The sequence below is a fragment of the Phaethon aethereus genome (assembly GCF_964289735.1).
Source record: "Phaethon aethereus genome assembly, chromosome: 2".
Classification (NCBI taxonomy): Eukaryota; Metazoa; Chordata; class Aves; order Phaethontiformes; family Phaethontidae; genus Phaethon; species Phaethon aethereus.
The window spans coordinates 11,986,564-12,058,652 of record NC_138582.1 but is presented as its reverse complement, the minus strand read 5'-3'; positions in this window follow the sequence as shown (position 1 = coordinate 12,058,652).

Below are 72,089 nucleotides of genomic sequence, written 5' to 3'. Positions count from 1 at the left end.
TGTTTAGAGTCAATGAATTGGCTCACTTTGTAAAAGTAAGGACAAGTAATAGGACAAACTGTACTGGATAGACAACAGCTGTACAATTTCTGCCTGCAATGGTGTCATACTTTATTGTGATAAGGTTAAATGAGACTCTACTCAGAACAAAATACAACAATTTCCATGTCTACCTCAGATCTGCCAAATAGCATTCTGCAAAAAGCTATAGTTTATAAAGCCTCTTCGCTAAATAACCTTTTTTTAAAAATTGCAAAATGCCTTTAGAGAATTATTGTAGGAGCCATGCCAATACTTGGTGAATTTAGTTCATTAGAATGAACTCAAGAATGTGTTGAAATGTTTTGTGTCTCTAACCATTCTCCAACGGCAGTCTCCAGTATATAACACGATGTAAGGCGTATTTAAGCAATTCTGTGGACTGAGGTGTTAGCAAACCTACACACTCACTAAATGAGGGGATAGAGGGGATGAGACATTGATCTGGAGCAACTTAAACTTCATGAAACAAATATACAGCCTGATTTTTGAAGTGTGCTACACAAATAAATCCCACAGAAAGACAGGATGGCCTGCACACACAGAGGGGATTTTTGACTGCTTATTGCAAAATGGATGCGCACAAGCCTCCTGTGATGGCAGGAGTGGGTTTTCACTCAACCAGTAGTTTTAATTTAGCAAGCCAGAGGTGCTGAGGTACTGTTAATGGAGGGCCAAACATTTTAGGATTTTGGAGGTAAGTTAGCGAAGGAATGATTGAATTAAAAGTGAGCCATTGAAGCGGAGATCCAGCTCTCTTTACATTAAACACCTGGGTGTTTATGTTAGAAGGCCCCTGTTATGTAAAAGGAGAAACAGATGCCTCCTGAGAGCAGTTCAGGTGGTCACTGCCTCTTTCTCATCCTTGGCTGTCCAGGAAGCATCTGAGTTGAGCGCTTTAATCTACGTAAACTGAATCTGGACCAGAGTTTGACTCTCCCTTTCTCGTGAGCCATTTGACACTGATAGAGGTGCAGGATTATAAGGAAGTTACTACTTACCCTTTTTTACATATGGTATAAATATAGTATATGGTATATATTGATAGACCCAAACACACTCTGTCATTTGCTGTTGCAGTTCTGGAAAAGGTGATGAAATGAAATGTCTCATCACATTACTTTTTTTTCTGAATTTTAGGCAGGTATAATACTTCGTTATAAAACATAGCTGATCCCAGTGACAATGCTATTCTAACATTTATCTTGCTAAGGAAATACATATTTACACTGAATCTTTAGATTGAGGAGCCCCTTTTATGGCCTACTTTGGGCCACGACACAGGTGCTGATAAAAGTAAATCTCCTTTTTACTGCTCTGGAGCTACAGACCTGAGTAATGAGAAGGGGATATAACCGCAGATGACAACTGTGTCTAACAGAGATATTGCTTACAATAGAATAGTTTATCTCTGTTGTGTTTCCTTTTATTTCCTATGCCCTTATCTTTCTACTCTATTCTCTTTCCATTTTACTTACAAGTGTGTTGGGACATTCAGATGACAGAAAATCACACCGTCTTGAAATGAAGGCATTTAAGTGATGACATCCATAGTGCCATGCTATGGCCATCTGGAAGTTAATGTGGTTAGTGTGAGTATCAAGGCTTTCAATATACTGTAGAGAGGTAGTCTCTACAGTACTGTAAAGAAGTAGTAGTACTATAGAGAAATTTCCAAGGGATAATTCACCCCACCTGCCTTAGGCATCTCTTCTGAGAGGTTTGACAAATCATGTCCCTAGAGAGGAGGCAACAAAAGAGACTGAGTTGCTTCCTCTTACTTTTTGAATGGAATCTGTCTTCCTATAACTGAGATAGAAAATTAAAAAAAAAAAAACAAGTTTTTAGAAGCAATGGAAGAAAGAAAAGATATGGCAGCAGTATAATTCTGCCTGAAGGTAAGATATATGCTGTAATGTGCACTGAATTTTTCACTGAATCAATTTGCATGAATATTGCACAGGGAAATGTGTATGTGCTATGTCTTTAAATGTAGATGCTTCCCAGAATGTTATTTGCATATTCACAAATTATGTATTCCTATTATACCATGTTCTGAAAAACAAAAATAAATATAGTTGCTACAATGGAGGAGGGTCTTTTTAATCTTTAATTAAAAATTAAATAGAAGTGTTCTTTGATGATGTCAATCTCTACTTCATTAAGGACCAGATCATACCCAGATCCAGTATCTATGGCAGACTGGGATTTACTGACTAATTAAATAAAAACAGTCAGTATTAATATATGAGAATAGTAGTCATGCAACTCTAATTAAAATTGTAACAAATTGGTTTTTACTCATATCATGAGTTCAACAGCAACCCAAATTGCACTTATTTTGAAAAAATATAATTTTAGTCTGCCATATTGAAAGAAGCCAAAAAATGGGCTCTTTTACACCCACATATGCACAAACACACTATGAAATCTGTTTTGACAGCTTCCTATAATATTTAACCAACGACAACAGGAGAGCTAAAGAATCAATAACTAAACCTTTGGTGCATGTTGCAATCACAAGCAATTATTTACATGTCATGTTGAGTCATTTGGATGGTGAAGTATTGTTCAGATCCATCATCTAAACAGGCAACGGTATATATGTGTTTTCAATTGGCTCCTTGGTCCCTTAGGGCATTGGTTGAATTATTCTGATGTGAATATTCATGAGGTTTGACAGTAGTGTTTACCACTTCATTATAGAAAAGATTTAAGAGCCGTGCTACAGTTCTTGGAAGGGAGTAGCCATGACATTTGGGAAACAAATAGCTAAGGCTACGCCACCTGCATAGCTCATATGTGGAGATGCTGCAGCTGCACCAAGTCGGCTCTGCGCATCTGTGCACAGTGGGCTGAGGGGATTTATATGGAAAAAAACAATGTTTTGTAGTGGTATCCAAAAGCCAGTGGTTGTGGCGAATCCCATAGACTACCAGGTCTGCCTGTTGGGCAGCCACCTATGGCAAGTCACATAATGCACGATTGCAAAGCTTACCAGTCTGTGCCTTGCGGTGCTGGGCTGATACAATGTGGGCCTCCGAGGTTTACTCTGCCTGCCTTAGCTGCTCAGTGCTATCAGCTCTCATTCAGCTGCACTTCTCACTTCTTGACACTTTTCAACATAAAGTACCTCAAACTGAGCAAATAAAAGCTGAGGTATGGAAAATCTCCAGGTATCTTTGAAATAGCTGGAGGTCTAGTTCTACTGATCATAAAATAGTCCAAGCAATTCTTGTCCCATTTATCTAACCCACAGCTACAGTCTCATTACTGAAAAAGTGCAGAGAACTTTGAGCTTGGAATTCAGCAAGTCGCACTAATATTATCTGTTCTCTTTTCCACAACTGCAGCAGTTATTTTACAGGCCTCCTATGATGCACAGAGACAGTAAGTTCCAAGAATGGAAGAACTAAGTGCTCAGCAGCTCTGCTGTGATTTGAACTGGATTAAAGGATGAACTCCTGAGCTGGTAAATATTTGCATTATTATATTGTGATTACATATCGTGGAAGTTGCACGAGAGTGCAATAGTGGTTTACAACTGTTACCAGTTTGATTTTGGCATTGGCCACATGTCCTGGTTTCAGCCAGGACAGAGTTAATTTTCTTCGTAGATCCTAGTGTGACGTTATGCTTTGGATTTGGGATTAGAAAATGTTGATAAGATGCTGATGTTTTGAGTTGTTGCTAAGTAGTCAAGGACAGTCCAGCTTCTCCCATCTAGAGCTCAGTCTGGCCACAGTTACAAGGGACAACAAAAAAAGTTTTTACAAATATATTAACAACAAAAAGAGAGGCAAGGAGAATCTCCGTCCCATACTGGATATGGCGGGGAACATTGTCTCCAAGGATGAGGACAAGGCTGAGGTACTTAATGCCGCCTTTGCCTCAGTCTTTAATAGCCAGTCCAGGTATCCGCAGGGTATTCAGCCCCCTGAGCTGGAAGATGGGGATGGAGAGCACAATGTACTCCTCATAATCCAGGAGGAAGCAGTCAAGGACATGTTAAATCACCTGGACATCCACAAGTCTATGAGGCCTGATGGGATCCACCCAAGAGTACTGAGAGAGCTGGCGGAGGAGCTTGCCAAGCCACTCTCCATCATTTATCAGCAGTGCTGGTTAACAGGGAAGGTCCCAGAAGACTGGAGGCTTGCCAATGTGACGCCCATCTACAAGAAAGGACGGAAGGAGGATCCTGGGAACTACAGGCCTGTCAGCCTGACCTCCGTACCGGGGAAGATTATGGAGCGGTTGGTCTTGAGAGTGCTCACGGGGCATTGTGCAGGACAACCAAGGCATCAGGCCCAGCCAGCATGGGTTCATGAAAGGCAGGTCCTGCTTGACCAGCCTAATCTCCTTCTATGACCAGGTGACCCACCTAGTGGATGAGAGAAAGGCTGTGGACGTTGTCTATCTGGACTTTAGTAAAGCCTTTGACAGCGTCTCCCACAGCATTCTCCTGGAGAAACTGGCGGCTCGTGGCTTAGACAGGTTTACTCTTCGCTGAGTAAAGAACTGGTTGGATGGCCAAGCCCAGAGAGTTGTGGTGAATGGCATTAAATTCGGCTGGCGGCCGGTCACAAGCGGTGTTCCCCAGGGCTCGGTTCTGGGGCCGGTCTTGTTCAATATCTTTATTGATGATCTAGATGAGGGGATCGAGTGCTCCCTCAGTAAGTTTGCAGATGACACCAAGTTGGGTGGGAGTGTTGATCTGCTGGAGGGTAGGAGGGCTCTGCAGAGGGATCTGGACAGGCTGGATCGATGGGCAGAGGCCAACTGTATGAGGTTTAATAAGGCCAAGTGCAGGGTCCTGCACTTTGGCCACAACAACCCCATGCAACGCTACAGGCTTGGGGAGGAGTGGCTGGAGAGCTGCCCGGCAGAAAAGGACCTGGGGGTGCTGGTTGACAACCGGCTGAACATGAGCCGGCAGTGTGCCCAGGTGGCCAAAAAGGCCGACAGCGTCCTGGCCTGTATCAGAAATAGTGTGGCCAGCAGGAGTAGGGAAGTGATTGTGCCCCTGTACTCGGCACTGGTGAAGCCCCACTTTGAACCCTGTGTTCAGTTTTTGGCCCCTCTCTACAAGAAGGATGCTGAGGTGCTGGAGCGTGTCCAGAGAAGGGCAACGAAGCTGGTGAGGGGTCTGGAGCACAAGTCTTATGAGGAGCAGCTGAGGGAACTGGGGTTGTTCAGTCTGGAGAAGAGGAGGCTGAGGGGAGACCTTATCGCTCTCTACAACTACCTGAAAGGGTGTTGTGGCGAGGTGGGTGTTGGTCTCTTCTCCCAAGTTACAAGTGATAGGACGAGAGGAAATGGCCTCAAGTTGCACCAGGGGACGTTTAGATTGGATATTAGGAAAAATTTCTTTACTGAGAGGGTGGGCAAGCATTGGAACAGGCTGCCCAGGGAGGTGATGGAGTCAGCATCTCTAGAAGTGTTCAAAAAACGTATGGATGTGGTGCTTCAAGACATGGTTTAGGGGACATGGTGGTGCTGGATTAATGGTTGGACTTGATGATCTTGAAGGTCCTTTCCAACTGTAGTGATTCTGTGATTCTGTGATTCTCATGCTGCCCTGCTAGCAAGAAGGCTGAGGGTGCACGGGAAGCTGGGAGGGGACCCAGCCAGGACAGCTGACCCAGGCTGGCCAAAGAGATATTCCCTACCGTATGATGTCATGCTCGGTATATAAATCTGGGGGAAGAAGAAGGAAGGGGTGGAGGCATGTTCAGAGTGATGGTGTTTGTCTTCCCAAGTAACCATTACGCGTGATGGAGCCCTGCTTCCCTGGAAATGGCCGAACACCTGCTTGCCCATGAGAAGTGGTGAACGAATTCCCTGTTTTGCTTTGCTTGTGTGCGCGGCTTTTGCTTTACCTGTTAAACTGTCTTTATCTAAAACCATGAATTTCCTCACTTCTACTCTTCTGATTCTCTCTCCTGTCCCACCGTGGGGGAGTGAGTGAGCAACTGCTTGGTGCTTGGTTGCTGGCTGGGGTTAAACCATGACACCACATTAAGAGATTCAAGAGCATCTTTGAAGTTTAAGAACTCACATCTCAAAAGGTGTTTTGGCTTTGCCAGTTTACTGACTGTCAATGGGACATAGACTGCTAATTCATGTAGCTACTTCCGAAAAACTGTGCCTGTATTAGCTCCTAAGTGGACAGAGGTATACAGTAGGAAAAAGTTGTATAGCACTGGTGATGGTGGGTGCCATATACACTGTACTGGTGTCGACAGATAAATACTTGAGCTGGCTTGAAAACCTGAGGTGTCTCGCACTATGTTTCCCAGACTTGATGATTTCAGTCTCATCAGCCATTTTGGAAAACGTTGGTTAGATGGACTTTTTCTGACTGTGGTACCAGTACCTTGGTAACACATGAGATTCTTCAAAACAGGAAGAAACATTACCCAAGGAGCTGACAACCCTGTTCAACGGATGCACAGGATCTGGAGGTGGGAGTTAGTATTGCTGCTACAGCTGCCTTCAGTAACACATAAACCAAGTCCTACCAGTGCAAACCCTTCCTAGCATTTCTCCCTTCCTTTTCTAAATGGGACCTTCTGAACACTTAAAAAAAAAGTGTGAAATACCAGCAAGTGGTTAGGCTTACAAAGGCAGATAAAGAGGTCTCTAAACAGCTTTGTGTTCCAAGGAGCAATGGCTTTTTCATGCTGGTTAAATCAGAAAAAGGACACCAAAAACCTCTCCTAACTGTCTATGATGCAGGATTCACTTGACTGCAAACTGGAAGGTCAGGAAACTCAAGGGAAGAGCCTGTGGAACCTCACCCATTGAAAGCCTATTAATCATACAAGAGATTATTCACTGTTATCAAATATAATTACAGGCATCAAACACCCTGGAGCTGAAAGACCATTTATTTAACATGCAGAATAAGCAGATGTAGCTGTGTGATGTGCTGCTTTGAAGCATTTTAACACAAGGCTTAAAGTGGCAAAATAAACCACATCATTGCTAGCGCAAACGATCACATGCATGGATTTTACGTGGCACAATATATTCAAGAAAAAAATTACCATCTTTTGTGTAATTTTAATGCATTTCAATGAGTATCTTATTTATCCATCCATCCATTTTATGCCTGCAACTTCAAGTCCAGGGACGGAAATATTCTGCAAGCCATTTTTAAGAATTCCTTGCATACTCAGTGCATGAATAATAGAAGTACCTGGACTGGGACTTGTGTTTCTTAATCTGGGAGTTAAGCTGCTGCTACAGCCCAACGCCTGGGCCCAAACACAGTGATCACTGGTTTTAACTGAAAGATTACTACTGACAGGTTTGATGCAGATCTCTTGTATTGGAAGAGTATCTCCATTGCCAGACTAAAACACCAATGCAGATGGAAAACACGTGGTTCACAGGGTGTGTCTATTTTTGTCAAATGTTTTATCTGACTGGTTCAATCTTAGGTCTTGGCATCCTCACCACCTACACAAAACATACACTAGTTCATTCTTGATCAAACTAACTTGTTCCCTCCAGAATCATTCTCTGGTGTGTAGTGAAAAATTCAATCCCAGCACTGCTCTTCAGAGGTGGGGAGGACAAGAGTCGGCAAGGTTTGGCCTCTTCCAACTTTCAAAGGCCTCCAACCGCCCCTTACAGGGGTTGGTATATAGGTATATAGGTATACCCACTTCTTGCCACATTTATGCCGCCTTTGGGGCCCATTCTTCCCTTGGTGATGTGTTCATGACTGAAGTGTGCTCACATCGTGCCCCTGGCCTCGGGGGCAGGCAGGGGAAGGACGGATGCAGATGAAAATACATGAGATCCCCTTGGCGAGGCATATGTTATCCAGGCCTCATTAAACTGCCAGGCCTTTTTCCTGTGTTTCCGTTCTTATTGTCGCCGGTCCCCGAGATATAGATACAGAGAAAGCTTCACAAGCAACACAGAAAGGCAGAAACATATGACAGCTTAATGGGTTTGAGAAAAAAAATCCAAACATGCCAGTGTTTATATTTGTAGAAGCAAGGCAGCATGTCTTTAAATGACATAATGGGCTTCATTTGTTAGGGCCTTTGATTAAAGGTCTCCCACGATTTATAAAACAAGAAAGGTCTCATAGGCCCCTAAAGAAAATAACAGTAGTAGTAGTAGTAGTAGCAGTAGTAGTAATAATAATGAGAATGATAATAACAATCTATTATTATTATTATTATTATTATTATTTGTTTATTTATTTATTTATACTCCTAAGAGCCCCAGACAAAGAGTAACAGCTATACAAGAAACAAGGACAAAATAAAACTACTTTAATAACAAAAGTCTGAGTCACAAATAGCTTAAAAATGAGGTAATTCACTACACTTCTGCCAGATGCCACCCTTATACACATATCTAAATACATATATTAAAAAAAAGTGAGAGTTCCTCCACTAGAGAGAGAGCGCAGAACAAGGGTTTTTTCTAAATATCAGGATAAGATATATGTCACAATTATCTTGTTTGCCTGAAATACATGTGCATTGTTACTATCATTTACTACTTCCAAAGCCAGAACTTCTAGATAAACTAAAGGGTACATGTGGGACATGCAGAATTATATGGTATCTAGCTATTAATTTCGTATGAATTTTATGAAGTGTTGCAGAAAACCATTATCAGTTCCTTTAGAAGTTTTTGGTATTAGCAATCATTAAAGCTAAAATAAAATCTGACCTTTTTTAGAAAAGACTTCATGCAACAGTATTAACATCACGCTTTTCATTCTGCTTATACAGTCAATTTTTCCCAACACCTCTTTGCAGCATCTGGCAGATGTCATTGTGCAGTATTTTTATTTCACTAGTTTTATTTTCTATTTCCTATGGGTTTTTAGGAACTTCAGCATGCAGGGATGATGCAATGACTATGACAGCTACACCAATATAGACAAGGAATTGTATAGGGAGTTGAAAGAGAAAGGGTATTTTTAGGGGATGTGAAAAGACTGAACACACTGCTAAGCATTCAGGCTAAATGCATTCCATAAATGTAGTAACTGAGCTACTAAAAGTTTGGCCTTCACCAACAGAGCTGATAGTAGCCCAAAGCAGGATGGATGAAATACCAAATAAATAAGGAAATTGGAGGTTTTTAGGTTGTGATATTCTCCGAGCATTTTAAAGCCAAGAAACTGATTAGGATATTCCATTTCCTCAGGACCTTAGGTCCTGAGTTAAAGGTTAGTAACTGTGTGTAAACTGAGAGATAGATATATCCTTCAAGGGGAATAAAAAATAAAAAGACAGGTCCTTTGCTGACAACAACAACAGCACTACTGACTGTAGCAGACTCAGTGTGACTTAGATGGGCTGAGGATTTTGCCCAAACTTAGGGTAACTTTTGAATTAAGAGATGTTAAGCCAACAATCCAAACGTCCAACAGAAAAAGCAAATGGAGAAGGAGAGGTGGTGTGAGAAATGGAGAAAGAAGTGAACATGAAGAAGTTCCTGCAGAAGACAAATGAGAGAAGAATACAGCAGCAGAAACAGGTAATTGGGTGAGGCAATTATTAGCAAATGGTTAGATAACAAGAAACAGGAACAGCCTTTGTAACCCCACCTGCTGCAACAGACTACATCCCTGGCCATGCCTTCCTTCATCCCCACTTTGAATCATTTTACATCCCAGATCAAGTCCCAAGACAAGATCATCTCAAATGCACACAGAGATACGTCAACACCAGGCAGAATTATTCAATACATAATGTGCTTCCTACACAAATTGGTGCAGTCACACTAATGCAGGAAACAACCTGGATGTGAGAGTCTAAAATGAATCTATTTTACTAAGTATTAAAGGTTGAAGAAGCCTAAAAGCAAGTAATGTGGGTGTGGGTGTTTGTCTAAAGGAACAGCTAGGAGGTGAACTGAGTACAATTAGAGGTGAAATCCTAACCTGTGATGTAGACAACATCAAGATCTCTGAAAGAGAAATTAGAACAGTGAAGGAATATCTGAGGTAAGCCAGAGCTGTAACAGAGTGGGAAAAATAGAAGGAACTGTTATAGGAAGTCGCTGTACAGAGGTTATAGCATGTGTAACAGGAGTCTGTGGGAGTTGATGTATTGCCACTTCACAGCTGCTGAGAAAGAGGAAATCTGGAGTCTAGCATCAGAAAAGATATTGAACTGAATCTCAACACCCACCACAGTTAAATGTTTGGAAGAGTGAGACCAAGAGCAGGGGCACATCCAGTATTAGCTATATTGGGTTGTACATAAAGAGCAGGGCTGTGGCTTCCAAGGCATCAACATTAAAAACAAAAATACAACACAACATAATTAAAAGCTCATGAGAGTTATCTCTTTTACATAATGTGTCTGTTTTCTGGTGAATTCTTTTAAGAGATTTGTTTCATTACCAGAAAAAAATAATTATTCAAGGAGAGAAAAAAAAAGTGTTCTCAATGAATTAGTCTGATTACTTTAAGCACATTTACAGTCTGGTTTTTTAGTGCATGCTTTCAAAAAATTGCATATTTGATGAAGGATTGTGCTCTGCTGTTGAGTGTGCATAGGACAGTCTCACAGAAAAAAATCTATAAGCAGTGTGTTTGTGCAAACATACCGGTTGTGTATGTATGCACATATTGCTCATTGTCAATTCATTAAAGTTGTTGGGTTACTCTGCGAATTACAGTCCCAGAAATCATCTTTTAGCTGCTGAGACTCAAAATAAAATGGTGGTTGTCACTGGAGACAAAGTGTTCAGAAGCATAAAAATTAAGTATGTCATATGTAAGAAATAAGGCAATACAATTTATTTGGGATGTGTATATAGAACGCAGTCCAGCTACGGGAAAAGTTGTGGAAACCTGTTATAAACTTCATTTAATTAGATTCTTTCTTTAAAGTGAGTTTTATTGGCACTGTTGGGTACTGAAACCATTCTATCAACGGGAGGAAGTATTTTTTCTGAAGTGTTGCCCGCTTTGTGCTCTCACCCAGACACAGAGCAGAGCCACCGGCTCTGCCGTGCCGCTCTGACTGGGAGCAGAGCTGTGTGCAGGCGCGGGGCTCCGGGCTCGTGGGCTCAGAGCACAGGTAAAAGCCTAGCTGTTCCACTTGGCATTCGCTCCTGACGATTCCTGGGAAATCTGCCAGGTTTATGCTTAGGTGTCACAGGGTTTTCCATAGAGACTGTGGGGAAAACAGTCCTCTGTGGGTGAAACAAAGGCAAACCCACGGGGGATCCTGAGAGGGAAAACTCAGAGACTTTGCATCCATCTTCCTTACAGCAGAGGTTGTTCAAGGCTCGTTCTGTACTGCAGTCAGAAAAACAATGAACTAATTATTTTAGCATGGTGATCTTCATTTTTTAAAAATAATCCTTTTAATTTTTATGAATGCCCACTTCCAATGAAAAGTTTGAAATAACATCTTTTTACTCTAGAGAATCCCTGGAAATTGTGCTGCGCTACTAGTGCTAGGAACATTTACCTGGGGAAGGCAGAGCCTGGGTTAGCTAAAGGCACGTGACGTGTAGTAACAGGAGCCGACGATGGTCTCTGCTTCCCAGAGCTAACAGATGTGCTGTGTGCCCCTACAAGCCTGCGTGATTCCCTTCCCATGGGAACAAAGTTTTGGAAGAGGCATGACAAGTTTGCAAATATCTGTGTCTCATCCCAACATGGAGGCTTGGAAAACACTTTTTCATCCAGGATCTGGAAAGTTTTCCCAGCTCCCGCTGTGTAGACGAAACCTCTCGCAGCTACTGGCTTGGGCATATAAGCACGGTGATGTTGCATGCATTCCCTAGGTGTATGTCTTCTTATCTACCCTACGCCTTCAAGGTGGTCATATGAAAAACTCTAGTGTAAATAATCTAGGCGCACACACACGTCCATACACACACTCCTGCAAACATCTTTCACACCTTCTTTCCATGAATTTTTCTGTGAATGAAACCTCACTGCAGCAAATATTCACAAAAAGAAAACAGGAGTGGTCATAGTCATTGTCTGAGTGAACTCTCTGATGCTAAAGCAAACTTTAACTAGCACTGTTCAGCTCTTTACCCCAAGGTCCTTTGAGTCTACAGGAGTTTTGTTCATTCAGACTACTGAATTTGGCCCATAATTCTTCCTCTAGGATTTTCAGATTAATCCAAATCTCTAAAACAAATTATTTTAGCTGTGACATATGCTTATTTCATTAAAATTTCCAAGGAGGTCACTTTGCAGAAGAAGAAAAAAGGCTTTGAAAAGGTACTGCCTGAAAGGTTAAAATTTACATAAGTCTAGCATTATTATCATTATTAATACCTACACATACCCCTCACAAGCCTCAAGGTGCTTCACAGAATTAAATTATACCCATTTTCAAGGAAGCGGGAAAAGTGCTGTCACCTACATGATTTGAAATGAGATTTTTCAAATCCCTTAGAAACATTCCGATGGAAACATTTTTGCTCTACTGCAGGCACAGAGAAGAAGAGCTCATCGTTTTTATCGACCTTCAGCTTCCCTGCCTGTGCTCTAATTGTACTCATCCCATTTCTTTTTTCATATCCTCCCCTCAGAGATGAGGGGGAAGCTGATTTGGGTGAGGACATTCATGGTACAGGGTCTGGTGTCCTACTTCCTGGGAGCAGGTCAAGCATAGATGAACCTTTTGAAGGTGGTCTGCAACACTCAATGTCTGTTGGTATCTGATAGGCAATCTTTGACCACTTGGTTTTCTCCATCTTCTCATTTTTGGGACACATTTTCCTTGTTTTCATGGCTGGATTTTTACAAACATATGATTTCACAACATCTGTATTCTGAATTTGTTGGATTTTTAATCTAGTGTAATTCTGTTAAAAGTGATCAGGCTAAAAGAGATCACCAGCAGGATCATTCTCTGAAAGAAGGTGGAATAAAAACTGGCTTCTCTGAATAAATAAATAATTTAAATGCAATGTTGAAAGCTGGCCATGGTATCACATAGACCTATCAGTTAGTTGAGCTGAACTCTCCGTGGAATGAGCAAACATGTTTAACCAAATTGTAGTACATGCAAATCACTCTACATAGCTTTGAACTTAACTCCCCTTTATCTCTTACTCTGGTTTCCAAGGAGTTTTCTTTCTCTCCTTAATTATTTGCTTTTGTTTGGTCTTATGCCGTATCATGGCATGATCTCTACTGTAGGAGGGGCAAGTTCCACATCAGACAGCTGTTCCAACTGAAAAAAAAGCCCAGATAAACAAGCCTCTAATCTGGAGGCATATGAAAGTTCTCCAGACAAGGTCTGCTCCCTGCTTGGGGTTCGTTTTGCTTTCTGGTTCTCATATACAGAGGCCTGCTTGGGAAAATCAGACAGACTGTGTCTGCTTTGAATTTATCAGGCGAACACACACAGAAAACAAGAGTGTTTAGACTCCAGGCTGCTGGTGAATGCTCAGAATTCCCCACTGTCCCAATGACTGTAGAGCTAGTTGGCACATCTTCAATAAAAAATTACATCAGTGATGCTCTGGAAACTCAATCGAGTCATAGGAATGACAAGAAAATAAGCAAATCCTCAGTAAAACCTTTGGCAGAAATTCTCTACTTCATTTCAAATGTAATAGCAATCCTGGTCTCTAATTTCTATTTTATTTTTAGTGACAAATTAATTATTAGTACAGCTCCTCATAATCTATTTCTTTCCATTTCTCAGACTCTTTTGGGGAGTGGTATAATTTTAGACTATAAAAATATAAGCCATCTGGTTTATATATAATTGAGCCACTCATACATTTTTTAGATGTAAAGCCATGCCTTAGAACTGGAGAAAGGCTGTGAGGAGTTATGCATTGTTGAGAGCCATTCTGACTCCACTTCATTGCCTCTCTAGGCATGCCTCCCAACTGACCATGGTGTAGACTCATTAGATACTGTCACCTTGGGTGACACAGAGGCAGAAGAGACATTCATGCTGTGCCTGGAAATTACTATGGTGTCAAGACGGGCACTTAAATTAAGAAGCCGTTTTTGGGCTACCAGCCAATGTATGAGATTAAGCCTTTGACCAGAACTACTGATTTTATCGTGCCCTAAGTTCTCCAAAGCAGAAGGGAAGGTAGTATTGTCTTGATTCTTTTCTGCCTCATCAATTCATGGTCAGTAAGCTGATCAGTATGACCAGCTGGTGAGTAAATCCAACATTTGGGATTGGTAAGAATTGTTACAGGCAGGATGAAAAGGGGCACTTGGAAGAGTCAACCACTCATTTTTCCTCCTGCCTTCCTCCATTTGCATAGCTCAATGCAGCTGTATCATGTACTGGTTTGGATTTACACCTCAGGCTCAGCATCCACATAAAATGTGGTGGAAGCTATTCAGTGAGTAAAATGTCCGTTCCTTACATTTGTTTCCCTGCACACCTGGAAGGGAGCGATCACGAAAGTATTTGCTTTTCCACAACAGATACCTTGATTTTTTTGCCGTGCTACTGTCAGTAGCAAAGGACAAAGCTGTAAGGTTTGGATCTAGTTCCCAGTTTGATCCCAAAGATCATAGCAAGCAAGCGATCAAGGCATGAACAAACAGCGCAGTCAAAGCAGTGAGCAAATGTGCTGAGTGTTAGTAGCTAATGAAATACAGTTGGCTGCCACTGCCATTGGGCAAACACAGATTGGAGGCTTTCAGCACAGCAATACTATATTTGCTCTAAATGGCTTTACAGCAATAATTGAAACACAATATGCAATTAAAGCATATTTATGGCATCCACTTGAAACTTGTGAAACCGATGAAGAACACATTCATTCGGTAAACCTATATCACTTTGTTTGCACTGCTAGCTGGGCTGGAAGAGACAGAGACAGGCAAATTGCTCTGAAGAAAACAGCTCTGCCACTGAAAAATGTATATTCCATCATCCTAAAATGCCTACTAATGCAATCACCAGGACAGAATCCAATGAAACATCAAACTGATACTGGCTTCACACAGGTTTATACATCTGCTACCAATCTGTTGTCCATTTATGTCCTGTTTATGGCCCAAGGGAGCAATTTCTGTGTGCAGGCTTTACTCACAAGACTACTGCTTTGGAGAATGGCACTTTAAGGGTGCACATTATTTGGCACAAGACTTTTTATCTTATGTTCTGCTCAGAAACAATCTAATTCAAGGCTCTGGAAAGATAGCTACTGACATTAACATGCATTAAATCAAACTCTAACCAACCTACATATTGCCTAGATGTTGGCAAATAACAGAAGAACCCTGTAACTGTTTTCAGAATTTGTAATCCCTTAATCTCACATTCCCTCTTGCCTTTGCATTTGCACTTCCAGTCAGTGATCATGCACTTCATCTTAATAGTTGGAAGGTATGTAGAAAGCTGACTTGGAGTTGGAGAGCTCACACTTGCTGAGAATATGCACAACGTGCTTTCGTGGACATTTGTGACAGATTTCTGGTGATTACAGGCACGCATTCCTTGCCTAATCAGGAACAGGCAAACTTACCATTTTGCCAAGGAGCAATGATCAATAAGGGAGACACTTGAGAAAATTTAGAGCTGCTCATGGCTCCAGAGATATATGAAGCCTGAAATAGAGAAACAACTTTGTTAGTACAGTGCTCTCTCTTCTGCCTCTCTCTAGCCCTATTTCTCAGAAGTCTGGCAAGAGATCTTGGTGGAATAACAAAGCCTGGGAACTCTTTGCCTAGATGTCCATCCCCTGTTCTTCCCAGGCCCCAGTCACTACAAAGGATAGGAGCTGAGGTGAGAAAGGCATCACAGAACACTTAATGTGCAGTGCCACCACATGCCTGATGGGCAGGGATGTTTAAAACGCCTCCCTGGTGGAAGATTCCCAAACATTTGATTCTTGGATGATGGATTTATTTATTCCACCTTTTCCCATCATTGTCCACAGTCAATTACAGACTGAATAATGACTTAATCACTCATGGAACAAGCCAATATGGCAAGAAGTCCTGTCCCTTATCAAGTTACATTGCAACACAAAAGAACAGGGGGAGGTCACCTCCACACTGCTGGCCAACTTAAAGGATGTAGAGACATATATATAAGATCCATGGTCTTAGGGACAATTTTGATCATGTACCAACTCCACTAAGCACAGCCCCATCAGTTGCTAAGTAAAATCAACAACATATAAAGCACTTACATAAACCTATTTCTCCTTCAGCTCTCACACAAAATTCCTCCCACTGTAATACTAGACTAAGCGCTAACAATGAAAATCATTAATTAAATTGTCTTTTAATGGCTCAGGAGGTGAACTCTGTGAAGAGGAGCAAAGGTACAGAAACTTGAATTTAGACAATGAAATGAGGATTGATTTCACCCCATATTAACCATCTAAAAAAAGAGCATCTGGTCTAAGCTCATAATTTGTGTTTCTATCAACCCTTTTCAAACAAAGGAGAGAAGCAGATTTTTACAGAAGATAGTTAGATTACCTTAGGTGAGAAGTGATTTTGAAACACTTAAATATGACAAGAACAGAGTATAAGAAGACCCATACAGAAAGCAAGAAAATAATTTTTCCCTTTAGAGAAACCCAAATGTGAACAGAATAGCTTCTCAAGGCTCCTGCCTTCCTCAGGGTCTTGCTTGCAAGAATATTAAGATGACTCCAGGAGGTGCAGATATTACATGCAGCTCATTGAAATTTGGAACTAATGAAATGCACATATTTAATCTGAAGAAACAGCTCACCTAGACACTTGCACCTGGAAGCCAGGAGCTTCTGTAAGCAGAACAAAAAATGGGTGTAACATGGCACAGCAGAAGCCACAGCATTGTACCATGGTCCAGGAATGGAGAAATCCTTTGGAGTTTGGGCCTCATAGAGTTGAGGCTCATGCAGTTGCCACTGACTTACTTGCCTGAGCTTCACATGAGTTCACTGGAAAGATCACTTGTTCAGACTCTCCTATCAAATCAATGGCATGTTATTTAAAATCTGTGAATTCCTGCCAGGACCTGAGTGCATTTTTTAAATCACCTCTGAAGTCTTTTGGGCACAAGAATTTCACTGACATCATAACCTGTGGTTAATTTATTAAATGGTGGGCTGAGAAACATTACAGAATGTGAAATGAACAATTTAGCTAATAAGGAAGAGTTTAGACTGTATGATAAGAGCTAACAGATCATCAAAAATGCATAGGTGTGTGATGATTTCAGTACTAATGTGATTTTTATTTGAAAACTGTGATTCTCTGGCAGTCTGAGAAAAGAAATTACAAGTAGTCTTTATGACTGGTGCATCTTCCTGCCCACATACTGGCTGCTTCTGTGACATTTGATACGGGGAGGGTGAACACACTCTTTAAACCCATCTTCCATTAGCACATCTCACTATGTAGTTGCTTATTCACAAATACAGCCACCTTATGGGGCCTGTGAAACCACTAAGAGGAGGAGAGATGTCTGGCAAAATTGCTGAAAGCGTAGTAAGAGCAGACAATGTAAAAGAAGCAGTAGGGGAATGACCAGGACTGTGTATTAACACTGCTGTGAGTCTGAAATACTGCATTTTCATTGCATATAGGAAATATTCTGTTGTTTGTTTGCATCCTGTATGCCTTTGCATAAGAACTTTTGAAGCAGTAAATAAAAAGCATTCCTGCTTACATTAAGAGGACTGCTAGCTGGGAGGCAGAAACAAAGTCAAAACCTTTTATGTGGTCCAGCCAGTAGAGGTGGAAACATGGCTCCATCCTTGGTTAAAGTTAGTGTTAAGAAAAAATGTCTCTCATAGGCTTTTTTTTTAGAGTTTCAGCCTTTCCTTTGTGATGTGGAATGAGACTTTTGAAATGATTTTGTGAAAGAAAGAGTTCAAGAGAAAGAATTCATGGAAGAGAAGGAGCCCACGCAATAGAATCCTTAGGATAGTCAAGATCCTCCTTAAATAGGAAACTTGGATTCAAAGCCCTAACAAAAATTTACACCTGCCTAACTAACAGGGATGGAAGTCCATCCTCTCCCTTCCTCTCATCTGTACCTGAAACTTCATGGTGGACCTAAAAACTCCTGTAAATGACATTTATGCCAAGTGTAATATTCCTCTGTAAATCATTATGCCATTTACAGAAAAATGTTTTTCAACGAAAAAGGTCAGTTTGGAGAAACAAATGGGAAGGAGATTACTTTGCAGTTCTTTGAAAGGGTCTTTCCAGGATCCTTCACAGTTCATTTTCCCAGCTAAATTGGGTGGCTCCTCTGATCTCATCAGAGATGTGGTGAATAACAAAACTCTCCTCAAATTACCCTATTGAAGGAGGAATGCCTAGAGGTAGAAACAGAGAGTTAGGACTTGCAGTTCCTTTCCCGGTTTGGGATGAACTTCTGGCTACATCTCTATCTCCACCACACCTGGAATCACCTTTCCATAACTTCCTTACCTTGTCTGCATGTCATGAGACTCTGTTCTTCAAGGACTGTAGTGCAAGCTCCTTTGCCCTATGGAAAAGTAAAGCATTATATATTGTGACTTTGTTTTTCAGTGGAAATAGTTTGGCAGGCATCTCTTCAAGGACAGCAAGGATGTCTGTGTTAAGTTACCATTCTTTATCTTTAACTTGTCCTGTCAGTTTTCTGGCAGACCACAGTAAATCTAAAACATTTGGAGTTGCACAAATTATTTTCCAGACTGTCCTGTCGCAGTTCAGGGCTGGAGCATAGTAAGTAAACAGATGTGATTTGGAACTAGAGTTGTACTGTCAGACCAGCAACCTGAGCTTTGACAGTCAAAAATATGCTATAGGCACTTGCTTTGCAATTTTGTCCTTAAACTGTGTAAGAGCCAAGGCGATAGTGTGCTGGTCTGTGAAGATACTGCTCAAGTGAATAAAAGGACCCTTATTTGCATCATCTGACAAATGTGCCTTGTGCAATTACTTTCTTATCCAAATAAACACAGATGTTTAATCAAATGTTCTACAGGTTTGCCTCAGAAGAGTATTTGGCACCTTCAAATGGGAAAGATTGCCATAAATAAAATAGAAATCTGATGCAATGAGAAACAATTATTTACTATCCCAATGGAAGGAGATTATAAAGAGGGAATTAGGACTATTTTTTCATTCATAAATTGACACAAAACAGATTGCTGTCTCTAGGGAAGACCTGTGGATTTTAGGTATAAGCAGGTATTGAGTAGGTTGCTTGTTATTTCTTCTGTTGTCTCTTTGAGGAGTAAGATATTAGAGAGTAGTAACTCGTTCCTAGTGGATATAAAATGACAATATATTCAAGGAATGTATTATATTCCTGGTGAATATGAAATGAAGACTAGTGATTTTCTGATTTAAGAACTGGCTATCCTCCCATTTTGTAGCACGCAAAAAAAAAAGGAGAGAGGACACATACAGTTGTGGGGTTTTGCCTGAAAAACTAAACTTCTGGGGAAAAAAAAATCATATTCTTAGGTGGTATATCTTCTGCTAAACTCCCAGGGAATTTAGAAAAAGGGTAGCTCAGTTCAGCTTAAAAAGAAAAAAAAAAAAAGGTGATCTGGGTGAGTAGCCATCAAGGTGTTCTCATTTCAAATCAACTAGAAGGCAAAAATTGAAATTAAGAGCATTGAGCTCAAGAGCTGAGCTGCCTCTGAGCCAAGACACAAGTTCCCCTACGAAAATCAAGAGGAAACAGCTCTGTGGTGCTTTGTCTAAGATCTCAGCTCTGCAACTCTTTTCTGCTATCAGCCCCTGCCCACTGCTTCAGAAGGAAATTCTGAAAGAAACTGATGGATGTTATGAAGGCATGATGCTGAGAAAGATTATGTAGGAAACTAAGTGAGTTTCTGGAGGCTTTTGGTTTGTTTGGATAGACATGCAGGTGGGTAACTCTCACTCAAAGTTAATTACGTTCTGTGTGAAATAATTGGTACAGCAAAGATATTGGATGATCATGTAGGCTGGATGCAAGTCTGCACTCCACACCTACATTTAGGACCATTCTTGAGCACGCAGCCCTCCTAGAATTGGGGACTCCGTGTCCATTTTGTTGAATTCCCTTCCTTGACAACATATGGTGGCTACATGCAAACAGTCTGTTGCAAATGACCCCTAACCCGGGCTAACATCCAAATTGTGTGTAAGACCTGTTTGAGAGTTGGCAGTTTTCAGGCAAATCATGCCAGGGGCCATTCTAACAATTTAACAGTAGCAACAATAAAGTTCTAATGGCCAGAAAGCACCCTTGGGTATGAATTTAAGGGTAGGGCTATACACCATGAAAATCAGGTTATTCTGTGCTTTTCAAAACCATAAATCCATGCCACAGTCCTCACCCATCCTAACCCCATGATTTCTGTGGGAGATTTTTCTGCACTCACTCACCTGTAGACTTTGAAAGCTGCTCTGAGCATGCTCCAGTATTCCTGAACTGGTCAGTAGCTACAAGAAGAAATAAAAACATTGTGAAGAAAATAGAAAAGAGGGCATGATGCCAGTATAGCACAGCAAGAATCATGGAATTTTTCTTCAGCAGGGCTTCAGTTATTGTTCCACAAGTCAAAACCACTGACCACCTCATTACTTAGCCTCATGAAGAGTCTTGGGAATGTGATCCTCAGCCTAGTGAAAAATCAGCCTCTCTCCTCATTTTGCATGCTGCAAGTGGCTATGAGCCAGAGTGCTGCACCTGAATGCTGTCTAATGCTGCCACTCCAGTCCACTTCCAGCATAATCTGCAAAAATAATCCACAGTATACACCAGAAGTCATAGCACAGGTATCCATCAAAATGCTAAAACACACATACGGCAACAAAATACTTTTCATATCTTTCTACCAACATTCAATATAATTCGGAGCATTTCATGTATTTAAGGGAAGTTATGGAAGTCTTGCTCAATGTCCTTTATGTTTTCTTAGGTTTGGGTTTTTTTTTTTCTGTTAGTTGATGGAGTTTGTCTATGTTTTTATAAACTCAGTGCTGCTGTAGGAATGAGGTTTCACACACTTAATAACTTAGTAATGAGGTTTCTATAAAAGCCTGAAGCTTTCTCCTTACAAAGAAAAAAATGCATGTAACTGATGGAGAAAGCAAATGGAATATAGAAAAAAAAAACGCTTCAGGAACAACTATTTCTAGGATTAGTGTTTTTCCTAACAGCTTGGGGTCAAGGTAGGAAAACAAATACATTTCTAAAAGCCAAATACTCAGCTGGTACACACTGGCGCAACTTGGCTAATGTTGGTAGAGCTATGTCAGGGTTAATAGAAGTGGAAAAGCTGATCTACACAACCAACTTTGACTGATGAGTGGACTTATTTCTTAATAAAACCTGCAAATATTTATAATCTTGGAATTGTGTTCAACTATTTATGTGCATGTATTAGGGTTTGCTTGTCTTGCTTTCTGAAATAATGCAAGAATCGTAGAATCATGGAATAGTTTGGGTTGGAGAGGACATTTAAAGGCCATCTAGTCCAACCCCCCTGCAATGAGCAGGACATCTTCAATTTGATCGGGTTGCTCAGAGCCCCGTCCAACCTGACCTGGCATGTTTCCAGGGATGGGGCATCTACCACCTCTCTGGGCAACCTGTGCCAGGCTTTCACCACCCTCATTGTCAAAAATTTCTTCCTGGTCTCTAGTCTAACTCTACCCTCTTTTAGTTTAAAACCACTACCCCTTGCCCTATTGCAATGAGCCCTGCTAAAAAGTCTCTCCCCATCTTTCCAGAAAGAACTGTCTCTCTCATTGCATGTTGGCATTTCTAAGGTAGCTATAATAGAAATCACTGCAAATATGTGCACATGAATGTGTCTATCAAATATACAACATGCAAAATTATGGATATAGATAGAGACTTAACAATTTGACCCCTATTTGTAGCATAAAAAAAGGTCCAGGTAAGACCCTGAGAGACAACTTCATCAATTTTATGTTGTTTATAATGTTACAAGTAACACTGTTGTTCTCCTGCAGGTCATTACTATTTGGGAATTTTCCTGCTGTGAAAATCTCCAACAGTAAAGGCAGGCTAAAATGAACCAGTTATTTCTTTGCCCCATGCTCTGCTGATGCTCTGGAGAAGTAGTTCAGCAGAGGACAACTATGTTGAGGTTGATGTAATCCAGAGAGTTTACTGAGAGTGAGGACAGACACTGAAGAACACAGTTGGGCCAGAAATGAACTTGAGTTAAAGTTTTGCCACATTTTGGGCAGGTTGGGAGACTTGCTGGTTATGTTTCCCAGCAATGATAGCTCTGGACAAAGTTCTTTGCATGTGAACTACAAGGACTTGATTACAACAAAGCAGTAGCGTGCTGAGGTGCGTGCCTGTGTGTCTTTGCAGGTAAGTGTGTGTATATATATGTATGCCTGTATTCAAATGTATATAAAACTCTTAATGAATTACTCTTCTGAATGCTGCTATTTGTATGGCAAATATTTACATTGACCTACCTAATCATATTTTATTAGGAAGGGACCTAGTCATATCACTTAGTCCCTTCCCAAGCTTTGAATTGGGATCAAATAATGTTCGAGAGATGTTTGTCACATAAGATCTTAAATATCTATAGAGGTAGACATTCTGCAGTCATTCTTATAATAATTTCCAGAGCTTAAGGTCATAAAAATTTCATTCCTGAATGTGTAAGAATCTCACAGCACACAGCTCAAATTATTTCTTCCAAAGTGCATTAACTTTACATTTTTTTAAAGCACAGAATCTCTTTGGCCATCATAATGACCACTCGCTTTTATTACATCCCCATAAAGTTTTTTGGTGTCAGCTAGTAACACAGCTTATGTAAATACTTGCATAACCTTCCAGATTTTCTACTTCACTGATCACTACAGGCTGTTTCTTTCAAATTTCCAATGCACCTAACAAATATCATGAGTGTAACGCAGCCCTTTAGACTATGTAGTGCTTAACTTTATGCTGTACTGGAAAAAGAAATCATTATTCTTTGTTTCCAGCTTTTTTGACAGTTCCAAATTCATGAAAGAGCCTGACATCTCATGCATGACTATTTCAATTCTTTAAAAAGTCTCCTGCAAAGGTTCTTTTGAGACCTTTAGAAAGTCTGGGAAATTGTAACTACTACTGTTCCTTTATCCACTCTTTAGCTGATATGTTCCAAAAATGTACCTGCCACTATTCCCTTTTGCAGAAACTGCTAATATTAAGCTAGATCATATGAAATTCACACAGGTGCTTGAAATCCACTTTCTCAGTTTTGTCTCAACCAGTTCTTTCTACAGTTATTTTTTGATCAACTTTTTAAAATAGTGACCTTTAAGGAACATAAACAGCTTCAACTAGTATTCTGCTTTCTTACAAAAAACTATATATGAAAACTAGTAAAAAAGTTGTTCTTCTCTTTAAACATATCTGCTTCATTTTACATTACATATTTTGTCTAGATAACAAAGATTATAAAGTTGTCTACACAGCATTTCATAAAAGATTCAAGAACAGAAGAACAAATAATAAAGACCTGTTCCAGTGTTTATTAATTCACATCAAAGTATTCATGTTTAATTCAGGTATCTGACCAAGGACTGGGAAAACAGAGTTCTGTGAAACAGTCACATGCCCAGCTTAGCAACTAAAAGCTCAGAAATCACCATCCATTGCTTAAATAAGACTTGATCTCATAGGCAGATCAAAAGAAAGAAAAAAAAGTCTCCCAAACACAAGACTTTTTAAAAGGAAAAAAGGGAGAATGATGACTTTTGAGCCCCCTGGTAATGAAGCAAAAAAAAAAGCAATCATCTTCATTTGCCTCGTTCCGGGTCACCTCCAGCATTCCTCTTGTGTGGACAGGGTACAGATGTTTTACCCAGAGTCTGGAGCTGCAGTTCGGCGCTGCGAGAGATATACAAAACATCTCAGGGGCTGCAGGCCTTCAGAAGTTCACTTGGTGCTTGTTCACGTGGTAAATCACTGGCTTTTGCATGTCAGAGGAATTGCCTGACAGCCGGCGTTTCTCCCCTCCAGGCTGCTGCCGGAATTCTTCTGATTGCTTACGAGAACATATGCTTAAAAAAAAAAACCCAAAAACCACCCTTCTCTGCTATTTGGCACCTAAAGCCTTATTTTAATTTCTGGGTGCAGCTTTTTCTCTGAACATATTGTGAAATACCAGTGCATTACCCATCTGTTTCAACTTGGTGTCTTCAGGGCTGAGTGCTGTAGAGGAAAGGTTATCATTAACTTGCTTTAAAAAACTTGATTTGCTTACAAAAACAATAAGTGGGGAAATTAATTGTATTCTATTCACACTGCAGGTTATTACTACTCATTTTAACAAAAAGAACTCAGGGACAATACCCTCACTGCAGCCTGAGGAGTTTGAGCAATTCAAACCAAATGTGAGAAATCTTTCCTTCCTTTTTGGTTGCAGGCTGTGAGGAACCCCAAAAGCCACAGACAGGTCTGGCTTTTGCAGAGTGATTATACACACACAAGTTGACTGAGGAGTCTTTGGCAGGTTCGTGGACTTTGGAGAGCCTAACATAATCAAGCGTGAGCTCATAAAACTGGTAACCTCCAAACCAAATCAGTACGACACACGGTTCTTCAGAACAATTCCTGATACAGCTAATACAGAGAAAGGTCTAGTCATGGTAAATGGTAAATGGTTTGGGGTCTGCAACTCTTACCCTGTTATTTTTACAGCCTTGTATCAATTTGCAGAGTCTAAATGAGGCAAATGACATTGCTCTGGGCTCTTCCTGGCTGCTGGTGAATGACTTGGCAGTGCAGAGCGCTCTGCACAGGGACGTAGAGGGCTGGGACAGGGCTCTCTGTACCACCCAAACCAGGCACTCGGATCCACTGGGGACCCTTGGCATGGGTGCTTAGCCCAAAAGCATTCACAGCAATGGCCTCTCCATCTCGAAACAACACAAGACCTACGACCAGTCAAGGGCCCAAGAGTTTCAGTGTATCCCAGCAACGTCTGGGTTGATTTTGAAACTCGTCAAATAGAAAAGTCCAGATGATCCTAGTAAAACACATCTCCTACTTAAAAAAAGGACAGAACTTTCCCTGACATACTGTCAATGACTGCCCTAGTGACACATATCTATAAGGAGCTGTGATAAAATTTTCTAAGTTTTTGCAAGACTTTGGTAAAGAAATGACATTTTCAATTCTGTAAATGCATGCATGTGTTTAAGTATGCACATATATAGGTGTATATGCACACATATGTCACATATGTAAGTGTGTATGCATGTGTGCATGTGCTAGCGGGTAGGTGCTTATGGATCTTTCTGCCAGTCAGTTCAAACCAATGTAACAAAAGGAGGGTCATTTCAAAGACATTATATTCTCACAAGTGTTATGAAAATCAGAAACTGGGTGGAGCAAAAATAAACTACGGCTACATCTACAGTAGTGAATTAAACATGCCTTGTACTGTTCTCTGCTCCTGAAGCCAATTGGCACAGAACAAATAATTTTCATACTATTAAACTCTCTTACCTTCCCAAAAAGGGTGACCATGTCCAATTGCCTATTTTGGTGGACCATGGCCTTAGTTCTAACTCCTAAGCAGTTCTTGGGAATTGTTTAAAAGAGGGCTAGTTTTCTCTGGTCAAACCTATGCCAGCCAATATTCTCACAATTTAACAGCATAGTTGGTCAAGTTCCAGTGCTTGGGAACATTCCCTAGTATTGTTTAATTTATTAGTATAGATGCAGCTTACATGTGCACCCAACTGAGAAGCAGGCTGTTCTGATAATTCAGGCTTTATTAGACACCAGATTATGCCCAAAAGAGAGATGTTGTGAATGCCCCAGCAGCAGGGAACAGCTAAGATCTGAGCTCAGACTTTGCTGGATGTCAGAGGAGACAACTAAGCAGCACAAATCAGTAGGGAACTGGGCTGCATTAGTTCCACTGCTCACTGCCCAGCTTGTTCCTTCATGTAACCAGTCACTGCGTTTGCTGCAGGGAAGGCATGCCATCACAGCTGAGAGAGGTTGTCAGATGGGCTCTGAGAAATGCTAGTGCTGAAATGGCCTGTGATTTCCCAGGGGTAACAGAGTCCTCTTCTTTGTGCGGAGGCTGCCTGGACACTGGCAGCGCAGACATCTGGCTTGTTTGGGTGCCGTGGCTTTTTTTTCAATGATTGCTATAGACAGTGCTACAGAGCAGCTGAAAGTGTCTGTTTCTGGACCGTTATGCACAAGAGTGGCAGCAAAGTTGTCAAACATATATCTACAGAAAATGTTGAATGAAGAAAAGCTGAATAAAGGGCTGAGAAAATGGTGGGTTGGCCATAAAAACACCTATGACTTCTCAGGGAATGAGGATGCCCCTGTTGTCCCATCAGTCCTGAGAGCACTCTCTTTCCTTGTAATTCTCCAGCACTTGCTGGATGTGGGAGCTGCTATTTGCACAGAGGGGATACCTGTGCAAGAATTCTGTACCCCACAAACACCAACACAGACTTGCCAGACTGATGTATTTACAGATCAAAATGGTGAAAAAATGAAGAAAAAGCTGAAATTAGCATCTAAATAATATTATGAGAACTTTAAAGCCGAGTGAGTCCAGTGTTGCCAGGATCAGAACACTGGGATCAGTCAAAATACACATAATTATTTGTAAGACAATGGTAGTGAGAGGCCAAAACAAGACTGTAGTCCCCAATTATAGGTCAGGAACTTATCGAGCAACAAAGGAAAGGCCCCATGATGAAAAGCTTGAGATCTAAATAAACACAATATTTGAAGGGTTCTTGCAATATTTGAAGGGAGATGTGTGACATCCAAAATTATATGGCAAATCAGTGACGAAACTAAATCTTTGGTTTCCTGACTGACTATCTAATGACTAACCCACTTGTTTAGGATGCCTATCAAATGAACAGAGCTAGACATAGAGGCAGAGAAATAGAGGCAAATACGACTGCACATACAAAGGAAATATTGCTGTATGTGAGCTGGACAGTGAACTTACTGCTATTGGAGTTAATGGAAAACTTTCTGAAAAAAGAGATTTCCATGGGAACATGATCTGCACGATCAGAAGTTTCTGGGAAAAAAAAGTGATAGGAAATCATAAAAATGCAGTGTTTCAACTTTTTAACATCCTTTTCTGTCATAGGTTTTAACTTTTAGAATGGTAGTGATAAATCTGAACAATCAGAACATTGCATTGAAATAGTTTCAGAACATTTAACTTTGTGAAAAGTTCCTGAAACACTCTCCACCTGAGTGGAGGACAACAGTGAACTGAGGCTCCAGGGATGTCTTGTGATTTTTTTCATCAGTCAACTCTAGTACAACAAGGGGAAATGTACAGCCAGGGTGAGACAATAAACCAACCGATCGAATGAGCTGCACAGGGATATGTGGCCATACCCTTTGCAAACAAGGCCATACATGTATATGTGAACACAATTACTTCACTTGGATTTGCCAGGAGAAAATGGAATGTAAAGTAGTCAGTAAATAGCCAATAAATCTTACTCCCAGTATTTTATGTGTTTCTACCTTAGTCAGGAAGGAACTTGGTTTTTTTTAAAACCTGAAGTTAATGCAACTAGCATTTTAGTGTAAGAGAAAATGGAAAAGGTTTTGATTGTTCTGCCATTCCCTAGAGGAGGTCTTATCTCCAAATAAACCTTTTTAAGAGCTTCAACCTTATTTGTAAAGAAAAACATACATCCAGAAACTTAAGCAAACTCTTTCCTGTTTAGTACAGAAACACTCCCAATAAGTAACATCAACAGAAAAAACCAAACTGTGGCAGGTGATTGAAACAGTCAGTCCTACAGCTCCTCTCTCTAACTCCATATGCTGAGCAAGGTAGAGATAAACCCTCCGTACACCTACAAAGAACCACTTGATGTGAAGACTAATTGTTATTTTTAACAGAAAGAGACAGCAATTAGACTGTACATTCTTCAAGGTTTGGGGAAAATTGGGGGATAAAACTTCCTTCCCCACCTTCATCCTTATCGCCTGCAAAATAGTTTCTGGGTTTTCACTGAGACTTGTAGAACTGAATCCAGATATGTCATAAATCTGGTGAATATGCTGTCTGCTCAGGACAGTTTGTTCAGCTCTGGGTCTAATTCTGTGTTACTGTGTGCAGCATAGTCAAAAATTGCCACAGTGGTTTATAGGGAAGCTCTGCTAATATTGAAGGGCATTTTTTTCCTTTCCTTTTGAAGGGAAAATATGACTTTGCTAAAAAAATGATTCCACTATGCAGCCTTAAAGGCTGAATTGACTGTAATGTATAGCTGACTTCAGAAGCCTAAACCGTTGATGCTTCATCTTTCTGCCAGAACATTCATCTTCTCCAAAAACACTATCAGTCTCTGTTTGAATGTGTGCACAGCTGTAATGTTGGAAGACACTGAGTGAAGTATTGTGTATTAAACATTTGTAATTGTTTTTCACTGGACTGTGACCTGAATTTAGTAACATCTGACTGACGGCTACTACCAACAGGATATCCCAATGAGTGAGAGGAAGATCCTGTGTCAGTGCATTTGCTGGAGTTAGACCAGCTGGGTTTCTTGTCTGTTTAATATGTTCAGAAGTCTGCAAGGAAATCATCTGCAGTGGGGAGAGTGCCAGAGCTTATCAGAGAGATAAGAAAGCTGCCTAAGTTTCCTGGACCTCTTTGTACTTGGGAACACTCGTTGAGTGATTATGGTTTGTGCTGGCAGAGTTGGGATGGTAAAAGCAACAGAGTCTTCAAATCTGTCTTGTTGGACACTGTACGGTCCACATGTTTCCTATTTCTCTGGCATATCTGAACCTTCAGTCAGGATCCAGATATAACGTGAAGTGAAATTCCTGTGTTATTTTTATCTCTGCTCCTTTTCTCCAAGACAACTTGTCTTTGTAGAGAACCCTGTTACTATCAGGCAGTCTTCTCCAAGACTCATTCTCATTTTCTGATGACCTGAGAAGAACTGGAATGTAATAGCCATTAATTAGTCCTTTTCTTCAAAGTGCTAACGGTCAACTCCATCAGCCATTTCTCTACCACAATGACCTCAGAGAACTGTTATATGACAGGGAGTACAAAGAACTTATGCTTGATCTTGACCTGAGGACTTTGGAAAATACTTTAGGAAAAACATACAGTGTGGCTGCTTGCAATAGCAAGAGACTGGACTCATAACCCAAAGGGCACTGACCTGTTTCATATTCCTAAAGAAGCAAGAGCAGATCTGCCCCAGTTGGAAACGTTCTTTGGTAGCAACACTGATGTCTTCCGACAAGGCCTCCAGCCATGTGAGGGCAAAACAATTGCAACAGGACTGTGTGAAAGTGAAGGACCTTTTAATGAACTCTTGTTTTTGGACTGTGCACAGGGTTTGATTCACATCCATGTATTAAAAAAGGTCACCACATTTGTTAGGAAAGAAATAAAATGTACATCTGTGCTCTACTTAATCGTAAAGCCAAGAGCTGTTGAAAGGGACAAAGTTGCATCAATTTACTATTTTGTCAGACTGGTGAATTAACAGTGCAGACTAAAAGATGATGAGAAAAAGAAATTGATCCTCCAAAATATAAATATTTGATTGGTATGATAATTTCAATTCTCCCTAGAACGCTTTGGCAGGTTAAAGAACCCCTGAAAATAAACAAAATGTTTTCCATCCTGAAATGTTTTGTCCTACCTGACTTCTTACTGTTTCCATAGCAGTGACTATATCAAAAAAAATGGTGAAACACACCACGCTATTCTTGACATTGACTTCCTTCATGTGTTTGCTTGAAGTATTCTTATGGCAATGCTCTTCCTTCTTCCAATCGATGAGCATTTAATGAGCAAAGAAAGAAATACTTTGCCCAAAGCGCACTCAGGGAGCAACATAGTCAATCAGTCACACGGCAGGTCCAGAAATAAGCGCTAGCCACAAGACAAGGTGATATGGTATCTGAAGCACAAGATAAATTTTGTGCTTAGAGAACTCAGCATTTTAGACTACAGCAGCGATGCACTTTCAAAATGAATCTTCCAATTGTTTCTAGTTGCTGCACTTTGGTTTAGCATTGCAGAGTGGTCTCAGAACATGTGATCTGCATTTTTTTTGGATGAAACAAAACCAGAAGATTCAGTCTGCAAGTGTATTTCATGTTCTCCGATTTCAAATGGTTGTTCAACCAATCAGCCAAGAAAAGGGTTAGTTTGATATAAAAACTGTGAAGTATATATGAATGCAGGCTTTGGGAACTTGGCACTCAATGTTTCTCTCTACAGATCTGCTGAATCTAATCTGAACTTGCACTGGTCCCACTAAACTTTCTTGGTAGTCAAAGGAAAGAAATAGGAACTTCTAGAACATGAGTCATCTGACCTGATTTTTTTGTCATCTCACATTTACATATTAAATGACTTATGCTACAGAGGCACTAATTTCTCTTCACTGAATCTAGACAACAGGCTTGGAGGTAGCTATTCTTCATCAGATGAAACCCATTTTAGACAGTGTGGAAATCCTAGTGCACTAAGAGATTTCTGTAGGGCTAAAGCCTGCTAACTTACTTATCAAATACCTGCTTAAATTCACTTGACCAATCCCCTCAGTGACTAATTTTATAATTTTAATAAACACAACACAGTAACATAACAGTAATTTGTCACTCAGCTAACTGAGGTATTTGGCTATCTAACCCTCTTTCCACTGTCTTGTAACCCTCTCATGTGAGGCCTTGTCCACGACAGTAGATCAATTTAGACATATGTCAATGCTAGTAATGACTTAAAATGCACCAATGACTTCTCTGAAGATTTCAGAAGTCTTAAGAGCAAAACTAGTTTTTGTTTTGGGAGACATGCTACTCCTTCTTGGATGACTCGGGGGGAAAATGCTGAGGGGGATGTACTAGTCTTCCCTAGCACAATTAAAATACGCATAAAACTGTATTGTCCTACTGGAACAATTATCCTTTCTGCAGTTTTGGTCCTTGTCTCCTCTAGGAGAACCTGTCCTACTTTTCCTCAAAGCCTGTTCCCCTCTCACCCTCCCATCATGCATTTATTCCATTACTGCTGCCCTTCACCGGTCAGATGGTGTCACTGTTGAGCAATGCAAAGCTTCCCTTCCTTTCCTTTCTGAGAGAGGAGCACACTGATAACCAAAGTGATTTGCGCATAGCACAGGAAGTAAAAGACTAAAACCTGTAGTGTCACCTCTGTGTTGGTAGTCCTGGAGCACTTATCCCACTGATATGGCCTGCTGCGTTTTCAGCTGTGACTGATACTGAGAAATTAGATCTATCTCAAACAAGTACTACAGAACACCTGTTAATAACTCAGGAACTGACTTGACTGTAGGCCAGAGCCACAGGAGAGCACTTCTCTGGTTGAGGTCAAATGGGTTCCTTTCTCTGTGGACAGGGACAAATGGCCCATCACCATGACTGCCACAAAGGAATCACTGAAAGCTGTGAAACCATTTGGAAAAAGGTTTTAGATGAATTAGAACATTTTGGAGTCAGAAGTACAGTTTTATGCACAGCAGAAGGAACTCACCCAGGTTGACCACATCAAACCTCTCCTAGGAGCTCTGCCTGCCACAGATGCACTTTAGTGTTAGGTCTTAACCACAGGTGAGCTCACGAGAGAACGCTGTTCACTGAGATAATAGTGACTAATTAATGAAACAGGTTACCAAGGACAGCTAGGGGATTGCTAAATCCTCTTACTGGACATCTCAGACTTTCACCTTCCTCGCTATAGACAGTTCCCTTATAGGCAAAATATCTGGCCAAGATCATTGCCTTCTACCACAGCACCGAACGTGAAGTGCCTTAATGGACTGTAGCCACCTTCTGTATGGTACTAAACTTCACCTCTCACTACTGATGCCTGTGGCTTCACAACTACGTTTTTATCCCCATCAATTTCTGTCACATATAAGCGAGTCTTGTTGGAGCTCCACTGTGTTTTATTTTTTTCATGCCTCTGCCTGTGGCTGCCATTTTCCTCAGATGCCTCCCATTCCTCACAATTCATTTTCCTTTTTTGGAAACAATGATGGATTGTTTCCATTGTAGGCCTCCATTTTGAGTACTTTTTTGACTGAAAGTGAAAAATAGCAGGAGCATCAAAATCTGCCTCTCAAAACTGCTTATTTCCAGCTTTTGCCTTACTGTGCCATATCTAATTTGGACAAGCGTTTCAGGTAAAACCTGTGCATTTTATGTTCACATCCAAGAAAACATACCTTTGCAGTCAGTAAGATGAGGTACTGCAAATCTGATAAAAACATACATGAACTTCATCATGACAATCCCTAATTTAGGAGTGAAATGTCTCATTCTCTTTATTTAGCCTAAGAGGTTTTTACATGCCCATGCAATCTGCACTGGCCTTCCACATTGACAGTACAGTTACAGCAAGAAGGGTTCACAGCTGTCACTTTTTGACACAAGGGCTGACCAGGACTCAATGAAAAGTCAAAACATGGACAATCCTGTGCCAAGCACAGAAGCCTTTCTCACCCTGAAGGATTACAGTTAGATAGACTTGGTCTCAACAGTTTCTGGGGTTAAAGCCAAACTGCTTCACAGGTTAAGTTCAGGTGGAGGAGGAGAAGTGAGAAAAGGAGAGACTGATGTTAATTGACAGGCCAGTTCTTAGGGCACTGACTTCAGCTGGAGAAGACCAAGTTCACATCCCTTCTTCAAATCAAGCTAAGATGACACCTGGATCTCTGACTCTGCTGTCATAGATGAATGTCCCAATGAATCATAGAATCATAGAATTGTTTGGGTTTGGAAAAGACCTTTAAGATCAAGTCTAACTGTTAACCTAGCACTGCCAAGTCTACCACTAAACCATGTCCCTAAGCACCGCATCTACACGTCTTTTAAATACCTCCATGTTTATGCTCTTCTTGGTTCTTACCCTCAGGAACATTTTGGGGAAAAAAAATGTGATTTTTTTTTTCTTTATCCTACCTTCAATGCAATTAAAACTGCTTTTGAAGCCCTGTTGTGTTTTTTTTTTTCAGTGCCTCTATTTTGTGAAAGAGAATTCTTGGTTTTGGGCCAACCCCACCTCCAGTTAACTCCAGGTAACACCACAGACCATTTGACTTGCGATGGAGTAGAACTGATCGCAGCCCAAAGAAAGCAGCATTGCACAGACACACTAGTCTGCTCCTGCTTACAGGATCCAGGGGACTGATCCTCTGTGTGATAAAGGCCATTTCTTTCTCAAACTTCCCTTTCCTCTCTGCTAAGTGAAACATCACTGTCCTTGAAGGAAGTGAAGCTTCAGGTTACCACTTAGTAGCATCTGATCTCTGCCTAAAAAAACACCGTTATGTATTTTCTTGTGTCATTACTATTGCCCAGGCCTCTAATTAGCTGCGCCCTTGGTCTGTTTCGTTGGTATTCTACCATAATGGGCCTTAGCTGAGGCCACAGGTTTATTGAAACAGGCATCACACAGAGTACAAATTACACGTTCTTTGTCCCAAACAGTGACTTGCCAAAGGTCACACAAGAAATTACAGGCAAAGGACAGGACCCAAATCTCTTGTATCCTCAGTCCAGTCCATTAATCAAAAGACATTCTCTCTCTCACAGTAATTTCTATGGCTCAGTGATAGTTTTTCCAAAACACTAGATGCAATAAATTGCACATGAGATGGAAAATGTGCATTAGCAAGGAACAGAGTTGGGAGTACAACCGTGTGTGTTGGTAGGAAGGTTGTTTTTGTTTTTTGCTGACACAGATGAAATGCAAAATACGAGACATCTGGTTAGCCTAAGATATCACCTGATACACTGAGAGAACCAGATCAATAAAAAGGTTTATGTTAGACTTTGCATGCCAAGACAGTAGCTATGAAAAGGCAATGGGGTATCATGAGAAAAACAAAGACACAGTTAAATGGGTGACTGTAAAAAAACCTTCATGAAGGTTATTGGAAAACTGAGGAGGATTTTACTGAGGGATGGAAAAAAAAATACTCATGTTCCAAAGAAAAATAATTTGAGACATTTTTACTGAAGAAAAAATGTAAGCCTTTAAATAAAAAACCTCCTTTCTGCCCAGAGAAAGAATCAACTTCATGTTCTCAGGCAGAAACAGACAAGAATAAAGTATTTAGATCAATGAAGTCTTCATCGGCCAAAAGGTTAATGAAGGTGATATCCTTTTAAATTGCACAGGTGAGAGATAGTAAATTCTAGATCATCTCAATGGAGTTTGCATACACACTTCTTCAGACTGAAAGGGGTTTCCCCCTCCTCCAGGAAAAGTATTTGTGAATTGCACACATGAGATTCTGAAATGTCAATCTCATGAACAGGCAAGGGTGAGATTAACAGAGCTATCGTAGGGAGGGTACTTGTTGATAAAACTGGCTTGAAAACCATGGAGAAGATAGAGAAAGTGGCACCTTTCCAGCACTGATCCAAATTAGAGGAGAAGAGTTTGAGACAGTATTTTTAAAAGAAAAATTTACCAACATCCCACTACAATCTCCCATAGGATTGTAAGTGCAGTATTTCATCCCAGCCTCCCTTCAGAGCACATTATGTTTCTCAATGCCACTCAGAGATGGAGAAGTGATAGTATTCCTGTTCAATAGGTGAAGAAACTGAAACAGAGAGACACTACACGAGCTGTGCTGTGTCACACAGGAAGTCTAGGGCCATGCCAGGAATGGCAGTCAGACTGCAGGACTTCTGAGCCTCCATCCAGAGGTTAAAACCAGGGGTGTTATTTACCTGAGGTTAATTTTTAGGGTTGCAGGAGCAGATCCCCCTATTGTCCACCTACCTCAAAGTACAAAGCTTCCAATATTGAGTCACACGACGAGGTATGCACTGATGACACATAGGGTCATGTGCTGCGGAGAAGAAGGGATGAGAAGTTGCCATCCCAAAATCTTTCTAATATCACAGTCCTCAGCTGGTGCAGAGAACACCACCACAAGCCTTTGAGATGAAGCTGGATGGCTGTGTCCTCAGCAGTGTCAGGCAGGTGAGTCTTACACAGAAGGGGTATCTCCATGTCCCGCTGCTGAGTGCATAGCTGCTGCAGTGATGGTGCTGGAGAGGGGAGCAGCTCAGTGAACCTCATATATAAGTTGTGAGATTTGTCAGTTCTCCGCAGTAGCAGAACTGTAAGCCACATAAATGCTTAGGTGTACAGATCTAGCTAGAAAGAATACAGGCTTGCCAGGAACCTGTCATGATTTCCCATCACATCTTAATTTCTGAAAACAGTGAACAAACGTTTTGATTCTTAAACAGGATTCCTCCAGAAAGATAGTGTGTCTTTATGTTACATGAATAAAAGGTTCTCAGATGAGATTTGCAACTTACATCAGGCCTAATAGAGAGGTGCACGAAATCTTGGATTACTCTTGAAAATATTGTCATCCTCTGTAGGTAATAATAACATAAGGCAGATATCCAGCCAGCAGAATAACTGAGTAGCAAAGGATATCAGTGTATGCTAACAGCATATTGGCACTGTTGAATGTGCATTTACAGCTGGGAGCCAGAGCATTCACCAGCACTCAACAGACAGCCCACGCTTTTGTACCATGCAGTGCATTGCATCCTTCTGGCTGTGAAGACAACTATGGGGACAGGGCTGCGTCCACCCCAACCTGCTGTGGTGTATGATACCAGACACTATCCTCCCTTTTTCAACCTCATTCACTCTGACTGCCTAATCAGATGGATACTGACGTGGATACATTTATGTTTGCGGTTTTAGAGCTGAGTTGGTAAGTGTGCTCCCAGTAGCATCACTGAGTCCCTTTCTATTCATTAGGGAAGCGATGGCCATGAGGGAATTTATGAAGCAATGCTAAAGAGGTGTGAGCATAAACCAGCAGGACAGAAGGGGACAGATCAAGCTGAATGCTGTTCCAGAATCTCACTCTGCCAACTGAGCATTTTGTTGTCTGTGCTGCTGCTCTCTTACTCTGCAAAGACCCATCTTGCACTGTTTCTTTCAAAAGCTTGACCCGGAGAAACTGCTTTATTACTCTCCTTGAGGCTGGATTATAACTTTGCATCAATGCCTTAGGATAAAAGGATACAGGTCTCTCAAATAGCTGCCTGAGCTACCTATATATTGGCTCCAAGCACCAATGACAGCAATTTAGTGGGTGCTGCACAATCTTTTGCTATTTGTCTATGCTCCAAAACAAGGGAGGGAGAAGAGGAAGGAGTAACAGTCAGACCCTTGGCTCCAGTGGTTTCCTGTGCCTTGTCAAGGTCAGAAGGGCACTGGTCCCTCCCAAGTGGAGGGGAAAAGATACACAGCTTCACAGAACCGCTCTTGGAAATGACATGTCATGTTCAAGGGCATGAATGAACCTGCAGAACACCACCCTTCCCTTCTGCAACGTGCCCATGGGCTTCCGTTAGTTCCTACCAGCAGCCCCTTTATCTTTTTTCCCTACCCTTGAACATGAGTGACAGAACACAGTGTTTCCCCCCCAACATCAGGACTGCCACTGGTGATGCTCAAAATGATGGATTTCAACAACTCTTCAGAGCTCTTCAGCCAGCAAGCAGTTTTACTCATGTCACAGGGCGGCAGGACAACAAAAGAACAGAGAGGAAAATGGGTTTCCATGTAATTGTGGAAGGAATGGGGAATGCAGAGTTTGAAAAGCAAAATTACAGCCCAAGGCTGTTGTAAGCATTGTTATGCAAATCGGCATGAAGGCAGCTAGGATTTCTCCTCCAAGTTCCTAGTGATGCCCACAGGCACCAATTTTTAATTAGAAATTATCTGAAGAGTTCAGCATGCCCCCACGTGCACTGAAACACCTGTGAGAGTCCCCATTCCTCCACTGGGTGTGACAATACACAGATCAGTGCCCAATTCCAACTTGGAGATATTCAGTGAAAAGTGCTACTGTGGTAAGTGAGAGAAGCATTTGGAGGAGAAGTCACTCACTGAGGGAGTGTTGGATGATGTATAAAGATCAGATTTGTTCCCTGCAGAACACCCTCCTTGCACATGCTGGGTTTACAAGAAATTTTTTGTTCAAGAAAGCAACAGCAACCTCAACACCTTTAAAAATCTCCAAGAAGCTTGTTCAGGAAAATTATTAAAGTAAACTCATCTTCAACCATTTTGTGTACGTATTGGCCAGGCTGAAGGCAGGATGGTCAGTTGTGGTGATGGTCAGCTTCTACTCCACTGAAGATCAGCTCTTCACAGACAAATAAATATTCCAAGATCTTGTATCTACCAACATTTTCATCCCTATCATGTGCTGGAGCATTTAAGGCATGCTGAAACCTGATGGTGCAGGTAACTACAGCAAAGCTGTAAGCATCTATATGCTTTCAACATATTTTTTAATACTATAGGAGTATTTCACCTAAAAAAACAGGTAGACTCACTCTCCACCTGACATTAAATTTGGCACTTCAAACACAGACCTTTCTTGTTCATTCTCACAGGAGCCTTGGGCCCATCCTGGAGCCATAACAGAAGGGTTGCACCCACAGGCAAAGAAACGATGCTTCAGCACTTTTTTGCCTACAAGACGCTTCCATCTGGAGTTTTTTCTGGAACTGAGCATGCACTCAAACCCAGTGATCCTGCTGTACCTTGTAGAAGGATTCCCACATGAATATCCCATGTACTTCTGTAGCAGAGGAAAATTATGGCTGTCATGCACAGATACTTTAGCCAGCTTTGGATGTGGATAGTGCATTCATCCCCAAATACAGGAAAACCATAAGGTGACAGGTACAGGATCCAAAGTCAGTCTGTTAGTAGAAAAACATAAATTGCATAAGGCTGAGATCATCCTGTATTCACAGTGAGTTGCATCTGACTTGCACTGGCAGGAATGCATTGTACATGGAGTAAAATAGGTGATTAGGGAAAATAGAAAGGGCAGAAGCTGACAGCGAATTTGGATCAAGCTAAAGGTTTCTGTATGACATTCCCAATTCCAGAGCTGTTTCTAGATACCTAAGCAATTACTTGGACCTCATTATTATGAATTTTATCTCCATTACATCCCTCTAGGGCAAGCAGTATTCAGTTTCCTCTCCCAGATGGCAAATAACTATATTAGATGCATAGGAAGTGACCCAAGTACAGGAACATAAAATATCTGTGGGTCGAGGCTTCCTGCAGGTCCTTGTGCTGTCCTTCGCCATAGTCCTCACTTCTTCCACCAGCAGCCTGAGCCCTCACTATCAAAACACCACAGATGTGTCTGCAGACTCAGCTGCAGAGTGGTGCTGCAAGGGAGGCGAGGGGGTGACCTGCAGCTCCCTCTCTGCCACGCTGAGACGCTGCGACTTCCAGTGCAGCACAGCGGTGCTCCGTAGCACGAAGAGCTGGCTGCATGCAGGGAGGCAGCCCTGTCTGTCAGCTCTTTCTCTGACTGCCCTGACAAACACAGTCCATTACACTAATGGAAAAATTGCATCAAAGTTCTGTCAGTGCTTTTGCTTTCCTGTGCTTTGCACCCCTTCATTTCAAAAATAAATGCTTGGAGGTCACCCTAGCCTGATTAAATCATAGGAATATACAGTGTCTGTTTTCAAAATTCTGTGAGTACTAATTAATTTATGTCATCAAACAATTATTTTCTACCTCATTAGCCCATGAAATGTGAAGATTGTGTCAGCACTTTTGCTGGCAGTCTTGCGCTTATTAGTTTGTAACCTTGGCCAAAAAGAGAGAGGGAGAGAAAGAGGGGGAGAGTGCTATTCAACAACTTGCAATGTGTGCTTGAAGCAACAGGTGCTGCAAACAGGAGTTATTTTCACATTCCCCTCAGTGCTAGATGACCGAAATACCAAGATGTGGAAATTTCTCTCACTCATGATTTGGTGACTAATATATCATGAAAGGGAAGAGTGGGGAAGTGGAGCAAAAAACAGTGAGGAGGGCTGTTCTAGTACACACATACCACAACAGAGTGTCATCATGTGCTCCTCCCAGCCTTATTTCTCAATCTGAACAGCAGAACTCACACAAGATATTTGGGTCAGGTGTGAGGGTTTCACTTCTCAGATTATACGACAAGGATCTGAAACAACTCTTGGCATGGGAAATTGTGGGACACCACAGTCAGGGTAGCAAGTAGAAGAGGAAAGGAAAGTAAACTTGAGCTACCTGGCCCAACAAGGTCCTGTCAACCGCCACGTAATTCCAAGGAAGTTTCCCACGTTAAATATATATAAAAATAGCAAACAGTCTTGGTGATCAGTTAAATGTTCATGAGTAGGAGTCAAAACTCCTTTGTCCTTGACTGTTTGCTGACTTTCAGTATATTAGATGCTGGTTTATTTTTTCACATTTCCCTCCCCATTTTTTTTTTAATTAATCTGTGTTAAGATTAATGTTTCTTAAGATTTTAATTTTGAAGAAACATTGTTCAGCAGTAACACTGGCCTTTTAGTCAGTGCAGTGCAGAATTTTGCATGCAAAATAGTTTCATTAGAAAACATCATTCTTAAAAAAAAATCTGTGAGGGACATCTGTTTGTCAAGCAAATTGAAACATTTGGGCCGGGACACAATTTTTCTACTTGCTGCTGTGCTTGAGATCAATTGTTTGAGTTGAGTTCCTATTGCTCCATTTAGGTTGATCATTCTTGCTGGATTGAATCTTTCCACTCTTCAGGAGCCCTCAGTGATGGAAGATAAAGCCTACCCAAGAAAAGAAAACTAAAGTATGGTTTACACAAACTACATTTCTTAATGATCATCTCAGACTAAATGAGACTTCTGTCAACAGAGTTTTTCCAGTCTTAGCTACAAAGCTGCAGCTGATCTTCCCTCATGCTGGTGACTTGTCCTGCTTCAAGCAGGTTGGACAGATGACTTCCAGAGTCCCCTCCAACAAAGCTTTTATGGTCATATAAGTGTCTAAGTAGTAGTGAAGTGATGTTTCACCATACATTATTCCATTTGCTGTTTGGTTTTTTACCCTAATTTGAAAAAAAAGAAAATATTGACGTATTAGAATTCCCAGAGAGAAAATTTTTTGAGCTTCTATCAGAATTACTCAGGTTGTAAACAGGAATTTGACTTGTTCTTAACTACTTCTTAATAGTCATGCCTAGTGGCTAAGAATTCCAGTAAAAACAGTGATTTGAGGGTAAAGAAGGTCATGAGTTCAAGGTAGCAGAGGAGGCCCCAGGAGAACTGTCTTTGCCACAATCTGGGCAATCCTGACAGATTTACTCATACTTTACTTATACCCTGTGCCCTTCAAAAATAAAAAAGGAAAGTAGCCAAATAACGTAATTAAAAGCCTAAGGTCAGTGATATGAACACTCTTCACTGTGACGTTAAAAGACACTGGAACATATTTAGTCAAACAAAACTTCTTTCAAATACTCATTGAAGACAAAACACTACAGAATAGTTTCCAGTGCATAAGGCCATTATTAAAGCTCAGGACATTCTGGCCATGTCTGACTTGAGGGAGAAAAAGATAATTTTTTTCCCAATGTTTTTGGGGGACTTTTCCATTCTCTAAAAGTTCTCCTAGGTTTTTGTCCTAAAATCAGTGCCAAATAAATATGAGTTTTGAGGCTTGATAACTGGCACAGAGTAGAATGAACAGTGTAAAAAAAAATTTTTGAAGTTGAAATATCAAATTTGCTTAATTACCTATACAGGAAATTTCCCCAGTTTCGTAGCTTAAGATCTAGAGATGTGAAACTCAGCAGTTTCAGTTCACAGAACGTATTGAGAACATTGTTAGATTTTGATTTTCATGGGGTCACATTTACAAAGCATCTCTAGAGTTTCATTTTCAAAGAAATTCGACATTCAGGTATCAAAACCAAGGTAAAGTATTGGCTCCACTTAACCCACTGGTAGCGTTGAAACTCATTGTTTGGTTAGCTAAAATTTGCTGAAACTGGTAAATTCACATTGGTGAATTTCCCTGCAAGTCTTTTGATATTACTGCTGAAATGTCAAGTGATCCACCTCACAGAGAAGTCCAATAGACTTTAACTATAGTTAAATTAATAGTTAAAACAAGAAATAGAACAGTCCCTGGTAGAAATGACATAAAATCTAAGGGACTGTAATAGAAAATTATAACATCTCCACATTTTATAAGTTTGCTCATTAAGCTCCACAGCAGAGATGAACTTCACTGTTAAATTCTATTGTAGGACTTTAAAGAAAATCTATATTTTTTTATCACACCAGTGGTTGGATGTTCATGGCAAGATGAGAACACATTGTGCGAAGTACTGTATAAGCATATATTATACAACTCAATGTCTTAAAGTTAGACTTAATAAAAAAAACCCACCCTATTCAAAATACTTGATCAACTGAAATTTTTACTCAACTATACAATGCTCATATTTGTCTTTACCACAGAAAGTACTGAAAACCATATTTTTATAAAAAGCATGTACTTTTAAAAAAGTATCTGTTCATGTTTTTTTAAAGCAGTTCTGCCTTGCAATCTCTTGCCCTCCCAGATTCATGTAAATATCCAATAGCATGGCACAAAACCTTTTACAGGAACAAAATTCACCTTGGGGCTGGCAGTATGTCTAAGTAATATCACTCCAAAGAATGTTTTTGGTGGCATGATAAAAACATCTGAAAATATGGAGTTAATAAATCAATATCTCATTGACCACAATATGTATCTTTTCTCTTCTACAGTAGGTATTTTCTTCTTGTGGAAAAACAGTCCATTTTCTTAAGCAGTGGTATGCTTTTAGGAGTCTGTGGGTGCTATATTAAAAGTCCACAGGTTGGCTTTTCTGTTTCTTCCATAAATATTTATTTCCAGTAAATAGGCAGAATTTCCCAGAGTCCCCAGTAGTAATGGCCAATTGATGAGTCTTGGCAGGGATTGACGTCTTCGGCACAGGAAGATCAGTCAGCGTGACAAGGATTTCCCCTTGTTTTAAATGATGAAAACCAAGAAAGTTAGAGATGTCCTTTCCCCCACCGTGTCCCATGCTCTCCCCCGAACTCATTTAGTAAAAACAGTGGTAAAGAATAAAAGAAGTTCTGTTTTCTACCAACAGACTTTGAACCTACTTCAATGCTCCTTCCTGTGAATATTTTCTGATGCTGCTTCTGAGCTTTGTACTTCCTGAACCACAGAAGTGCCTACACATTCAGTTTCCTGTCATTAAGAAGTGAATATAAGCTTTTACATAATTTGAGTAATCTAATTCTCCTTTCTCTCACACCAGATGTATCACACTATTATTTTTCAGAGTTTTACCAAAGTAACTAGCATGAGAGTCAGGCCTAAAGACCTCAGATGAGCCAGCCTACATAAAGTATGCTTTTTATAGTTATTCTTACTTCCGACATGCATCTGAATGCATGTGATGTGGTTTGGGGTGAGGAGATAAGTACGCAGCATGACGTCCCTGTTGGAGGAGTATTATTTTAAGTTTATTGCTATGACTGATTTTTCCCCTTCAGCTGTGAATTTACCAGAAAGTGCTCCAACCCATGAGAATTGTTTCAAGACTGGTTCCACACAAAAAGAAAGCTGAATTACACAATTGTCGTAAATGAACTGGGGCTGGAGGTGGAAAATATTTCTCTCTGTATCTTCCTACTGCACATGTAATGGGATTTACTGTGTCAGGTTGGCCTGTGGGAGATTATGGGACAACAGCAGTGATCAGTGCTTGCTCTGATTCTGAGGTCACCACCCACATGATGCACAGAGATAAACAAGATCTCACCAACTGCAGATGTTTACTTTGGAGATACAAGCTCCACGGGTGTAAAACAGCATAGCTCTGCTTGCTTCAGTAGAGCTTGCCACTTCAATATGACAACCAGTTTGCGACTGGAGGTGCATGGTTCGAGGAGGTCAGACCATGACCTCCTCTTCCCACTCTCCTCCCTCCATCACTTGCTCATGGGACAGGTTTGCTCAGGGTGATATGGGACTGTGCAGCTCTGGACCCCAACACTTGATTCCCTCTATAACCCAGTTACAGCCCATGCTGTGCACATTGCTGCAAAGGTGGCATTTTCACCTGAATTTCAACAAATCTGACAGTGTGCAGTAGGTGTCAGCACTGAGACACATCCCTTTTTGGGGAGGAAATAACCCTCGTCTTAAGCCTAAACTCTATCCCAGCTCTAACCCGCAGCTGAGTTGGTGAACATGAGAATTACGGTGGCCAGCTGCACAGGCTAAATCCCAGCTTTGGTGAGGACAGAGGCGGGGCTCTTTGGTGACCACTGTCCACCCACAGAGATATCATGCGCCCAGAGGGGTTCTTAGCAAGATGAAACTGAAGATCAGGAAATAACCAAACAAAACTAAAGCAAGATGGCTCAGTAAAACACTGAAATCTGGACTAAACCCACCAAAATTCCAACACCTTTCCTTTTGTAGTCCCTTGTAATAAACAAACCACAAAGACATTGGAAGCTAAAAGTTCAGTGAAGTTGAAACTGGACCAAAAGCTAGTACTGATAGAAACAGAGAAGGTCAGACCCAGTTTATGTACTGAGTTGTGGACAGAGTAGTTAATATTGGAAAATTAGCTGGAAAATGATAAATAGTATCCCAGTATATCTATATCTATCATGGTTCTTTCAAAAGAATTATAATCTAATTAAAGTGTGAAATACTAAAATTAAATCTTCCAGCACACTTTCCTGAGCAATAGGAAAAATTAAGCACTGATTACCATCTACATTTTAACTGCCCACTCATAAGTGATCTTTGTAAAAGAGCAGGTAGAATATCATTAGGGATGTTTAATTTTTTATTTAATGGTGGTGAAGGACAGGTGAGCAGACATTGCTCATGAAAATGTTTAATGCCTGTTGTTCAAGGCATTTGGAGAGATTAAATAAATAGGTCCTATCGTGCACAGAAATTCTCTCTACTGCACACACGAAGAGCAGTGACGTGGTACCAGATGTGAGCTGTGGGAAGGATGAGCAGGGATCTCACTCTGCTGCGACATTTGTGTTTCAATGCTTGCTTGAGTGCTTGGGTGCATGATGTTGTTGGAACTGCTCAGTTGGGTACGTTATATAGATTACACCTATAGATGCAGTTGATGCTAATGGGATTCAACAGATTCTCTCATCTTTCAGAAATTATGTCATTATTGGCAGTCACTGCAGCCAAACTTCCACCAGAAAGTTTTGTGACCTTTGTTCTGCTGACAATGAAGGGGAAGTTCATTCTTAAATGGTATCTACTGGTTTTTCCCCACTGTCTTTGTAGAAGGGAACTTCATTAGCAGAATGGATACAGTACTGCATCAGACAGGGACCAGAACTACAGAGAAAGGAGTTTAACCCATGCAAATGGGTGTGTTTTTGTAAGTTCTCCTGCTCTGCAGTGAGACACAGGAGACTTAAAAATCTTCTACGCATAGGTAAAATAGTAAATCACTGCACAGCATTTCAGTGGTAAGAACATCTTCCTGTGATGTGGAAATCCCAGGTTCAAGGTCTTACTCTACCTAGTTCAGAGCAGGAACTTAGATTTCACTCATATCCACTAGAAGTGAGCATTCTAACCACTCAATGATTTCTCTAGTGCAACAAAAGTTTATTTAAATAAAGTTAGAAAAGTCCCGAAAAGAGGCCTGAGAAAGATGCATCTCAGAAAAGCCTCATGGTTTGAGTGCACATCTAAGACAGAAAAAAATCAAGTTTACATTCTGCTTTGAAGTGGGCAGAGCAGCAAGTTGGACTGGACTGCACGTTTAAGGGGTACATACTGTTTCCTAATGAAAGTCATCAAAAAGCTTTAGCCACAATGAATCATCACATTCTACAACAAAAGAAAAAAAAAAAAAGAAAAAAAGGAAAAAGACCCACCACTTCCTTGGAAAGTTTCCAGTCAGTTCTAGTATGTGCTTGATCCACACAGTCTGCTGAATACTGTAGGCATATTTCCATTGACCTCAAAAAGATTCTTCATCAGGCTCAGGTTAATCAAACATGGTTATTGCAAGAGGATTACATAGGGGAAGAGAGACAGAGGGAGAAAACTGTTGATGCTTAAAATGAGGGGGAACAGGAAATGTGGTCAATCACTCAGACCGCATTTGAGTCAGGAAATGTGCATTGGGTGTGGAGAAAATAGAGATCACTGGACTCCTGAGTGCACTAAAATTTCCAAAGATACAGGAGGTAACATTCTGAAAATGGTTTAACTTTGAGTCATCATGTTCCAGCTCTTGGAAAAGAGTGAAGAGTAGATGAAGAGGACTAAAACGAATGGTTTCTTTGCCTTGAAACTACCCCGTCCTTCTCTCACAGTGAAGGCATGCATGACTAGCAACATAAAAGAGATGAGAGTTTAATATGTAACAAGGAAGAGAGAAGAACATTTTAAAAGATAACCTTTCACATAGATTAGGCATGACAGTGGAAAGCTCAATGCACTTCATTCATCCAAGTTGATAACAAGATAAATACTCAGGACTGACTCTTCCAACAAAACTATTTCCTTTCTATTCACAGTGGGCAAAGGCATTACAGAGAAATCTCTCCAGCCTTATCCTTCATATTTGTGGTCAAAGTAGCTTTTGCCATCTGTGTTAGTGGATGGAGGATGAAGTTTACTGAGTCATCTTTATGGCTATTGCGTCCATGAGAATGTGGAGAGCCTAACCATTGGGATCTCCAAATCAGGTAGTAAAAGGTGATCTATTCATGAAGAAAAATCAAACAAAAAGTCAGATATGAGTAACAGGTCAACCATGAAATATCTGAGTGGTTCTAAAGAAAGCCAGAGAATGGAGACATTCCAAAAGCTTGGGAACACTTCAGTTAGCTTGCCTTGCTGTTGCCAAAAACACTTCTTTGTTGAAGGTAAAATGCTTTGAGAAAACATTTCCAGAAATATTTGCATTGTTTTCCTATCAGGTCATGCCAGTTTCATGCCTGTTCTCAGGCTTTAAGTTTTCCATCTTTGCAAAGCAGGGGATCCCTAAGCTCCATTCATTACAAAAATGTTGTCAGCCAGAGGAGGAACTGCAAAGCTCAAAGACCATTCAGGCTTTTGCAGATAACTAAGAAACAGTGACATTTTCCAAAGTACTCACAAGTCAGGCACTTACAAATACTTCACAAAATAAAACAAAACTTGTGTTATTAAAAATGAACTGAGTACAGCCAGCTGAAGAACTGTAGAACTGATTTTTATTTAAATCATTGCATGATATAATGAAACTTATTTGTCTTCAGTTGTGCTTACACCACAAACGTTGATCATAAAAAGTGAAAAATACACTTTTATTTAACAACAAAGAGAAAGCCCTATGACAAGTCTATCAAGGTAGAATCATTGATTACATTAGAATATTTTTATTTCAGCCTGCTACTGCTACTCTAGGAGTCTGAAGTCTTAGAAGACCAAAGCATCAAAAAGTTCCGAGAGAACTGATGGGAAAATGATACTAAGAGTGCACCAAATCTCCTGTTACCAATGTAGAGAAACAGAAACAGCAGAGTTTAAGGGACCAGCATCAGTTCATACCAGAAGCTTGTGACAGAACAGAAAACTCTACCCATTTCCTGAGTCAGAGACTCGTGTCTTACCCACAAGGTCAGCATTCTTCCCTATAGATACTGTCCCCTTATTTCCTGAGGCTTGGGTATGTTTAAGTGGACAGAATTACATTTTTACTGTTCTGCTTTTTCAGATGCTCTCTATGAAGCAAGATGACCATATGTTAGAGGAAGGGTCATACTGCCTGATGAAGTCAATAGCAGAACTTCTGGTGATTTTGATGATGCTCTATCACACACTTAATACTGCCAAGCAACTGTTTTTGCACAATGTGTGGAGAAATCATTTCTCCCATTCATCTCAATTTCCTACTCTATACCTTGAGAGAAAGCAGTGTTTCCTTATAGATCATATTCAGATTCTAGGAGGAAAATATTATAAATAGTTCATGCATTTGAATTTGGGTTTATTATTCCTATGGGTTTGTTACCATTAGACCCAGAGAGGGAAAGGTTTGAACAAATTGGTTGATTTTACATTGAAATGTTGGAGAGTTTTACTGAAAATGGCTGAAATGGACCACAACCTCATGGAGTACCAACTTCTGTTGGGGGAGTCTCTGGTTTGGCTGTCTTGGCTCTGAGTCTCTCCTAGGGAAAACAAAGATGGCTGACAAGGACATAGCCCCCATAGAAGTAAGGATGATAAACTCATAGCATCCCTGCCTTCTCCTCACCTGTTACCAAAATGTGTGCAGTGTACTTTATGCAACCATAAAAGTAGCTCCTATGTAGCTAAATGTAGGTATCCTAGCCTCAACAGGATTGCAAATGGAAGAAATAAACTAGTGCCCTAGTGTAAATGTGTGCGTGTGTGCATTGGCACTGTGTGTGCTCAAGAGACTGGATTTTCACTAGGTGTCCTCTAGCCAGCAGAACAGGAGAGCTTCACCCAGACGGACGGAGCTGCAGGGTGCTCCGAGCTCCCCTTGGGGGCTGCCCTTCTCCACTGACGATAAAAGGTGCGTACATTGACTTGTAAAAGAAAATGTCCCCATTACCTAAAATTCAGTTTTATGAACACCTCCATCATAGCATAAAACTGATTTGCAAAATGGGCAGGTGGTTCAGAGTTTTTGTGATAGAATAACAGCCACAACATTATGGCCTTTATAAATAACGCCTTAATGCCTTCCATCTTCAGGCAGGAGGAAAGTGATTTTAAACTCCAAAAAACACCTGAACACAAAACCCATCATATGTAGTCAAAAATAGGAGGACTTGCATACAAACAGGGATGGTTTTCCTTGCATAAATTCTAGAAAGCCAGGTTAATTTAGATTGAATTTGCCACTTTGCAAGCAGCTAATATAAGGAATGCAAAGCAGGCTGAAAACAACTGTGCTTGCTCAATTGTCAGCTGTTGAATAGCTCTAACCTGGGGATCAACAGAAACCAACAACTCAGTGTGTGTATAGGGAAATCACTCCACAAAGTCCTCCATGTTTTGGATTTGTTTTGTGAAATGGGAGTCCTGTTCTGTAGCCACCCTACTTAGAGCACCGTTTCCCTCTGCTCTACACGCTCACGCAAATACCCAAACCTGTAAGCTAGGTGTTGAATGCCAAGAACTCCTTTACTAGACATGTTCCAGCAAAAGAATTAAAACCTTTTTAAAAAAAAAAGTTTTGCTCTTTCCCACACTCCACTCCTGATTTCTGCAGAAGGCAGAATAGATAACTTTGACCTATACTTGTGTTGCTGCCAGTTTCTTCGACACATTAGTTCGTGTTTGCTCTGTCTTTGTTTCAGTGATGTGTTGTGTAACGTAAGCAAGCAGGAAGCCAAGTATGCACCAGCAGGAAGGCTTGGAATACTCTGATTTTTTGGCACGATGTGATGTATTGTGAGCTGGGTTTTAAGTATCTGACAGGTAGTCCCTGGAATTGGCAGCCATACTCCAGAGACTGGTACCCTGAATAACCCAACTCACAGAGTATAGCTGGGACCAAACCATGACTTCATTCATCCCCTGTGCACAGGTGCTCAGTGAAGTGAGCATTCAGGGCTCGCTTGAGTGCATGTCCTGTTCTCAAGGGCAGTGCCACACTCTGCCCTTAGCACATGCTACAGAGCTAAGAGGTAGTTCCACAGAGAAAGACGTTGTGCCACATGATTGATGGGTGACAAAGACTTAATTGTATCTTCACCCTTCTCCACAAACACACACACACTCCTCTCTAACCTGGGCACTGAAAACAAAACACTCCCATGCTGAAAATACTCAAGGTAAAAAAACTGAAAAAAACCCAAAAACTAAGGAAAAAAAAATCTGAGATCTCTTGAATCTGCTGGTCAGTCACATGTATCAGTAATAGTACTGATAATACCCCAAAGTTGTAATGTTTCTGCGTTCTGACGAGGCATCTGCAGCTTTGCTCCTGTATATTCACTTCATCTCCAAGGCAGTGACCCCACTGCCTTGAGCTCAGACCTATCCTCAGTTACAGACTGAAAGGCTGTCAGGAAGGAAGAGTTTATGATCCCATTTCCTACATGGGGAAAGAATATATTTAAGGGTATTTACCAGCCTAAACAAACCAGCCTAGCAGACAGCTGTGAAAATCTCACTGCATTTTAATCTGCATCGTTAGAAGTCGAGATGTCAGTTCCTCATCAATAACAGAGACCAGTAGGATTTCCTTACTTTCCAGCAACCTTGTGAAGACCTCAGAAGTTGTGCTAACAGGCCATTTTAGATGACAGATTGACCTATTGTCTCTGGTGCGAAGAGAACAGGGTAGGTCTGAGCCATAGGATTTGTTTCTCAGCTGATTTACTGCCTTTCTACTAATGTAGTTCTGCTGAGGTCCATGCCATGACTCAACAAACCATCTGTGAAACGGAGTTCAGTGCCATAGGATTTCACCAGATGCCCTTCCATTGAGTCAGGGATAACAGGCACTGCACTCTGGGAGATGTTTCAGGGTATGCCTTTTCCTTCTTGTGTCAAGGAACCAGTCCTGCACAGAAAAGGCTATTGACTAAAGACTCAGGTACATTGTTCTATATGGTAAGTGAAGAGGGGGGCTCCTGAAGTCAAGAGCAGGCAGTGCTATCCAAATGAGGGCTCAAGTGCCTGCTGCAAGATACCCAAAGAGAGCTCGTCTCATCAGATGCCTGGTCCTGGACTATGGCATCCTCTGTGCAACTGAAAGGCCTTGTGCAGCTGTCGATCTTGCCCAGTTGAGTGCCCAAAAACACACGTGCTGTCCAGGACATGGGGCACTCAGGCACAACAGCTCACCCAGCTCTGGATGACTGCATACACCATTCCCTTCCTAACTGAAGAACCAGACTGTGTTTATACAACTGCAGCCTCATTGCACCAAAAGAGATAACTTTTAGTGCAACCAGCTGCAAAATTTGGTCTTTTAAGTCTATTTCATTCTTCTAAATGCATGTTGCAACATAGTCATCATTAGTAGAGCTTTTGTCATCAGATCATAACTGAGAATGGAGCTGAAATATAGTCAGAGGTTCACTACCTAGCATTTTAAATGCTCCACAGCTGGTATCTTGCCTGATGTGCTCAGTGCAGGCTCTGTTTTTCCGGGGAAGTTTTGCATCCTTATTTAACACAGAGAAGCTCTGTCAGTTCCTGCAGGGACTCCTGATGATCTCCACTTGTCACTGGCAGAGCCCTGTGGAACTGCATTAGTCTGGTTTGCTTTTCCATTAGCTGTCAGTCTGCAACCAGCAGAAACCTTGAAAGAATTGATTGAAAGCTTCACAGTCAAATGGTATCAATCTGAAATCAAGGAGGAGATATTTTAAATCAAAACCCACAGAAACAGAGATCAGAATGGAAAAAAAAAAATCCAACACCAAAAGTTAAAGGTAATTGAAAAGGATGTTGAACTTTGATAGATGGATTCAAATAGCAGGATCTGTGGTTGTAGTTTTCTACATGTTTCTTTCCTGCCAGAAGGCAGAAGGGTAAACTTGTCTATTAGAAATACATATGGAATGGTGCATACAGTAACTAATCTTGCATTTCTTAAGAGAAAAGAAACTTCCCAAAATAAATGTTATTTAAAGAAAACCATTGAAAAATACTAAAGGATTTAATAAAGTCTTTATTAATAGTTAACAAGGGACAGACTCAAGGCAAAAACTTGCATCCCTTTCCCCCTCACTGCTGTAGTCTGGCAGTCTTTAAAGTTGTTGCACAACCACTCTATGAGGAAGAAAAGAAAGACTATTCCTCATTTTATTCATGCACAGAAAGAGAAGTGACTCACTTTCAAACAGAGAGGGTGAAGCTGTATGCTATAGATCTTGCTCTTCTCTCCCAAAACCATCTCCCTTTACCTTGCCAGATCTGATGATCATCACTTTCCTGAACTATTTCAGCTCACCAGCTGAGAACGAACCCGGAAAAAAAAAGTGTAAATACTTTTCTTCTGGTTTTGTGAGTTGAACTGGCTCAGCCAAATGTCAACTAAGTAACAAAGCATATAAAGAAAAGAGGAAAGCCCCACGTGCAGGAAGTGGAGTTAAAAAAAGGGTGAATGGGTCTTCCATTTTTTGGCAGCAGTGAGCTGCTAGGTCAGTTCAGCTGTAACAAGTCAATAATTTCACTAAGAGACCATAACAGAGGAGGGAACTGAATCTGGTTTGTGCCATCAACATGCAGCCAACCTACATTTCATATCAGTTATGGCCAGGGCTTAACCTCTCATGGTCTGAGAAGGATGTTTTATGGTCTGAGCTCGCAGGCTTTGACTGGTAGCTGGAAGATTCATGGGCAGTATTCCTTCATGTGTGCAGGAAGACATGCACACGAAGAAGATCCTACACAGCCCCGAGCAAAAGTGTGCATTTCTGAGAAGAACAGGGAAGTTTAGTCAAACACTAAATGTTACTCAGCAGCTACTTACTGTCAATGGTTATTTTATATCCTTGAGAGAAAAGAGGCCTTTTTTAAAAAGCTCAGCTCCTTCATGAAGGTGTTAGAGTAGCAATACTCTTGAGGGCGTGATTACCTGAAAGATGGGAGATGCTTAACTACTTTTTTTTTTTTCATCATTATTCTTGTGAGACGCATTATTATGTGATCCCAACCACCAGTTTTATTGGCACAAGTGACATGGTTGCAAACAAGCAGCCAGCAGCCAGCCTCTTAATCTGACTTTTCCAAAGTAGCCAACATTATCATGTAACATTACACAAAGAGTACCACACCGAAAAACAAACACATCTTAAATTCAAGCAAACCTAAGAGGAAACTGAACTTCACAATCCCACTGTTTAACTCAATAAAATTTGGGGAAGCCTTATCAAATTGTACAAGTACACTTAAAATGTTACAAAGCAGAAAAAAAAAAGAACACAACCTAGTGTTACCCATTCAAATTACATTTAAAAAACCCAATCAATGGAATGCAGTGATTTTCCTGCACAGTGAAACAGTTGTTTCAGTTTTCCTCACTTTAGCAGGCTTATGTCTTGGACCCTGGTTTTCTAGCCTTTTGTCATATCTGTAGCATAACAGCACTTGGTAACAATATTATGTGCACCATGTTACTGCAATCGTTAGCCCTTTCATTTAAGCCACAATGGCTTTAAAAGAGAAACTGTTTGCTTTCTTCACTGTTTTCTATTATGTGTCCTCCTAGTTTCTGTATCAAAATAGCTGTACATTGAAGCTTTCAAAATTGCTGGTCTTCTACTCTTTGAGACTTCCCTTTCCTCTTCTGCAATGCTGTGCGTAGTTCTCCCAAAGTGCCTGCCTCACTGTGGGATTTGAGTGCACAGTCCTGGGTTGTGGTTTAGCAGCACTCAGAGAAGCTGGGGAAGAAGGAGTAGCAGGAGGATACAAGGCTGAAAACCCTTCTGCATTACCAGGGTTCTCTAGCTAGTGCAAAGCACTTCTCAGTGCTTTATACTTGCACTAAACAGAACTGGACACAGAAGCCAGATTTCTTCTCCATCAAACCAGGCATTGCTAGAATGTACACCACGATGCTCAGGATGAGTATTTGCCAGCTGTTTGCAAACTAGGGTATCTTACATCCCTTCAAAACCCCTTCTAATTCACTGAAACAAAAGTTTATCTCCTCGCTGTCTGCAAATTATCACAAACGAGGTGTAGGTCTGGCTCTGAAACCTTTTGGATCTAGTCCCATGTCCATAGTCTTACTAGAGTCCACTTTACTACTGTGTGACAGCTACTCACTTGGATGAAAAGCAGAAGCTGCATTTTCTCTTTTGCCCACTGGGAGAAGCCTAGGCAATATGTTCCATTAAAATCTATATTTTTTCATCTTGACCTGAATTATGGGGATTGAGTCTCATCTCACATGGAGTCCTATAAACCAGGAGCAACTTCAGTAAAGGCCAGTGGGGTATCATTACATGGCCAAGTGCTTTTCCTTATAACAGAGTAGGGCAATGAAAGTCCCTTAAGGTGATAGGGGACCATCTCACAAGGAGACAATACTCATCCATATTTAAATGGATTTTTACACATTTCCTTTTGCACCGATGGAGTCATAGGAAACAGTCATAATGAGGCATAGTATTGCCCTGCACTTCTCTAGCTATTTATTTCTTAAATAAAAGATGACCAGAGAGCATTCTGTCATTGTGCGGCCAAGAAGCATAGAGCGGCCACAGCTACACTATACAGTACTTTGCCCTGTGTGACCCTAAAATGTAAAAGTCATTTTTGGGGTTCTTTTTCCCCAGCTCACAGTACGTGAACAAATGTAACATTTTCATAACATGAAACTAGGAACATGTGTTACCTTCCTTCAGTGCAACATGAGGGTTTGCGGGTGCAAAGCCAACTGTGGTAGTCCTCAAGGGTACAGGGGACCAAACTCATGGCACTCTTGTCTGTGCTGCCTATTAGAAAATTTGGAGCATATTCTGTAACCTAGGCATCGCCCGTGATAGTGTTATTTGGCACATTGCCAGATTATGCCACACAGCATGGTAGCACTTGAACATTACTTACCAACTGTCCCATCTTGTCCCTTCCCTAACCATTTTTTATTCACTAGTAGCCGAGGTCTACTTGATTTTACAGAGGCATTAAACTAGTAATGGAGCACAACTTGACCATCTGTACTTTACTTGCTGACTGGAGGACAATGGGTGAAGAGCTTTGAGAGTCATCGAGGAAAGATGCTCTGTGTGGAGAAAATGACACAAATGTACTTTGTTCATCACTCTTTGACAAGCTATGACTCAAATACATACGTCAAATGGTAAACTGAATGAAAAGATGCTTTCCATTCTGAGGATTTCTTTTTCTTTCTGATAAATGATAGCTACACTTCACTGTCTAAAGTACTTACAGCACTGTTCAAAATTAAAACCACAGTAACAGCTGAAGGACTTCATGTGCTAATAGAGATGTCCCTACTTTTTGCAGTCTATGTTCCCCTCCTGTGCAGAATATAACCTAGAAGAGGGTAAACATTTTCAGCCCTATTATGATAGTAGACAGGTGCAGCATCACTGTGCCCTGCTCACAAGACATAGCAGCCAAATAGGGAAGAGAAACAGAACAAAAGGCAAAATTAGGTCATAAACATAACCTAAAAAATTCTAAGACAGGAAATTAAAAAAGCATGTTAAAGTATTTATTTTGCTTGAAAGATGTTGATATGTTCTACACCATCTATTACAATATGCCTCTTCCTCCCCTTTCTTCCCACCATACTGAAAGTACTGCGGCTACGCCGTCCGCCAGCAATGCAATTCAGACGGAAGTAAACTTTATCAGCCCCACGACTGCAACCTCCCAACGCGAGCACTTCACAGGCACTGAATGAATTATTTCCCATCACAGAGAGACAAGAAGTTGGTTCAGATGGATGGACTGAGCAGGACCAAAGTGATATCAGCCTGACAAGCAAAAGTAGCGGTATATCACATATTAAATTGCTTTTGAAACTTTTGTAGGTGTTATAGGGGAGATTTTATGCTGTCTTTTCATACTGGCTGTTGCGTGACATGTTAAAGAGAGGGACTCAGAGCTCACAGTAATCCCTTTCTCAGAGCAACAGGACATCTTTTTGCAGAAAGAGTTGTCTGCTACCTGGAAGCTCCAGCTACCAGCCTCCTGGGCTAGATTCAGCCATCAGTTCACTTAAGAGTTTTATCCCTGTTTTCCACAATATCTTTAGTAGGTGGTTCGCTCTTCCTATCAAATATCTCTTTGTCCCAAGAACCCAGATCACTACAGAGCTTTATCAACCCTGCAGGACAACAGTGAGGGAGGTCACAGACTTCCTGAGTCTTTTCTATATTTATACAGAAAGCGCATGGGGGTTTATTATTATTTTTATTTTTAACTTTGATTAAAATTATTTTACTTTTATTTATGGAAAAAAAAGGTCTTTTTCATATTTGGAGAAAAAGTACTGATCCCATCACCTGCTTTGGGAAGCAAAGATTCCTTTGGCCTTTCTGTCACATATTGATTCACCCTTTTAGCAGTAAACTGCTTGGAACATGACCCTAGGGAGCTTCCTGGGTCCTAATATCTCCTGAGAGGGTCTTGGGAAGGTGCCATCTCTTCAGCCATTGCTCAGGACTCTTAACACCATCCATTATCATGGTTGAATGAGAAATATCCCAATCTCCTTTTTATTCCCCTTTGGACATAGGTATGAGGGAAGGTAACAGCCAATGCTCTTCACACACTGTGACTTTTATGCTGATTGCACAAGGAAGGACTCAAAGGCCTTTCATAACCCAAGGTAGACCCTTGCTAAGACACTATGGGTTTGATTCCTTACTTTCCAGTCATTTCAGAATACTCCGTAATGACCTCAAGAGGGACTCAGCATTTGAACATCCCCTTTCTGTCCCTACTTAGCTCTTTTTATGCTGTAGATATTTAAAAAAAAAACGTGTTTGTCTTGAGCAGCAAGGGTTTCTTCCCCAGGAGGTACTCTAATGTGATACATTTTTTAATGTCACCGCTGAATCTAGCCCAGTATATCTGACCACTATCTTCTTTCTCACCTTCAGACAAATTCTTTCTACTAATTGTGAAAGGGTCATTTCCCTAATTATACCATTTTACCCTTGTTGCCCACACCACACCTCCAGAGTTTAGCAATTAGTAAAAACTGGAGAGTACAGATGAATCACCAATAGGTTCAATAGCTGCCTGACTTTCTTCATATGACTTGCAAGAAAAGCTTTTTTTGCACATACCACGCTACCAGACCTGCAGACTGCTCTTCAGCACAAACACTGCTCCACGCAATGCTGAGCTTCCCTGTCAGACCACGGGCAGCGGAGTCTCATTCGTGTAGGCTGTCCCTGTTTTACCTTGGGTTGCATGCTGCACTAGAATAGAAAACATGAGTCAGAAAGGTTAAGGGTTAAACTGTTAAAAACAAAAGAGGAGAAAATTCATTCAGAAAACTGTGGTTTGTAATGGGTGAGAGGAAGTACTGTACAATTTCTTGTAAAGTCACAATGGCCAGTTCATCAAAGGAAACCCCTCCTATCAGAGGCTTGCACAATGCCTCCTGAAGTCTGAACAGCTGCCAAGCCACGACCATGCAGTTAAGGGAGTGCAACAAAGAACCTCAAATCAAGAGCATATTTCCATCTTCCTGTCCAGCTAAAGCTCAATCTTCTTTTTTTTCTTTTCTCTTGCATTAATTGTTTTATAAAAACATAAGCTTTCTCAGTGATCTTCCTTTTTTTTTTTTTTTTTTTTTTGCATTAATCCTCTGGCTTTCTTACAAGCAGCGATGAGAGCTTCTCTACATGGAAGCAAAGCCATGGTTTTCATGAGACATGCTGAGCCAACATAATCACTCACTGATTTGGAAAGTGGGTTCCTGCAGCAGCTGCCCCATTCTCCCAACTTAGCTGCATGCTCTTACTGCTTACTTTGAGGCTGGCACTCACCACACACCCCCTCCTTCATTAACTCACTACCCTACTCAAAAATATCCCAGCATAAAACCCAGCAGCTTTCTGCTGCGTCAGCCCACAGAAATGGCACTGAACATCAGAACCAACACAGGGCTAGGGTGGAACCAAGTGGCTGGAGGTCAGAGATGGATGGCCACAAAATCACTCTTTTTGGTTGTGAAAAACCAGTAATTCAGCTCAGCTCTTTAGGAAACCTCAGCTTCAGCATGTCTATGATAGATGTTGATCCTAGATTACAGTGGGCTGAGGTCAGCATGTATGTTTACATACATGCATTTAGTGAAAGGCTGACTTTGTAGGCTCAGAGGTGGGGACTTTCTGGGATTTCTGTCGTGGTAGAATTTGTGGAATAATTGTTTTAAATTGGTTCTTCAGACCTCTCATTTATTCCTTTTCAACTTCCCCTTAAAACCATTTTCTACCACAGAGCTCCCAAAAAAAGCCAGTGTTGATCTCTTTTGACTGTAATTTGCCCTGTTTGCACAGCCTTGCCTGATTTAACCCATGTTGGCTCCTCTCTTTTTTCATTACTATAAGCTCTTTGGAGTAAGAATGGTTGATTCCAACAGACATGCTTGGTATCCTGTAATTTACTACTTTAACATGAAAAATCAACTCCCAGAAAGGAGGTTACATGGCAAAGTGTTCTCTCCACACCTTTTCACCAAGGCTAGTGTTAGTCTAGGCATAGGTTTTCCTCACCTGGTTGTTTAAATATGTTCAGAAATAAAGTTGACATAGTGTCTCCTACTTATCCATTCCAAACCTTTGCTCTTCTGACCATGAGACTGTCCCAACATCCAGTGTGCCTAATGTTCAGCTTAATTTTCTGTTGCTGAATTTATTCCCATCACCTCTTGTCCTGTCTTCCACAGACATGGAAAATATAAATTCTTTCCTCCTTGTAGCAGTCTCTACATAACTGAAGACTGTTGCATTTTACCTCAGTTTTGTCTTCTTTAGGGTTAAAGATCCTATTGTCTCAATTTTTTCTTGCAAGTTCATGTTTTCTAGGTCTTTGGCTGTGAACAATGAATTTTTTCACAGCTTTTCTCCGGAAGCTTGTCAATTAGTCTACCACTTTCTGAGTGTGCTGTCAAGATGGACACAGCACTTCCGCAGTCGTCTGAAGGTTCAGTAGCTAGAATAGTTAACATAGATCTCAATAAGAAATATGAACCTTATCTTTCTTTATTTCCCCAACAACAGGGCATTGTCATCTCATGTGTGGTTGAGGATGCAGTCTAGCTGCAAGATTTTTTTTTTCAGAATTGCTGCCCGATTAGTTATTCCTCTCAATGTATGTACATATTTCTATATGTATGCAGTAGACTCTTTCTGAGGGATGACTCCAAAGTGCAAAACTCAGCACTTCTCCATTTTAATTGGACCTTATTTATTTTGGCAAGATCCTTTTGAACTTTATTCTTGCTCTCCATCACACCTGTAGCCTATTCTAGCTACTCTGATTGGAGATTTAGTAAGTATATTTCATTGCAGAAGATATACGTCAACAGTACGTAAGATTGAGAATAACCCCTTGTAGAACCAAACTTATTACAGCCTTCCATTTAGAAATGGATCACAAATAACTCTTTTCTGAAAAGTTTTCCAGATAGTTTTGCTTACACCACGCTATAGTTCTATCTTGAACTACCTATATAGCATCTATCTTCCATTTTCTTGTCTTCTTTCATTTATAGAAAAGGCATGAGTCAGAATAAAAAGCCTTTCTAGAAAATTAGAATATTTACTGCTTCACTCTTATTCCCAAACTGCCTTACTCTGAGATGGAAGAAATACAAAAGGGTTTGATAATTTTTGTCCATTTTTATTTCCCTTTGAGTTCCTGCAAGATACAGCGCAGTTAAGTCCCAAAAGCGAATATAAGCGTCCCCAAATTACTTGAAAGAAGTACAGCAATATCAATATGCTCAATGAGTGCTTTTCAGAAGGCTTTTTCACACACTTCACAAGCATATCCAAATGAAGTAAAAAGCCGTATAACTTGTATGCTGACAATACTCCCAGGCTTTTCCACGACTCATCCTAAAGCTAACTTATTGGACAGCCCTCTGCTGAGTTATTTTTAGCTTTTTCCAACTCGTGCAATTTCTTCCTGCAAGCTGAGCAAATTTCCACACTCTCTCTGAGAGCAAATGTTGCAAATATAGAGACCAAAAAAAAAAAGGAAGTGTCAAAGATCACGTAGCAGATATACTTTAGCAACAGAGAATGGTGTGGGGGTGTCAAGAGATGCTGTATATTATATGTTAGCCCTAATGGTTTTAGGGGTAATAGCTCAGTTGATGAGCTGTTTTGTTGTGTTTTTTTTTTTAATTTCCAATAGAAATCAGTGGGATTTGGGGGATAGTTCAATGGCAGGCAACAGTCCAAATTAATACATCAGAGTTTGGTCTTCATTTAAAAAAAAAAAAATACAGTCCTGCTTAGATTCTGAGCATCTTTTGCAATAAAATTGTTTTTACTGTCTTCACTGATTGGAACTACAACGAAGGACATGGAATTATTCTTGCACGCTATCAAGGACCAGTTGCTCAGGAAGCAATGTAGAAAAATGGTTGAAATAGTGCAGGTTCTTTTCTAGGCCATGACATAGATTTCCATCACAGCATTGGAGAAATACCTTTGTCTCTTAGGCTTCCCAAATGTGATGCAGATACTCGTTTTCTTGCAGTTTTAGGCCATTTCACATCTAAGATTTTTTTGAAGTGGGGATTATATCTCTTTGTCAGGATAGAATAGTTCAGTTAGAAGGGACCTACAGTGATTATCTAGTCCAACTGACTGACCAGTTCAGCGCTGGCCAAAAGTTAAAGCATGTTGTTAGGGGCATTGTCCAAATGCCTCTTAAACACTGACAGGCTTGAGACATCAACCACCTCTCTAGGAACACTCTTCTAGTGTTTGACCACCCTCTCAGTAAAGAAATGTTTCCTAATGTCCAGTCTGAGCCTCCCCTGGTGCAGCTTTGAACCATTACCATGCATCTTATCACTGGATACCTGGGTGTGGTGGGTTGACCCTGGCTGGACACCAGGTGCCCACCAAAGCTGCTCTATCACTCCCCCTCCTCATCTGGACAGGGGAGAGATAATACAATGAAAGGCTCATGGGTCGAGGTAAGGACAGGGAGAGATCAGTCAGCAATTACCATCACACGCAAAACAGACTTGACTCGGGGAAAATTAATAGAATTTATTACCAATCAAATCAGTGTAGGATAATGAGAAGTAAAACCAAATCTTAAAACACCTTCCCCCAACCCCTCCCTTCTTCCCGGGCTTAACTTCATTCCCAATTTTCTCTACCTCTTCCTCCCGAGTGGCACAGGGGACAGGGAATGGGGCTTCAGGTCAGTTCATCACATGCTGTCTCTACCGCTCCTTCCTCCTCACAGTCTTCCCCTTCTCCAGCCTTGGGTCCCTCCCACGGGAGACATTCCTCCATGGAATTCTCCAGTGTGAGTCCTTCCCATGGGCTGCAGTTCTTCACAAGCTGCTCCAGCCTGGGCCCCCCACGGGTGCCGTTCTTCAGGAAGAGGCTGCCCCAGCCTGGGTCCCCCCACGGGGTCCCAGGTCCTGCCAGCAAACCTGCTCCAGCCGGGGCTCCTCTCTCTCCCCACGGGGCCACAGGCCCTGCCAGGAGCCGGCCCCAGCGCGGGCTGCCCACGGGGTCACGGCCTCCTTCGGGCATCCCCCTGCTCCGGCGTGGGGCCCTCCCTGGGTGCGGGTGCAGATCTGCTCCCCCGTGGAGCTCCATGGCCGCAGGGGCACAGCCGGCCTCGCCATGGGCTTCCCCAGGGGCTGCCGGGGACCCTCTGCTCCGGTGCCTGGAGCCCTCCTGCCTCTCCTGCTCTGGGCTGGGGGCTGCAGGGCGGCTCCTCTCGCGTGTTCTCACTCCTCTCTCTGGCTTCTCTTTTGAAGGAGGTTTTTTCCCCTTCTTAACTCTGTTCCCCAGGAGGCACTACCCCTGTTGCTGATGGGCTTGGCCTTGGCCAGCGGTGGGTCCATCTTGTAGCTGGCTGGCACTGGCTCTGTCAAACATGGGGGAAGCTTCTGGCAGCTTCTGATAGAAGCCACCCCTGTAGCACCGCCCGCTACCTTGCCATATGCAAACCCAATACACAGGGAGAAGAGATCATCACCTCCCTCTCCACTTCCCCTCCTCGGGAAGCTGCAGGGACCAATGAGGTCACCCCTCAGCCTCCTTCTCTCCAAATTAGACAAGACAAAAGTCCTTAACTGCTCCTCCTAGAACATTCGTTCTAGCTCTTTCACCACCTTTGTTGCCCTTCTCTGAGCACATTCAAGGTCCTTCACATCCTTCTTAAATTGTGGGGCCCAGAACTGCACACAGCACTCAAGGTGAGGCCGCACCAACGCTGAATGCGGAGGGACAATCACCTCTTTTGACCAGCTCGTCATGTTGTCTTTGATGCACCTCAGCCCTCTTGGCTGCCTGGGCACACTGCTAGCTCCTACTGAGCCTGCTGCCGACCAGCAGCCCCAGATCCCTTTCTGCAGAGCGGCTCTCCAGCTGCTTCTCTCCCAATTTATACTTATGCCCAGCGTTACTCCATCCCAGGTGCAGAACACGGCATTTGGTCTTGTTAAATTTCATGCCATTGTGTATGCCATTTGTTCACACACCTGTTGCAGAAGGGTCATAACTGTTCAGCATTTCTGTAGTACAACTGTTCAACAGAGACCTAGGCACACATCAGATCTGGGAGGGCTGAAGACTGAACGAAGGCGAGCTCTGCAGCCACACAGATGGCTGCTGGTAGTGCAGGGGAGCAGGATGCACCCACAGGATGTCAAAAGAGGAACAGTATCTGCCGTGTTTACCAGTCTCACAGTGGCTGCAGGTGATGCTGCAAGGTCAGCTCTAAGTGTCTCACGTGAAACAAACCCCTTCCACTTAAGCTGAGCATTTGTGGAGGTGTGTGCTGAGGCAGGATATTCGTAGTGTGCCTATGAGCGATGGGGATAGTAAAAACAAGACCAAGTAAAAAGCACACTACAGCAAAAACCAGGTCCCATGCTCATCTTCTCAGAGTTTAGCTGTGGCAGGGAAGGAGGAAGTGGTGCTGGTCTTACTGATGCAAAGGTGTCAGCCAAAACTTGCTTGCTTGACAGAGCTCCTGACTGAAAAGTTTCTCAGCAGTCCCACAGTTTCAGCTTTTTAGCTTCAGGACTCTGCTGCATTACCCTCAAACCCAAACTGCTTTAAGTACAACCCATGATCTTCATGACCCAACACCTTCTCTCTGAGCATCTCACCTTGTCAAGAGGCATCATTCTTAGATTCACGTCAGCACTACTTTATCCCCTTGTCCCCAGTTCATATGTTAGGTCACTCCTTGATGAGCAAACCACAGAGAATTAATAAACCACTTTACTGCACACAGAAGAAACCCTAGGACCTAAGGAAAGCTGAGGTGATCTCTCCAATGTTTGCTCCATACAGGTAGTATAAGTTCAAGCCAGCTCACATCAAATTGCCTTGGATCAGGGCTCACTCCCTGGTGCAGCACACAAAGTTGATTTGGAGTCATCTTCTCTGCTTCTGGTTCTCCTACCCACAGGCTTTCCTTGCAACTCCAGCAGACAATGTCTGGGGAAGGAGACTGGGCCAGGCATATGCCAAAGGAAAGTTTCAGTCCTGTCAAAACCCCAAACCTCCAGTCATGAAGGGGTTAGTACCCAACATTTATGCCACAGTTAATATTTGGAAACCTGATCGTTCTGTAACTGTCTGCCAAGCACTGAAAAGTGAGGGTCTTTACAGAGATGATAGTCTTTTGAAAAGTACATTTCATTAATGTACTTTGACTAAACTTAGTCTGACACTGGGACACAGGAATTGAAAGATAAATAAGCATATGGATCAATATTTGCTTACACAGTCTAACCAACTACTGTGCATTTGAGAGGTTCATTTTTCTGTCTTGTAAGTTAATTAACAGGGAGAAAATAAAAGCTAAATTCATTGCACCAGTCATGCTCCTGCTGATAGCAATACATGTTTTATATTGGACAGGAACAATATTTGGGTCCAGAAACTTTCCCCGTAAAGTCAGAAACCATCTTTTACCTGTTCTTGGGCAACGTAAATCTCTCTTTATCATTATTAGTGTGTGTTTTAGGCATGATTTTGAGAAGTGCTGGACATTGGCCTGTTTTGTTTACTAGAAGCTAATGGAACTTCTCCTGGATAATGTAACTGTAAGCTACCATTTAACTTAATTCGGGGGTGGGGGGATTGCTTGTTTTGTTGGTTGGGGTTTTTTGATGAAGATACTCATTGGTGTTTCTGCCCTTAATAACTGACCCATAAATCTGAGTTACATCGATGGTTATGTTACATGGTACGTGGTTAAGAACAGGTGAAGGAGACCATTGGTCAGGTAAGCAGTTACGCATGTGGAAGCAACAGAACTACTTGAGTGCTTAATGCTTTGCCTTTGCTGATGTGAAACAAGTACCAAAGCACCTGCATGACTTCAGCTCATGGATTGTTCCACTTGCTGAGACAATGGTACTCAATATATTGATAAAAGGTTTTCTAGAAACTCTTCCTTTGCATTGATCTGATTCTTCACTGCTTGGCTATGTGGAAAGAGGTGAAGAGATGCATGTTAACTACTGTTTGTGTTTTCTCTGGATTTTACAAGAATCTAATTGATAGGCTAAGTTGACAGGTTTGGATGTTCAGAGACTCCTGACCAGCGCAGTCTGGGGATGGGATTTAAGGTGGGTGGCAGCATGCTCCTAACCAAACTTGAAGTTTAAATTGACCCCAACCCAATCAGGGTGTTCCCACAGCAGGCTAACCTTGACTTAAGTAGAATTGATCCAGGATGGGCTGTTAGGTGTGGGGTAAATCCAAGTCTAACTGCCAAATGGTAGGATTTCTAACAGTAATGCAGTTGGTTACCTCTTGGGAAGCCTGCTCTGGGTGTCACTAAGAAGTTACAGTCACAAGTGTTGAGATCTGAGGCAACCTGGAGAAGAAATTAAAAGAAACCCAAGGACAAGTGGAGGTCAAGGGAACATTTCTCTGAGAAATAAAGAATCAGCTCCTGTACTTAATCTCTTACTTTCATGTATATGACGAAAGCACCTCAGTAATATTAAAAACAGTGTTCAGTGTGATGTATAGCTGAATAGTATCTTTAATCAGTAGAAGCTAGACTTAAATAAATTTTAGTTCATGGATTATTGCTGGACTATGTAATTTGAAAAGGTAGGCTTTCTGCTGCCAAGATTTATGACTCATCCAAAGCCAGCAGAATAGATCAATTGATGTATGCCTTATCTACAACAAAGAGAGCAATTGGAATGAATTCCCAAACAGGTGGTTATGTGAATGATGCAAAAACCAAGATGTATGTACACACTGAAGGAAGAGCAGGTTGGTTTTGGCCCAGATTCAGTGAAGCCCCTCCCACAAGTAAAAGTAGTTACTATGAAACGGATGCAGTGATGGGAAAATAGAGTAATTACCTGGAATTCAGCCCAATTAGTTTCTGTACATTCTGATATTCTACATGTACCAGGAACATAATGGAAGTGACACACTTGTGATAACACTTTATCTCAGCCTCAGTCAGCTGGGGCCCGTGCATAGAAATAAGGAGCGGAAAAGAGTAAAGCAAGAACATTTTTATTCTCTTTTTTAGATCAACCGCAGAAGTCTGTAGGTGTCAAACCTCATGGTTTTCAGACAACCTGGTAGCCTCATTAATTCTTTTTTTTTCCGTTTGAGAATAGAAACACTCTGTTAGTTTCAAAAGGCAAATGTACTCATTTGCATTGTTTAAGCAGCATGTACTACTAAGTATTTTCAGCACATTTTCATAGAAAACAGAAACTTACAATGAAGTGAAAAAAAAACCTTTCCCATCATAGGCTAATTTATTAATACTTTGCTTAAATAGTATTAAAACAAAAGAATCTGTTATGGCCAGATTCTGATACGGCATATATTACATTCAGTTTAAGCAAATTATACTGGAGGTTTTTTGCATGCAATTACATGCTGATATTACTTAACTTCAGTGCTGATGTACGAGGATTAGGATGATGTTGCAAAACCTAACATTTCTCACAATGAGGGAGAAACAATGAATCTGAGTTTGTAAAAATAACCAAACAAGTTCAGTCCGAGATGGATCTGGCTATTGTTGGGCCAACAGAAACTAATAGAGAATGTGTCAAAATGGAGGCCTTGATCTGTGTCATTTCTTGTAATGGCCAATCCTTATTAAAAGTTCCTTGCTTGCTTATGTCACCCTGTCATTTGTACCACACAACCTGAGTTTTCACAGGATGCCATGGAGAGGACTTCCCCTCAGATCCTGGCAATTCTTCAAGGCCACTTCGGCCAAAACATAGTTTTCCTCTCCAAACAAAATTTTCTTGGAAACAACTCATTGTCCATCAAAGAGATACTACCCAATTAGTCCCGTCAACATGGTATGTTGCCTGTACATGAAGCAGCAGGTCCCAGCATTGGCCAGGGATGCAGGACTACACAGGAGGTAGAACCTGAAATTTTCTGCCTGTTTTTGTGATGTCCCCACTGCAAACTCGGCCTGTTGTGCAAGGGCTTCCTGCACACCCTCTGTTGTAGGCATCTGGCTCTGCTTCCAGCTTTCCAGAGGAGCATGCTCCTGGGTGGGTCAGGAAGATGCATGGAGGGACACAGAGGCAAACCAGTGCAATTCAGCACTTCTTACGGCCTCACCAAGACAGCATGTTCTTACTACGTCTGCATTCGCTGCGTACACGTCACAGCTCTCCATGTTACCCTTCTGCGCTCCCGAGGGGAAGGTTTCTACAGCTCATATCACAAGACATCTTTCTGGAACCTCCTAGTCTTTTAGTGCAGCTACACCAGCCTGCCCAGTTAAGCCAGGTAATGCACCCCACAACACCAGTTGCTGAAGTGGGTGCAATTTGAGGCCTCTTGCTGCTCTGCAATATCTTCCTTGTAATTCACCTTGATGGAGGATTCTGGCTATTAAATTAACAGGTGTGAATGGCACAGCAAGACCAAGACAAGGAAAGGCAGAGCTCTTGTTAGATTTAAATGCAAATTATTATAATTTAAATGCATTTTCTTTGCAGGACATTGTGTTGCTTCTTGCTGTGTTTTATAGGAAACAATATAAAGTAAAACTGAAAACCAAGACTCTAGCAATTACAAAAAAAAAGATATACAGGGAAGCTGGTTATATCTGAATAGCATAAACGTACCTGATCTTCAATAACTCGTTAACAACAGGGTCGTACTGTTTATTTTTTATTGCAGTTGTGATTTTTAGGATTAGGCCTATCAATATTTATCCATGTTTAACAGAAGGTAAACATCCAGTCAGTCCTGGCAAATGCTACCCGCTGAACGGCAATTTCATTACACTTTAGTCACAGAACAAACAAAGGTTCGGTTTCTAATAGGAAGGTGAAAGTACAACAGGGGGAGAGTCAGTAACAAGTGGGACTAATGCCATAATAACAACTCATCCATTGCAAAAGACATACGAAGTTCTTAGAGATCCCAGTCATCTCCTATCACAGTCACAGGCAAAATTTCTGTTCCTTGCATAGAGTCAGACTGAGCTTTTACTAGAAATGAGGACTGCATGTGGGACTGTTGTCTGACAGATCAAGCAAAAGCATCTATAGAAACCGAGGGAGATTATTCTGCAAACTGCGATTTCTAGGTGAGGTTCCTTTTTCAGATAACTTGTCTTGGTGTTGCTCAATGGGGTTGAATTGCTGAGAAATACTTTTGATCTTTTCAGCAGCATTTTTCTGTAAGTCTGTGCAGGAAAGGCCCTGAAAGCCTCTTGCACTTTCCCGTCTATTGCCAGAGCTGCTCAGGACTGCCCATATCTGTGTAGGGCCCAATATCCAGTGCTAAGGGGCTCTGACCTAATTAAAGGCTCTGAATATGGCTACATAGGTAAAAATAGCAAAGCTAAACAACATAGATATCAGGTGGAGCCTGCTGAATTTGTGAGAGATTTGCCAGAGCAGACTGAAGGAAGATTTGAGGGCTGCTCTGCAGACTTAGCAGCATGCACGGTTCTCTGGTGTTACATACCTCCATAGCATTCCAGAGACGCCCGTGAGTTTAGCCCCACAGCACCCCGGGATGTGGCAAAGAGCTACCAGCCCCCGCGGGAGCTGGGGAGAGGAAGGAGGTTGAACGACCCGGCCAGCGGAGCTGCAGGGTTACGTGGGCCAGCGGGACGCGCTGCCCGTCCCTTGCTACGCTCCTGGTAGCGCTCCAGCCGCCCTGCCCGCCAGACTCACAGCCCTTCCGCAACTCACCCCCGTCACAGACAAACAATGTAAGTTCTTTTTGTCTGAAATACTTAGGGACAGGTGATTTCATCTGAATGACGGTAAAAATAGTAAGGGAATTTCTAGGAAAAACCTTTCTGGCCAGGAGACATAAGTATACGCTGGAGTGAAGCTAGTCTGACTTCGGGGGTTTAGAGTGGCTTAATATCATAGACTTTCATAAATAGTAGTACACAAAGTACAATCCACTCATAAAGTAAAAGAATATCATTAATTCATTTTTGGGATTTCCCAATACTTTTTCTCTGTCTTATATAAACTGTACGCTACTCAGGGCAGACACTACTTACAGTCTGTTGCATGGATTGTACTTAGTAGAAAAACTAATGAAAACAAAAATTCGTGTCTTCACTTCCTATTCTGACTATCAGAAATACTCACAATAATGTGAGAACTGATAATAGAGTGAGGAAAAAATAGAGCATATTTTAAACATTTATTTTCATCTCGGGATGATTTTGACCACAGGAAAGTATTCACCTATGATAGATGAACTGCATTGCCACTCATGTTAATATACTACTGTTTAATGATTTTTTTTTTTTGGTATTCATTTTAACACTGTTAATGTCTACTTAGCAGGACATTAATAATACCAGGATATTTATCATATAGGAAATAGCTAATGAAATCTGCTTCATCTGTCAGTGGATGTTTATATTTCAAGGCTGCACTGGATTGTTTATGCAGGATTTAGGGGAGGATGGTAGTGTTTTGTTAGTGACTAATAATAAGAGGGAAGTTAAATGGCAATTAGTATGGATTATTATTGTTGTTGTTGTTGTTATTATTACATTAGGACTCCCTTGGACTTCAAATCAATGCTTGAAGTAGCTTAACGGTTGCTGAAAGGCTTAAGAATGAGACAAAATATGTTTGACAGCGATGGGAGCACAGGACTGGAGCCTGAATTGTCCATCTCTGCAAATAAGGTGACTCACTGCCTAATGCTCCTACGGTGAACCTTCCTGCAAGTAGCCCTTTGGGTCTGACACATCTCTTTTAAATGAATGAATTTTACACAATTTCTGTATAATCTTATATTCAACAGTTAATTCAGGGCCAAACTGCATCTCCTAGTTCGGTGTTTTTAGAAATACTCTATTCATTCTTAATGAATTTTCTCCCAGTGGCTGCTTCAAATTAGTTGCAAATGTCACAAATTTTAAGCATAACATATATAGCTTCTGGGGAGTTTTGCAGATCTCTGCCACCTAAGAACTGGACCCCACGGTTTGAACTCCAATGGACTTGAGGAATTTCCTTTTGAAAAGCACAAATGCCTTTACAATTTCTAAAACAAATCAGGCATTGGAAAATTATATTTTCCTTCTTCCTTTGCAAGCCTGAGCTCATTATTTGAGGTTTTCCTTCCTTTCCTGCAAAAAGCTCAGTGGTACATCCTTGTTGCAAGGACATGTAGGAGCTGCCAGATTGCATCACAACAGGGACAGGCATAAGTGTGGAAGCAAGATCCCAGAAGAGCTGGGGAGCTGCACTGGTCTTTGGCTGTCCTTCACTAACCCTATGCTTGTTCTTCATGAACAAGGACAAATATTAATGCTTACCACTGATAAAGTGCATAGTTTTTGGTCAGGATGCACGCATGTATGTGTGGAATTTGGCCCAATGTGCCACTAACCAATGTCCAGGGATCTACCCTTTTTCTTTTTATATGGTAAAAAAAATTTGCAGATTGAAATCACCAGAAGATTAAGTCACCCTGGCTATGTTAATTTCATGGAAAGTGTATTGCCATAGCAAAATATTTCCTTCTATGAATTACTTCTAAAGAACAAAATGCAAATTCCAAAGACAGTTCTCTTTGCCATTTTTCCCTTGACCAGAAATCACTGGGAGTACAGAATATCATTCAGAAATGCCAAATCCAACCTCTGCTGCACCCTTGCAACTACCTCCAAAGTCAATAGAAGTCGAGTGCCCCATCAACATACCGCAATTTTTAACCATTACTAAATGTAAATCTCTCTAGTATCAATATTTATTCCTGCTAAATATGAAGAATGTTTAGGCCTATGAGTCACCAGTTCTTCTCTAGTTAGCACTTGCTCTGCCACTTCCACCCTTGAATGGAACTAGAGCACACATCATGCCAGCACACAAAGTCAACTGTTAGGAAGAGGCAACCACAGAATAACAACCGGGGAGATAACAATGTACGTCTGTCAGAGCCAGCGCGCTCCACTGTTGTCATTTCTCTGCTGTTGGTTTTGCAGCAGGCTTGAGTGGCAAATCACAAAGAGCGTGAACAACTACAGCAGGATTTGCTCACAGTTTGTTCCATGCGAGCTCGAGGTTGCCATGGGAGACAGGAAGCATTTTTCGGGCACTCCCACAGCAATAAACTGTTGCCACTTTATTAACAAACAGCAGCGTGCTGTCTTTTGTTCAGCAGCAGGTCTATGAGCTGACCAGCAGAAATGCTGGGGGTGGATAGAAAGTTTTTTCCCCCACTTTCCCTTTTTCTTTGGATACAACTCAGGGTCCCGCTATAAAGAGGGCACTCTGCTCTTTGCTGTAAGGTTTGGTCTAGTTTCCAGTGAATGCAAGGTCTGCGTAATAAAAACCCACATTGCAATGTGCCACAGTAGTCCTAAGGCTGTAAAGGTGTTATGAAGACAGTTGAAAGGAAGCTGAAATCCAACAGCCAGATTGTATTCTTCACATACGTTATTTAATGAGAGATTGCACGCAGAAAAAAGAGTGCTTTCAGTTTGATTGTAGCACAGACCGGTGGCTGCCAGCCCAGAGCGAAGGTCTACTGTGCTAACCAGTCATCTTCCATTTGGAAAGGATGGTCCCTGTGGAAGACGTGGTAGCGTTCCTGTTTCCCAGGATGAATAGTCCATCACAGTGTTTCTGTAACTCTAAGTGGTGACTGCACCAAGGTGCTGAGAACCTCTCCTTGATCAGTGAAGGCACCTTGTTTCAGATGGCACCACTGTAATCCTGCTCTTCTGGGATAACTGCAAGAAGTGACTAATCACTGGCTGAAATGGTAAAACAGAAGCAGGTAGCAGGGGAGGGTGTCTGTCTTCACTGTGGGACTGAGAAAGAGAGTTGAAGAACTGCACAAGGGAAGTGAAAGAGAGGCACACTTCTAGATAGCTTAAGAAATCCGGCTTCTTATGTCAAAGATCAGGCCTTGTAAGGACCCTGTGAAATCCAAGTGGAAAGGTACACTTCCCCAAGCCAGAGGGACAGAAATAGAAGTCCTACAGCTACCATGAATTTCTTACTTCCTAAAGTGGTCCCCAAAGGTAGAAATAAATGCTCACAAGCAGGAAACCTCGTATTACTATTGTCTTTATACAAAGGCATCACTTTCCCAGGTCAAGATAATATGCCTTGAAAAAATAAAGTATCTTCTCTTATGTTATCTTTTTATAGTACTCTTCCTTTTCTGTACTCCTCTCTGACTTGCCTGACATTTTTCTTTCCTGATGGTTTGGCTTGAGGGGCCATGCGCTCTCACATATCTGCTACTGATAAAACAGGGTTTACGTGCCCCAAAGGAATGATCTTACCTGGATATACCAATACAGGGAAAATGCTACTGCAGATAATGTATTAACTTCATTTATTGCTCAGCCCTATGTTGCTCTATAATAAGTAACTGCAGAACACTACTTTTAAGAATGTGTCTGTTTTGAGTGGTCTTTTCACAAAACTGTGAGGAGATCATATGCTAACTGTATCCTTCACATGCAGAACAGAATCAGAGAGTAGTATAGAAAAGGAGAGGAACACCAGGTATCTATTTTTGAGGACCTACCAATCCTAGAAATTAAGCAGAACAGACTTTGATTTTCACCTGGATGCTTTAAATCAATTAAACTTCCCTTGATGAAAAGACTTAATGAATGAAAACATCCTTAAAACTAATTAACACGTCAAAGGCAACAGCAAAAGAACAGCAGAAGAACAGCCCCTTGGAGATAACACATCTACTTAGAGCACACAGATACATGATTAAATGAAAAGTTTTGTCCTTTCCATCCTATTCGTTATTCACACCTACATGTCAACAGGCACTGCATTGCCTTCTCCAAGCTGATACATTCCCAGAAGGTAACAGCACCAAGAGCCCAAGTTCCGCTTCTACTTATAATCGCAGTCATATCAGCTCTGGATTTCAGGGAGATCCCTGCTGATTAACCACTGTGGAGCACAGCTGAATACTGCCTGGCAAATCCTTCATTACAAACCAAACCAAGATTTCAGGAAAGAAATCTCAGTGAAGAGAAGGAAACTTCACAGTGCTCTTTAAGATTTTCCAACTCTCTTGTTTTAGAAACCTCCCAAACCTTTCCCCAGGGAGACGCTGACTTCTAGGCAGAAATCTTCTTCTCTCAGGAAAGACTTGTTCTTCAGAGTTATCTTTGATTTAGCGTGTGGACACAACCTAAAAACAACTGTCTCACTCTAAAGATAAAGGAATCACTCTGAAGTTGCATAAGAGTGTCACAGAACTGCGAAAAAACCCTGATGCTGAGTCCCTTGTGCTAAACATCCTGTTGCATTCAGCAGCCACTGCAGTTCCTTTGCTCTATCTTTGCACTTACTTCCCACCGAGACATGTGAGTTCAAGATGCATCTGGGAAAACAAATAGCCCTTCTTCCTTGTGCACCAGACTAGAGGTTTTTTTCTCATCAGCAAAGAGATGCTGTTTCTTCCACTTTACCAACAATACACCTGGTGAGCTATAGACCGCAGTTAACCCATTCTGACTGACGCAACTGTGTGGGAGCACACAGGGACACGATGCCCTCCTGTATGGCGATTTTAACTCAGTGAGGCCAAGAATAAATATTTTGACAATGCTGACTTAGAAAGTTTTTTGGTGTTTCATTTTTGTTTTGAGGAAGAAACTAAACTGGCACTGAAGGCAGTAGCATGTTTAGTCAGTTAAAGGCACTGGGAGGAGAGTTTACTTTTCCAGAATCAATTAGAAAACTCATGAAAATGAGACCACATGAAATGAGTAGTCTTCAGAAAATATTCATCCAAATAATCAATGTGGTACAACTGAGTTCAATAGAAGGACAAAGCAAAGCCAGCTGAGTTCAGGTACATTACTGCCCAGGCTGCAAGAGGACTATCACTTAGTCTTCTGGGTCAGTGGAGAGAAACTCTTCCCATGTTCAAACAAGCAGTGAAGAGAAGAGGAACAAACTGTCCTCTCAGGGTGCCTCTCTCTGTCCACTGGAGAGAGAGACTTCAGGACCAGCTTAGATTAGTCACTCTGGTTTAGCTTAA